This window comes from Helicoverpa zea, chromosome 3, assembly GCF_022581195.2.
Source record: "Helicoverpa zea isolate HzStark_Cry1AcR chromosome 3, ilHelZeax1.1, whole genome shotgun sequence".
Lineage (NCBI taxonomy): Eukaryota > Metazoa > Arthropoda > Insecta > Lepidoptera > Noctuidae > Helicoverpa > Helicoverpa zea.
In genome coordinates this window covers 13,186,140-13,257,546 of record NC_061454.1, presented here as the reverse complement: position 1 = coordinate 13,257,546, position 71,407 = coordinate 13,186,140, and the positions used below count along the sequence as shown (strand labels likewise).

The following is a 71,407-nucleotide window of genomic DNA, read 5'->3' as shown; positions in this document are numbered from 1 at the left end:
CCTGTGCTTGCATACACGAAAGTCCCATTCATTAATACTAGCAGATTTTATCTCATTTACTTAAAGGAAATCATACGCTTGGTCTCTGTACTTCATTTTGCGGTACTTTAGTCGTAAGTACTTGATTCTTCGATCCAGACAAAAGTTTGCGACTAATCGCATGATGAATGGTGTAAGGATATTTTAAAAGTAATTTTGGTTTTATTTTCTTTATTGCCATTGGCAGATGGACGGCCATTTATTGTGTAGTATTTAGGTCATGAGAAATGACAACAGATGAGCTCTTAATTTTTGAAACGTTGGCGAAGTAAGTTGCCTTTTAAATACTAGTAACACAGTGCAGTTACTTTTAACAAGCACATTACTTACAAATAATCGTGGAGTTCTCAAGCGCTGTCACCAAGGAAACTATAATAAAAGGAGCACGGCAATTCAATAGCAGAAATAAAACGTGTAAACTGAACACAACTCATCTAAAGCTTGAAGGCCCTGTAAAACCTATCTATGTCTCTGAAAAGTTAACCCCAAAGGCTCAACGTTTATTTTATCTCGCACGTACATTTGCCAAAGACAATGCCTATAAGTACTGCTGGACGTCATACGGAAGGATTTTTCTCCGACAAGATGAGGGTAAGAAGCAAATTCTAATACGAAAAGATGAGGACATAGACATTCTCCGGCCAAATAAGTGACTAGGAATCAGTTATTGTACTTCTTTTGTTATTATTACTTTGTCATATAATTATTGTAATTTGTTGCTACCCCATGTTATACTTTTACACTATACACTAAATCTCAAACACTTCAATTACTCTCACACCCACAACAAACACAAAACTAATATGTTACATCTATATTCACATCGTAATGCACAGGGATGCTTGTTGTTATATACTGTTTATATAACTAGAAATATAACTATTTCACTATGTATTCACTCCATATTATTAACCTTTTACACAAATCACTATAACTCAGTTATTCATATTACTCGTGTAGTCACAACTAATACAAAGTTGATATTTTTACATCTATACAGCGTATATACAATGTTAAATAAAAGGGAGTTTAATATTCGTGGTTATCGCATAGCAGGTACCAACATATGGTTAGTTCACAATTTGATATTTAGAACTACGTTTTATTTCTTTCTACAATGACTCATTCGATCATAAACACGTCTACAGAAGTGGACAAAATAACTATTGCTTCGGCTTATAATTGCGATACTTTGACGTGTAATACTCTCATTGGTAATAACAACAAGTCATTAAATATTTTTTCCCTTAACATTCGTAGTATATACAAAAACTTAGACAATCTATTAGTTTTATTACACAGTCTAGCATTTGAAAATGACGTCATTATTTTAACGGAGTGTTGGCTTCACGCTAATAAAAATGTCCCATCTATTGATAACTATAACACATATATTTCTAAAAAATATTTGAATAAAAGCGATGGTATCGTTATATACGTTAGGAAATCGATTAAGTGTTCTGTGGTGGAGCCGGATTACTCTGGAGCCAATTTTTTATTGTTGCACATTGAACCCGATATACTTATATTGGCTGTATACAGGTCGCCGTCCATACAATGCCTGGATAGTTTTCTTGACTCGCTGGATAATATTCTACGCCCAATGAATTCTAATAAAAACGTATTTCTAATCGGAGATATTAATATTGATATTAAAATTAATAACACAGACAGATGCAGCTCGTCGTATTTGAACCTATTGGCAGAATTTGGGATATTACCTGCTCATACTTATCCCACCAGAATGCTTAACTGCCTCGACCACTGCATGATGAAAACTATGTATCCTGCAACTGTATGTGTTATTGACTCCTGCATAACAGACCATTTACCTGTTATTATCTCATTGGGCATGTCCCAGCGTAGAATTGTAAACAAGAACTGTAGTGTAATTAAATTAGACATAAAAGCGTGCGTTAGTCAAATAGAAGCACTTGATTTCTCCTTCATTAACACTATTTCTGATGCAAACAATGCCGCTACTGTTTTTGTTGATAAACTCTCTAACATTGTGAATATGAATACTAAAGTCTATCGAACAACTTGCAAAAAAAGAATCCTTAAACCATGGATTACTGGTGGCCTTCTGCGCTGTATTAGGCATAGGGACCGACTGCATAAACGACATAAGACGTGCCCTTCTAACCACATCTTAGAAATAACGTTTAAACGTTACCGGAATTATTGCAATTCTCTGTTGAGGAAATTAAAATCTAACTACGAAAAGTCTTTACTACAAAACGCCAAAACTCCTAAAGATTCGTGGAAAGCAATAAAGGCTATAATTAACTACACTGGTGATAAATCGACCTCGGATGGCTTATTAAATTCTAATTTAAACAATATTGACACCATTAATAAATATTTTTCGCAAATTGGCAAGCAACTTGCCGATGCCATTACTGTTACGCGTAAACCTAATTACAATTTTAAAGTCCCTCGCAACCATAATTCTATAGTTCTTTTACCGCCGGATGAATCTGAAATTGAAGCTTTAATATCAAACCTTAAAAACAATTGTGCTACTGGCTGGGACTCTATTCCAGTTCAGTTACTCAAACTGTGCAAAAATACTATAGTCCCTCCTCTGACTTGTCTGTTTGAACTGTGTTATGCTCAAGGTATCTTTCCAGATGTGTTTAAGAGGGCACTCATTACTCCTGTGCACAAGGGCGGGAATCGAGACGATGTGTCGAATTATAGGCCTATCTCTGTATTGTCCTCACTCTCAAAACTATTAGAAAAAACTCTTAACAGCAGACTCATTAATTTTCTTGAAAGTAAAAGTATTTTGGCAAACAATCAATTTGGTTTTAGGACATCAAAAAGCACCGATGATGCAGTTAGTCTACTTACCGATTTCGTAACTACTAAAGTTGACGAAAATCAAAAGTGTATAGGTATTTTCCTGGATTTAGCCAAAGCTTTCGACACTGTCTCGATTCCAGCACTTGTGAACAAGCTGGATGTCATTGGCGTGAGGGGAACGGCCCTAAAAATTTTTGGAGACTTTTTATATAACCGTAGACAACAGGTAAAGATTGGAAGTTATGTTAGCTCTGAAGAAAATGTTGTTTTTGGCGTTCCTCAGGGCAGTATTCTAGGACCGAGTCTCTTCCTGGTGTACATCAATGACTTATGTCTCCAACCACTCTGTAACGGGAAAATATTTACGTATGCTGATGATACTGCCATAGTATTCCATGGTGGGACTTGGGAAGAGGTAACTCGTATTGCCGAGAATGGCCTCCATCGTCTTGGCCAGTGGCTGGAAACCAATCTCCTTACCCTCAATGTATCTAAAACCTCATTCATTCAATTTTCATTTTCCAAAAACAACCTTAATAACATTACTATCAGAGCTCATTCCTGCAATTATCCTAATGGCACAGGCTGTTCTTGTCTTTCTATTAATAAAGTTACACATGTCAAATATTTAGGTGTTATATTAGATGAGAGGCTAAGTTGGGAACCTCATATAAATGTTGTGACGTGTCGTACTAGGAAGTTAATTTGGGTTTTCAAAAAACTCAGACACGCCGCGGACTTCTCGCTTCTCCGTAATATATATTATGCCTTAGCTCAATCCATTCTTGGATACTGCATAGGAGTTTGGGGTGGTGCCTGCAAAACCCGCATGATGCAATTAGAGAGGGCTCAAAGGTCATTACTAAAAGTGATGACCTTTAAGCCCTTCAGATATCCGTCTAAACAGTTGTACGAAAATTGCGAGCTGCTTACAATTAGACAATTATACATTTTCCAAATTATAACTAAAAAACACAAGCAAACTCCCTGTCCTGTAAATGAGTATAAGAGGAAACGAGTTATTAAAAACGTTTGCTTACCGGACAGATGTCGGACGGCTACGGCTAGACGACAACAATCTTATAGGTCATCCTACTTATACAATAAAATAAATAAATTAATAAACATTCATCCACTTACCGTTCGAGAAACAAAAATCAAAGTTAAAAACTGGCTACTTCAATTGAACTACGACCAAACTGAAAGGCTATTGCTCGCAAATTAACATTCCCTATTATCATATTCAGACATAACACACGCACTTACACACACACACACACACACGCACACACACACACACACACACACACACACACTCACTCACTCACTCACAAAGACTTCTATAAACACTCATAAGTAACCTTCCATTATTAGATTTATGTTAAGCTACTTTAATTTTCTAATTTCCTTTTTTATTCACAATTTGTATAACAGAAACTGGAAGAGGGCACTGACTTCTGTAACACAAGTTTTTACTTAGCTCAGAAGTCAGGGTTTTCAATAGGATTTTTGTAAAAAGTTTGTGTGAATAAATTATTTATTTATTTATTATTTATTTATTTATTTAATTTTGGTTTTATTTTCTTTATTGCCATTGGCAGATGGACGGCCATTTATTGTGTAGTATTTAGGTCATGAGAAATGACAACAGATGAGCTCTTAATTTTTGAAACGTTGGCGAAGTAAGTTGCCTTTTAAATACTAGTAACACAGTGCAGTTACTTTTAACAAGCACATTACTTACCTCAGTTACCTCTATTATTACCTACCTTACGTGTATTTTGTAGCTTTAATAAGCTTTAAAATTACTGTTACAGCCTTTTTATCGTCCCACTGCTGGGCACAGGCCTCCTCTCACATGGAGAAGGATTGAGCATTAATCACCACGCTTGCTCAATGCGGGTTGGTGATTTCAGACTTTTTATAGTCCAGGTTTCCTCAAGATGTTTTCCTTCACCTTTTTATCAGCCATTGGTGTCTAAGTATACTTAGAAAGTACATACAAACTTAGAAAAGTTGCATTGGTACTTGCCTGACCCTGGAATCGAACCCACACCCTCATACTCGAAAGGTTGGTTCTTTACCCACTAGGCCACCACGACTCTTTAAATATTTAGCTTTAAAATTAATAAAATTTAATTAATAACATAAATTGTCATTTTCATGGTTTTCTATCATAGGAGAAAGAGAACAATGTTTTTTTTTTCAACAAGCCCTTCCATAGTATAAAATAACTTAATCTGCCTTATAAACAGCTCACTTAAAAAGGCTATAATTTTTTGCTACTGTTGACATCTACCTCAAAGAGATAAACCGCCCAATTATAATATGGTTTCCTTAACCCTCAGATGATACATGTTTCGTGTGCCACCGTATTCCACTGGATTAAACGCTGCAATCAAATTCATAGGACTATTTGATTTTTATCTTTGCACCTAAGCTAATAGAGGACCTGGCTGTTCAGGAATTTGGACTTTATCTGAGAAGTGATAAGGTTGGAATTGGCATGGTGGTGAAGAAAACGTGAAAAAAAATGTCTCATTATTATGTCCCTTTATTAGTTCACGGTTTTATTGCAGTGTTGGCGTAAATTGTAAGTTACAGCGATTTAATGCCTAAATATTTAATATATATTGAAAAGATTAATGGCCTTACTACAAAAACTTAAACATCTGTTTTACACTTGTCTAAAAAAATTGTGGCTGCAAAATGAACCATATGTCAACGACATAATCTGTCATTTTTTAGACAAGTCTTAAACTGACGTTTAAAAGTTTTTGTGGTAAGACGGTTATTGTTTTAAACACTGTTAAACAATGGTAGGAGGTGGTCTGTATCACATCAATTTTGAATGGTATCTAACTTGAAGTATATAGCTACTTTAAGAACGAGCTATTCCTCAAATATAAACGTATGCTCATATTTAGTAGGTGCCAAACATTGGACTCTCCAGAATACTGACTTCTGTTAAATTGTTCTTGATTGACAATAATTTCTTGAAGTCACTAATAAAGTCACGTGCCACCACCAAAGTTATTCAACGAGAACTTCAAACTCCAAGTTCAAAACTCTTATCACTTAGACCAAACAACAGTTTCGCACATCGAAATGATCATCACATTCAGAACAGATTAAGGCTCAGGTCTTTCGGTCGGTCGAGTGCGAAAGCCCACTCCATCGAACTCTCATGCCCATTGTAGTGAGGTAAAAACGCTGCAATCTGCGAATGTATTGTCTGTCTTTATCGAATTAGTGGTGTGCCTCTGTGGGCTTTCGGGGGCTTGGAGCACTGAACCAATTGGATCCGCACGTACAAATCTCTGTGCAAAAATGTCTGCCAAATTACGCTAGGGGGAGGCAACGCAACAAACAGTGATAGCTCAATTACTCATTTTCGATCAAAAATTTGCGTTTAGTAAGACTAATTTGGAGGACTAATTTGGTGGAGCTTTCTGGCTTCTGACTGCCCGTAATGAACGTAGCCGGTAGCAGGACCCACCAATTTATCGCACAACACAGAATCCGAAGAACTCGTCAGCATAGGTGTCTCCAGTTGGTTGAATGATCTAAGTTCACAGAGGATTACGTCAATGCCTTTTTATTTGCACTGATTATTCGAGCGTTTTATTCGATGGTTTGGATTGTCATTTGTTTGGTATCTGTTGAGACATGTACGATTATGGGGGAGACGATTGTTCTCTATTTAGTATGAAGTACATCTACTTACGTACAGTATGTAGGGACTTAAATTGCTGATATCATGTAGATACCTATATGTTTTCAATACCGAGACTGCTAGATGATGTCTTGATTGGACTCCAATGTATAATAACCAATAACAGAATCGTGGCACCGAAAAGTTCCAGCTAGGGCTGCGAGATTGTTCGAAAGTTACCGCGGCCCTGATACAAAACCACACACACCTGGCTTTCGAAAGAACACATGTAGGTTTTAGATAATCAAGGTTTGGCACTCCCATTGCACGCACGGGAGCCCGATCTGTTGATTTACCACCTCAGAAAATAGCGTAGAATCATTAGGTATCTATTACAGATAGGATAATCGTTAGTAAGTACTTGATTAGGACATAGGTAGTACGAGAATGTAGTCCAAAACACTTGGTGGTGCTGTGGTGCAGATAATCGAACACTGCTACCACTCAATTCGGCATCTCAATCGACTCGATACCGATATCGGCTAGCTATCGATTATAATGGCGGCTCGAGTGGACGTGCGTCTGATCGAGACGATTGATGATGCTTATCGACTCGTCTTTTTGGGGGTAATTTTTATTGTCTGTTTGTATGTAGCTAGGTACGTAAGTGTGTTTGAGTTTTGGGCTTGTCAGAATCATAGTCTGTTTTTGATGTGACTATTTGTTGATAAGAAACAACTGTAGGTAAGTACCTTGTGTGTTGAATTTTCATTTGCTTAGTTCCTCTCACTCACGGGCTGTTTGGTTTTGATTTACCTATGCTTACAGAATTGAAATAGGTAGGTATGCAGGAAGATGCGCGGATTAAAGAATGAAATTGATATGATAAAGTCATTGTATACTCCCCACATGTTTTGAATTCACAACGAAGAGCATTTTAAGGTCCTTTGTCGAATTGTGATAAGCTCCTTCATTCGCCAATTGATACCAACCGTGATAATCCCATGAAAACGTATCACGCACTCATTTAAATATCAATTAATCACCTATAATAACTGATCACTCACTTTGACATTTGCATACCTTCGATCCTCAAAACTTTGCATAAGAAAGCTTCAATCAATCAAAAATTCGAATTCAGAATAAACGTTTCTAAATTCAAATTTTAAATATAGAGCGATCCGTTCACGCCCGATCATGCACAAAGGAACCATCGAATAGAATCAATTTTAAGTTCGTAAAAAATTGTATTAGCATGAAAATATCGATATAACGGATTTGTTCGGTGCACAATGTGTTACAAATACGCGAAATTGTATCCCTTTGTACGCAAAATGTATTATATAACATATGACATTGTGTCATGTGCATAGGCAGTGTACGATATGCTAATGATATTTTATTGTGATCGGTGTGGTGAATCGCTTAGGCATCGAAATTATTTGTTGTTACGCGATTTCATGGAAAATCTGATAGCTTTATAGCTGACATAAGGCGTATGAAGAATGCCTTGAAAAGGAACGTGATACTTTCATATCACAAAGAATACACAGATACTTTTGCTTGATGAGTATTTTGCATACGTTTGCCAAATCAGCTATTCTTGTTTATCTTGATAATAGAATTATATTGATCTGGACTAAACTTCCATTGCTGGTACTTTTTTGGTCAGAATTCTAATACTGACAAAAATCAGGCTTCATTGTTTTGCTTTGCGAGGAATTGCATATTATGGTTGTTATATCATTTCTGTTTCTTATTTCTATTGATACTCGTAAGAGTTTGGCTTTTTATTCAGATATCGAAGTAAGTATTTCAATTTTGTTTTATTACGAGACAAGGAATAAGTAGCTTAAATGAATATAGTAACTACGTCTTTCTTGCATGCACCAATATCCCAATAATTCTTGTATGTTTTTTCATGAGTCTACTTGTGATGTGTATATTTTTTTCAGGAAGTGTTGTTTTTTTGGCAATGGAATTGTTACAATTTATTGAATGCCAGTCAAATGAAGTGTAATTAAATCAAGTTTACATAAATTACATGGTCGAATAAACTATCTATTAAGGCATTATTAGTTTAAATAGGAATGTTTTATTCAGAGCTCTTTTTAATGGGCCATTTGCCTATTGCCAAATTAAGTATTTATATCACTTTGCCAATAAACAAATTGGTAACGGTCTGTTGAATTCCGTTGTGAATGTATCATGCAATTTAAATCACAGTAGCCGAGCAATAAAAATAACAAAGCTACCTGCATTTACACATGTTATAAATCTGCATACATTTTGGGTGCCCCAGTCATATGTAAAAATCATTTATCGACATTTTAAATTCTTTTATCAACGGCACATGTACACTGCGACGCGAATGTCTCAATAGATTTTTTATTGCCAATAAAATATGTACGTAGGTAATTTGCGTATGTTGCATTGTAGACCGCACATTGTGCGTACACGTCACTCCGCCGCCCTTAGGGCGCGACCCGCTGCCCTCGTGTCGCCAACATTTCACACAACGTTACAATTCAATTATCGAACGCTTTCATTGTGTCATATTCATAATTTTAAATGGCCTTCTATTTTTCGGTGGCCATGTCGATTTCTCGACAAACCCTCATTTGAATTTGAAGCAAACATATGACATTTTTGAATTTTTTAGCGATTCCGGTGTAGTACATCTTGTATCACTTACGAATTTGCATTTTAACTTTGTATTGTATTTTTATTGGATCATATCATACTTGATAGACATATGCTAATCCTTATAGAAATCGTATTGATCCCTATTCGTTGGAGTTATTGCCTCCTTTGGTACGACAGAATGTTATTCTTCAATCTAGCTTCCGTTATGATTTCTATTGATGTTAAAATTGCATTATTCTGTATCGATTCTTGACCTTAAAATATTCCAACGGTCTTCTTGCTTAGAAATTGATACGTTATTGTATTTCTTACTTGATATTAAATGTGTGAAATACGTGAACAAAATACTGAGTTCTCTCGAAACGTTAACGTATCTTCTAATTCAAGAAGATACTGTAAATGTATTGAGTACATTAACTTTGTCTAAAAAGGGCCTCCTACTTCGGAGAGAAAACTGAAGTGTGTTGCTTTTTCAGGGCTTCGCATCAACTGAACTATTTCTTAAGTGATTTCTATAATATATTCTTATCATACACCTCCTTAAACTCTGTTTAAAATTAATTTATGGTCTATGGTATAAATATTGCAATCTTATGTCGGAATTACAGCTTTTACTTCACACAAAAGACATTGTAATAAGATTGTCTCTTGTATGAGAAAATCTTAGATATCCTTTGCATTTATGACCTATATTTTTTTCATAAAAAACTAAAGCATACCAAGTCTTTAGCAGTACGTAGGTGCCTATTGCTTATTATTGTAGAAATAAGCTGCATAAATGATTGGTGTAGTTCTCAGTGGGAGATACGTTAGGATCCAATAGGTACCTAATCAACGGGATATATATTTTACCATGTTCACTATTCATACCTCTAAGTCAGTGGTTCTTAACCTTTTTGACATGAGGGACCACTTTAACTAAAGTTTGTCTTGCCGGGGACCACCCCATCGGTTTACCTAAATTGAGAGTTCTTTGATAAAGAATACAAGCATACTTTATAACGTTTATAATTATTTTAGCACTCATTTCTTTATTATTTAGGAAAAATCTAAAAGTTACAGATTTTAATTTAGTGAGATTTTTGTGACTGCATTCTCTTTACTAATTTCTGAACTTTTGGTTCGAGCTAAACGTATGTCGGCAATTGTAGGTAAGCAAATGCAAAGAAAGAAAAACACATGCCTATGTAGTTTCCAAATGCGCGAGCGAAGCGAGCGCGAAATTTTTATCGGACTTAAACCAAATATTACGTAAAATTTAGCCCAAACGTACTTAACTTTTTGTTTGTTGACAAATGCAAAAATAAGGGCATATATTTTCTGAATACGCGAGCGAAGCGAGCGCGAAATTTTAATTATTTTTTAAGACTCAAAATGTAGCCCAAACATACATTTTCATGAATGGGGGGACTAGGTACGACACACCCGATATACGTCCATGCGAAAACCCCCGCTCGCATAGATAAGTTGATAAAAATAAAGTTGGATAACGTATGGCAACGTCGCGAAGCAAAGCTTCGCGGACCACTTGGAATGCCTCCAGGGACCACCAGTGGTCCGCGGACCACCGGTTAAGAACCACTGCTCTAAGTAAACAAATACAAATAATAATTACGTGAAAAATTTCAAAGTGACATGTCAGACGACATCCTAATAAGATGGTGGAGTCTCACCCAAAAAATCGACTTCTACGAAGATATGTTAACCCATAAGATTTTATTATATTTATACTTCGTAAGTGATAAATATACGTAAGAAGCAAAAACAATAAGATTTTTAAATTGCCCAATACTTAACACAGATTATGAAATAGTTACAACGCTGTATGCTTATTGTGGGTAAAGTAAGGAGAGGTTGATACAGGCTTGAAATTGAACCCAAAATGTAAGAGGTACATATTAATAATAAAAAGTACATTTAATGAAACCTTTTCAAAGTAGAATCCAAATCATTGTTCTTATTGGATAATTTATTTAACTTGTGTAAAAACATATTTCAAAAAAAATATATATATTTTAGTAATAGTTTTTTTCTTAAAGTTCTATATTTTGATTTCATATGCATACCTACTTATCTAAAATAAAAGTTCCAGAAGATATGACATTATAAATAATTTTCTTGGTTTGGTATACAGGAAATTCTATTTGTTCCCATGTAATTGCATGTAATTGTTCTTGTGCAGACTAACCTTCCCCAGGCAATAAGTGGATACTTATGTATTTGTTATGAAATAGGCACCTAGGTATATACCTTAGCATTTCAAGCAACAAAGTTTGTCTGAATTTGTGTCTAGCTTTACTAACAATATGTAGGTAATCATCTCTTTAGAATAGGTACCTTAGTGCAATTATAAAAATTCTATAATACGTAGGTATACGTTAGGTAGTAACATTATAGAACTATTATATACCGAAAATATGGTTTTGTTGAGAAACCAAACGTTGGATACTCACATTGTTTTCTCAATAAGCATTATAATGAAATAACGCTAAGTGGCTATTGAGTGGTTCAGGTGAGACGACCGCTGTCATACGAATTTATTCTTGTTTCATACACCAACTCATCATAAACAAAAAGACGACGCATCAGAGTGAGACCGCGGCGCAGAACGCGCGCAACCAATTTGCATTGTACGCCCGGCTAGTAAACGTTTAAAATTCTTATTTCGAACTGTTGGTCTCGTTCTGCATAATAACATCCGTAAGGCAATGGTAGTTGCTTGGCCAATGGGGAGGCGCGGTGCGCACTCGTGGGCGTAGTGGAGCGCGCCCATTGGCCCGCGCGCTCGGGTTTATCACTTGATTTGTCGGTAGCGGCGTCACCGCAGTCGCGGCGCGCGATTGTCGATTGTCGCCATTGTGTCGAGCGAGCGACGGACGCGCGGAGCTCGCGCTCGTTTGATTTGCAACACGCGATACGATAACGCAAACCGAGTAAATCGATCGTGTAATAACAGTTACTTATACAATGACAACAGTTGTTCGTAATTATTGAGAATTTGTTTATTTTTGCGATTAAAATTTGTGTGTGCAGTGCCGGCGGGACTTTGTTTTTTACACGTGATTGAAAGGCTTCATCGTGGATCTGGAACTGCACCAACGTGCCAGCGGCCACTTCATGAGGTAAACACTACTCGTAATATCTTATTTAGTAAAAAACCTTTGGTCAGTTTAATGATGGCGGCAGACCACGGGTCGAAACACCGGCGATGGTCGATGAACTTGTGACAAATCGATTTGTTTTGCTGTTTGTTCCACGATTGTAGTTTCCTGTTTTTTTAGTTTAGCTAGTAGAAATAGCTTCAATGAGTTCTTGGTAAAGAATGTCAAGGGCAACTAAGAGTTCACGAGGAGGGTAAGTAGTTACGTAGATAGTGACTAAAGTTCATTATTAGTGGTAATTTTACGTAGGTAATTAGGTAATTAACCTGAACGTTTCGTAGGTAAGTATTTATAAGTAGTCCAAAGTGTCTTCTATTTCATACCCAGCTGACTATCATAAATTGTCTAGAGATTGTGATAAATAAGCTCCACGGTAGGTACCTGCTTGCCTACCACCCCTACACACATTGATATAGGTAATGGGCGTGTCTTATCCTATGTCTTATCTTTTAGGGATTACATAGGTGCTATACCTACTTATTCTTATAATATAAAATAAGCAAAAATACCTACCTACCTATCAAAGTAGTAGGTAAACATGTCAAGCCATAGATTCCCAATCTACCTATGAGTAGGTAGATAAAAATTACGAATGAGCAACATATCTAATTCTAAACAAAAATAAACCATAACTAGGTAGGAAGGTAGCTACCTACTTATTTATCTATCTGTTTAAAAGTACCTATATTACCTAACTACTATTTTATCACGTCAAAATAGTTAATCAGCCTCTCAAACAATCCCGCAATCGTAAAAGGGTCATAGATCATCAGCCTTCGCTTCTAAGGTGACCCTTTGCCCTGTAAGGTCATATCAAGTTGAGGGCGGCTCTATTACCTACTATTGATCCTATACTTAGTCCACCTACTTAGACTCTAGTACAATGAGTTGCCGTAACTATAGCGTAACATTTAACCATTAGTTCTTATTAGATAAGTAGCTAGATCGACTTACTACAATTTTATTGGTTTCTGATATCTACTTAGATACCTGTAAGGCACATAGGTAGGTAGATACCGAACCACCTATCTTGGTTGTACATTGCAAACTTGTAGTTTTCCGTTATAAAGCAATAGGTAGGTAGGTACAAAGATAAATGATAGTACGGACATTACAAAGAACTATTATTATAATCAGGATGTTCTTAAGTAAAAACAAATGCATCGGATCATCTGTCGGCCGACTGTTTAGTCTACCTACCTATCTAATCGTAGGTATTAATAGGTACCTACCTATGTCCAATTGCATAACGAACCTTATCAATGGAAAATCTTTGCATTTGTAACGTTCCTGTTAGCTTGTGGATAAGGTTGTTTTTCAAAGAAATCCAATAAGAATATGCCTACCTACCTATTTTTAGGTACCTACATACATATCTATTTTTACGATACCTTTGAAATGGGGTTTATGTACCTATACCGGGACTGCGGGATTGTTCGAAAGAGTTACCGCAGCCCTGGTAGGTACCTACATAAAGGGCTGGAGAAGGAATATGATGGGTTTTAGACAGTAAGTCTTAGACTCCCACACGCTGCTAACCTAACCCACAGTGTGTGGAGTGGTCATTTGATGATTTCTTTTAAAAAATATAAAAGGTACCTTTACCGTATCATGCCTTGTGTCACCAACGTCGGATGCCGCGCCGGCCGTCGCTACTTACCAATTTCTTATGAGACGGGCTCCAAGGTAGATCTGTTCCAATAACCCACCTACTTATGTGATTTTCTAATAAGACTGACATTTCCACCTAACTTACATGCGCGTACTCGTATACAAACCTATAGGTACCTAGGTACATACCTACCATTTCTATTTAATGTCTGCGACTTTAATATGGATTAATAAGAACAATTATAAATAGAAACGATGAAAGATGTAGTACCATCGGTCTTAGGCGTCGTCCTAATTGGCAGCGATCGCGCGATGGCGCGATGCGTTTTTCATCTCACGATCTCACTTGCGAGGTTCCGAGGTTCAAATAGGACACTCTGATGAAATCTGTGTGTTTAAACTCATCGAACGACGAGAACGCATCGTGTCATAGCACAATCGCTGTCAATTAGGACGACGTCTTAGATGAAAAACGCATCGCGCCATCGCACGATCGCTGCCAATTAGGACGACGCCTTATAGTCATAGGTTGAATAGGTAGGTATGTAGGTACATAAGCCATTAAAAATAAGGTTTTAAAAAGTAGGTTCATCATATCATGTAGGTAGTTCTCATATTATAATGGAGTATTTATATAAAAAAAGTCTATAGGTACCTATGCGGTTCACCTATGAAGATCTACCTTATAGGATAAGTACTTACCAATATTAATTATTGCTCAATAACTTAGTTACGAGTAAAACAATGGAAACAATAAAATAATACTATTGATGTCATTCTTCCATGAACATGTTATGGTATTTTTATTGATCATTGTGAACAAGTGTAGGTGGGTAACTTACCTTTACTTAACTTTAATTAGTGCCTATAGGTACGTAATATATTGTTGTGGTTTGACAGGTGCATTAAAAAAATCGTATAGTAATATTAATGAACAATAGCCTACCTATCTCTTTAAATAACTTAACTAAAAGAGTTTTGTAATTTTCGACTACCTACATACTCAAAAACATTTAGGTATAAGGCTTATATTTTTTCTTTTTCTAATTAGTTTTAAAAATGAGGTAACAATTAGATAATTATCTACTTATTAATATTATGTAGAAGGTGATATATTTTTGTGTTTATGTTTCATATATTTGTGTAGAATTTTTGTAGGGCGTCCATCATTGAGTATTTTTCTAAGGACATAGGTACGAACTGGATCGATTCAGAGCAATTTTGAATTTCCATGTCTTTGGTGATATTTTAATAAGGCAGAATTTTCATTAAGTAAAAACTTAAAAAAAAATAAAAAAGCATTTTGAAAAAAGAAATCATTTCAATTCCGCAGACAAAAATACCCATGACACATTTAAGACCCTTTCGAATCGGCAATGTTTTATAAAGCCAATTAGTGCTTGAGATTATGGTTCTAATGAGCCCACAATCGCTTCTCCTTTACAGCTGGGCTCGTAAAACCTCCGTATTTACACGTTTACAATGGTGATTAGTCTTTGTAGTCCGCCGACAAGTCTTTTTATTGTGATATGAGTTATTCGGATTAATATGTTCGTGTCTGCTGTGAAGAATGTGGAGTAGGTGTTCTTTTATTTGTTTTATAGTAAAGGTGATGTCAGAGAAGTATTAATAACGCTAGATGTCGTTGTATGCGAGGCTTAAATACTTTAGACAGACAAGCATTTCTTGTGAGACTGAATGGATTCTTAAAAATCTGCGACGAGTTGAGCTACAAACAAAGTAATCCCTAATATGTATAGCGTTAACGATTTGATTGTTCACATCGGGAAACCTCAAGCTTTTTATCTCTTATTAGCACCCAAAATTACTTAGAACCTTATTAGTGACACAAAGACCATCATTTGAATCAATAGCCAGTACCCACCAATTCTGATTACCACTTCATTACATTCATCCTCTTCGGAATCGGTTACATTTTAACACTAGCTTGTGTTCTCGCCGCCAGCAAACAGTAGATCATGCGTGCGTTTGCGCATCGAATTAGAACCTCTCAACGAGCGCCGATTTCACTTAGGTACCCACTGACAGACGGCTGTTTCTTTTTTGGGAGACAAAAGGTCGTTTTTCTTTTAAGGTTGCCTTTGTTGTGGATGAAAATCGCGGACCTTGCATTTATTTTCATACTGCATTAGTTGTCCTCAAAAATCTTGGCCAATATGGCGACGATAAAACAATACAAACTTAGCAGTGTTTCCTCTTGTGGACAAAGGTATTTTCCGAACCCATGTGGAGACAATTGAGGAATCAAAGGAACGTGGATTTGCTCATGTATTGTGCCTGGAAGCTGTAACACTTCTTCACTTACTGAAATACTTATTCTCTTTTTTTCTTTCAAAGTTCATATGCACAGCCTCATCTTCAATATCAATCTCGAACACTGCCCAACAATGACTAACTCTCAAAACATTCCAAAAAACCAACGGAACCATCTCACAAGGAATGTAAGCGCATTTTTCGATACCACAAGCGAAATCTCAAAGGTTCAACGTCAGGTCGTTAATTGTTAAGACAAATTCTCCCGTTGTTTGCATCGGTGATGTCTTACGAGTCGTAAGTAGTTTACAGTAGCTTATTTGTTCACTACCGTGGTTTAGTTTGGTCTCCGCAGACAGAAGTTCTGAATATTTGTTTTGAAACTATCGCATAACGAGCCTCTTTTGAATTCGAACCTTCAAAAATAATCTTTTCGATCTTGGACCGCATATACTAGGTAAAATTGAATTAGTCGTTGAATGCAAGCATATCGCATCCTAAAATACTAAGGACCTACATATAGATGGAAGTCAAGTCCAGATGCTACTTATCCTAGGTTTTATTGCCAAAAACATATTTAATGACCCTTCTGAAGTTGTAAGACGTCAAAAAGAATCTCCTACGCTTGCTAATGAGCCGTAATGACAGGCTGGGTGTCAGAATCACACCTCATTTGGCCCTCAATTTGCATTCGAAAGCAAACGAATGAAAAAGAATAAATTGTTCTCAGTTGAAAATCATTTTAAAGTGAAGAAGTCTTTTGGAGTGAAACCCTGAAGATGTTATAGATCCCATAATGTTTTTTAACTGACGCGCCAGACACAAACAGTAGCAGTAGCAACCCATATCCATTGTCAATGTTTGGTGACAAATTCACGTAGACCTGTCAAATAGTCTACCTTGCTGGCAAGTAGAATAAAAATAGCGTTTTGTTTTGTCAAATGAACCATGGTGACCATGGAGCTTGGGCTATTGCTCATACCGCTCAAATTAAAAATGTGAAACCAATGTTTTAGCGATGAGGATCAATTTTTCAACGCCCGTTATTAGTTTTAAGTTTTTTTTTATGAAAATAATAGATCTAGTTTATTTTAAAATATAATGTACAGATTAAAAAATATTTCTTCAATATGTTTTAGATAGTTTAAAGTTGAGAATTTTCTGCAAGTAAATCACTCAAACACAGCAATACATAACAGTTTTTTACGTTTTCTGTGGTAATATGAAGTAATTTTAGCTAATATTACTAAAGTGTCAGAGGATTCATGGTTCACTGGCTGTACCTTTCTCAGCTTGGCACAAGCTTTTGTCATTGACGATGATAAAATCACTGTAAAGGTCAAGATTTTTCATTGAATCTACCTATTTAAGAAGTATGTTTCAATTGTTTAAAAATCTTTGTTGATGCTTTTTGATATTGCAGAAATGTCCAAATTCTGAATTGTACTTGAAATCAGCAATTCATTAACTCCTAGAGAAAACTATTAAAACAGTAGAAACTCGTTTTTTATACTAGAAAAACAATTCTGCTCACGTTAATTGCTGTTAAAACCTCATAAAGCGTTCTAACAGAGCGTCCGGATTTAAGAATAACATAAACCAAATAGCAGCAGCTAGCTCGGTTGCGGTGACAAATATTGACACATTCCGAGGACAAACACGCCCTTTTTGACCCAAATACATCCTTCCAAGAACATGAAACCCCGCGTTTTAAAATAAAAACGTTCCATTTTTAAATAATGTTCGATTTGTAATCCGTTTTAAAATAAAAACGTTCCATTTTTAAATATGTTCGATTTGTAATCCGGGATGTGAATTTCATTAGGTCACCCTAGTTACACACACTCGTGTATTTACACACACATTAATTAGGGAGTTTTTAATAGTGTTTTCCTGAGTGTGACACTGTTTTGATACAGTGTCAATGTCTTACTGACGGAAACGTGTCTTGTGTCATATTTTTACTGCCTTAATTTTTAATGATGTTAGATGTCGTACGTACCGGTTGGTTCGTATGGCAAGTGCAGTTAGGCAGAATTAACTAATTTAAGAAAGTTTTGAGATTATTGAATGGTCATAAAATGGGTTTTATTAACAATGTGGGTACCTAATATTATATCACGAAATTATTATTACTGCTAGGTACTATTGACTACCTACTGTCTAGTACGACAAACTACAATACACCCTATGAACTAGCCAGCTAAAACAAACGACAACAAACATATCTATGCCCCCAACAACCCTACTAGGGTGACCATCAATAATGTCGGACATATGCTTCCAAACATTTTGTCTTGTACGCTCGTTATTATCAGAACACCACCCTCTCCTAGTTTGCGGTTCAAAGTTCTGCACAGTTCACTGATTTAATATCGTTTTGTTTTGTCTGTCACTGTTATTAAGCATGTTGTGTGGATGGTTGGTTACCATTTAATTTTGAGAATATAGGTACTGTTTCATATTATATTAATGAATAGTAAAAGTTTTGGAACACATTCATACGTTGTACCTCTTGACTACCACATTACTGTACTTAACGAACAAAAATGGATGTACACTTATACTGAAGACACTTGAATTAAAATCTTAAATGAAACCTTCAAATCCCTTTCTTCCCTATAACGGCAGCTTTTCATTACTTCCACTGCGCATTTCACTTCTTACCGTCTTACTTAAGGAAACACCGCTTCGAGGGGAGAGCCAATCAGAGACGAGCTCTTTAAAACCATCCCCGCGTCATAAGCTATTATAGCACCCTCCATATTAATATTTTCCACATTTTTGGGCACGATAATTGTCATCCATATTAAAAGTTACAATCTGCACGTGGTTCGTGTATTGGGGTACTAATGCTCTTGTTACTGGTTGCGTTTATTAATTTTTTAAGGGTGACGCTTTTTAGGATATTAAGAAATAGATGATTTTGCAGTTTTATTGATTCGGTTGCTAGGGAGTTAAGTGTCGCTTTAAATTGATACACGCAATGGCTGGGAAGTAGGTAGTTAAGTGGATAACTGTTCTACTGTCTATACATTAGTTGAATTAGCATGCAAAGGTTAAAGCTGACGTTAACCTTATAGTTCAAGAAAGATACGTGTCATTTAAGAAATATGTTTTTTATCACTGTGGTTTCTAAAAAACATTACTGAAGGTACCTCGTGGATAAATTAATGCCCTTAAAAATTCCTCCAGACTTGGATTTACATAAGCAAATTAATCAACATTTCTTATCTTTCCAGTGCCGCTGGTGCGATGTGTGACCGGACCGGCTTCGGGAGCTCCATGGGGCACTTCCCAATGGGCCCCATGTCTGCCATGGGAGCCATTGGGACCATGGGCTCCATCTCCGCCATGAACGGGCCCCAACAGAAGAAAGTTCAGGAGGAACATATTAAAAGACCCATGAACGCCTTTATGGTGTGGTCCAGGCTACAGAGGCGGAAGATTGCCCAGGACAACCCTAAGATGCATAACTCTGAGATTTCTAAGAGATTAGGTGAGTTTTTTTATGCACACGTTTGTTTTAATTTCTAAGCAAGTAGTTGGACAAGATTACCTACAGGGGAAATAAAGCAGGTGCACATTATCTTAATCAAAGATCTAAGCATTTGCCACAATTAACATTTATACTACAAGAAGCTGTCAACAAGTCAAACATTACACTTAATTTATACCTTGATTTGCACACTCACCGTCTTACCACAAAAACTTTTAAACGTCAGTTTATGCCTTGTCTAAAAAAATGTCAAATTATGACGTTGACATATGGTTCATTTTGCAGCCAAAATTTTATTAGACAAGTATAAAACAGGGTTTAAAGTTTTAGTAGTAAGGCCCTCAATTTTTAAGTTTCTGGTTTAAGCATCAACTTGTGTTATGACTACTAGTCTGTCTACTTACTTCAAAAATCTTCCAAAAGTGCTATCACTTCTCAATTCTCATTGATGGAGAACGAGCCAGTGCCTATTTCTTTGTTACATAGACTTACTAAGTAGGTATTTTTGCTAAAAATTGTGTGATAAAATGGTAAATCAATATGGCCGTGTTTCAATGCGCGCGAAACAGTCATTGTGTACTAATCTGATTTGAATGTGGATCGTAATGGATGACGGTTATTTCAGAAGGCTTGTTTAAATTATATGTACACATAAATACTTAAACAACTGTAACTGCAAAAGATGGAACTTTTGATACCTATAGTCTGACAGATCTTAATATCTCTCCTTCAAGAGAGAACATCATCTCAATCCACACTTTCATGCTTTGTACCACTTACTGTAAAGTATAGGCCTCCCCTTTGTGGTAAGATTACCAGTCTACTCTCATCCTTTGTATCCTCACACCATCTATCTTCCAAATTGTATCATACTTGAAGAAAATTAAATCAAAGCAAACAAAACCAGTACACTAAGTACTATTTACTGTTTCTAAATTAACGTTGTGAGTAACAAAACACCTTTGTGTTATAACTACAGTAATATACGATTACGTCACTACTCTAAGACGGCTTTGTTTCGCACAATCCATTGAATTCGGCACAAGTAAATTACTATTATGGTAAGCGATGGATCCCACTCTCCAGTTTCTAAAGGGCTCATTTTGATTGCAAATTGATCACTCGAATCTCGTCTGAATTATGATTTATTGAATCAATTTATATTAATTTATGAAGTGAGAAGCGGTTCTGTAGGTGGATTGTTTGACAGCATTGTCTAGATCATTTTCGCTATTGTGGGCTTTGAGCTATGTTAAGATGACAAGCGCTTGACGGCTGTTCAATGTAACCAACAACAAGGACTATAAAAAATCAACGTGCAAAACGCGCACCAATTTAAGCCCACACTATCGCTGTAATGATAAAGTTCGGAGCACATAAAAAACATAAACAGCTCGAAAACAAGTTAATCCCAAAAACCACTCGCGAACAGTCCATCGCCCTTCCACAGAAATGAGCCCTCTCTGCGCAAAACTCTGCGCAAATTAAAAATAAACCGCAACCTAAAGACGGAAGAAAAAAATCGCCGCAATCAGCCAACAGAAGCTAACACAGCGGGGGTATTCTCGAAAATAATCAACAGCTCAAATGTAAGCACAGTTTCGTATTCGAAATTTAAAAACGCCCAGAAATAGGGATGGGAGGACACGAGCGGAAGAGTATGGAAATACGAGCAAAACCGGCCACGGCCATTCTGGCGGTGACGGCGAGAGGAAACGACATTTTCTATTTTTTCCCCCCTCGGCTTTTTTCAACTCGGCCCGTGCGATGCGGTGTGTACTCGGTTTTAGACACCTATTTGTAAATATTGAAGATGGGGTTTTTTATACGAAACGGTGTTCGGGTTTTCAATTGAATATATTTTTAATAGAAGAATGGAGGTTTCGTGTGATTAAGATGCAACAATACAATTTGTTGACAAAGAATCCGAAGATTTCAATCAAATGAACGGTATTGAACTAGCATTTGAGAAGAGGCATCGTAAGGCTAAGTGTGTCTACAATTTAAGTACCTACCTATTCAATTCAATAACCTTAGTACCAGACCGTGTAACTTAATCGGTAAATATGCAAAACATTACAGAATAATAAACATGTACGGCACTATGTAATCTTACTGCAATTCACTCAGCAAACCAGCCGTTACAAATGTAACATCTTCATTCGTAAATTAGTATTACCGTCGCCCCCACAAAATTCACCGAACAACCAACGCCATCTATTGTCGAAGGAAAACAACACGTTCAATATTAGTTTTTCCTTTTGCAAGTGAAGCGAGGGCGACAAGGCTTTACGTAAAACTGGTATTGTCCTGTTCAAATACAGGCCATGCATTATTCATACTGGCACGTTTTCGTCTTGCATTTAGTCGTCTGTTTGGATTATTGGGGGAAAGTGGGGATTAAAAGTGTGCTTATATTTTCTTTATGCATATTCGGGATCTTTCTTTAGCCTGAATGGAAAAAATGTAGTAAATATTTTTGATTATTTTAAAAATGATTAATCAACAACGGAATATGTAACAATTTTTTTATTAAATATATCATGCATTGATAATTATAATTTTAAATAAAATATTAATTCCTATTCCACAATATCACATCCTTGAACTTTTTTATTGACAAAAAGACTTTGACAGCATAAAAATAAATAATTAAGGCCAAATCGACAACCAATCAAAGAACCCTCTATTTAGACAAAAACACAAGCAACCAGATATCGTATTCTCTAAACATCTGCGCAACCTGTCGACAAACGCACAACCTGTCGACAAAACGCATTGTTTAACGATCGCACAAATAAATGCGCGTTTTGTGCGTCAAATCAATCGTAATGTCGATCGGCACAAAGGTATGGTGCACAATGGCGCAAAAGTTTTGCGTGATTCACTGCCCGAGAGGATGCCGAACTTGTTGGGGATGACTGATTGCTCTGTTGGATAGTTTGATTACCTATAGCTAGTAAGTATTTGCTTTTGGTCAGTTTGTATCAGAACACTTATAAACGTGGGGTTTAATTGAAGCTATTCAAATAATTCAATTTCTTGCTGGGTCGTGAAGGGATTGACATTAAAACAGTTCACTTCATGGCGATTTATATTCATCAAATTTATTTGCAACTACGATGTAGTTAAAGATGATGCAATAAAAAACAGATGTTTTTGTTACATAAAAGCTACTGTAGTTGATAATCTTGCTTGATGATTTAAATAAGCCGGTGTTCATACCACGTGCAAGTGAACGACCGCTTTACGCTTCGGTGAACTTACTAAGATACTACTTTTTAGATAACAATCATCTCATGATGGACTTTGAACATCATCTTGCCTGCTATTTTAAAAACCTAAGTGTTTTTTTAAACATTGCATTCTTATCGCCGCCACGAACCTGTCAACAATATTTTTATATTGTTGCTAGGTTCGTGGCGGCGATAAGAATGCAATAGATAAACATTGGCATAGTCTTAGAGATGATGACTGATGGAAGTCCTACCCTTACAGAATTCCAGGTCGACAGTGGCCAGTATTTTTAAAATTTTTCTTTTCATTGAACCTTACAACAAGTCCGATGAATAGATCACTATCCTCCACCCCCGTACATCACATATGTTTGTTTTCATCAGTGTCTGATGCATACCCTTAATAGTTTACACGTAGGGGCGTTGCAACCCAGTTAATATTAATTAAGCTAGGGAGTGGGCCATTGTGTGATGTGTAATGGGGGACCAACTATCGTTGGGTGTCGTGTACAACCTGATGACTATGTAATGCATATTAATTGTAAGTTTAAGTCACTTGTGTTGGTTTGTTCCGTGGCGTGTTGAAAAAGACAGGAGTGTAGCTTGGTTACAGGTTACAGCATAGAGGTAGCCTGTAACGATCTAGTTTAGGTACGGTTTAAATGTATTACGTCAACGGTTATGAGTTTCTGAAGTAAATGAGGCTTACGGAAAATTACTAGATTCCGTAATTAGGACGAAAATAAGTAGGAGTGATGGCGTATAAAGCTGTCCATATCGAATTACTGTTTGTTTAATTAATACGGTCTTCCAACGTCTACTCAGAATCAGCGTATCAAACCAAACATTGCCTACAGTTTCTAATATCACTTCTGCAAAAGTTGTATGTTGTATGTTTCACTTCATCCGCTGCATGGCCACAAGCACATGTCAAATTAAAAACCTTCCGTTACACCTCAAGATAATTAAAGAAACAAATTGCCACCCTATTCCCCCATCGTTTAAGAATTAATACAACGACAGATGTACCATTGTATTACATAACAACAACACATAGCTGATACCTAATTTACGTCGATTTTCCTCGCTTCAGCTATCGTAGGCGTATCGGCAGTTTTTTTCAAGCTTTTTTGTTTTCTAACCGTTTTTTGTTAGATGCAAGTAATTACTGGCGTACAAAACGCTATTGGATATTTTGGAGCGACTACAACGGGCCCGGCCAATAGTAGGACCGTGACCAATCTCCACAAAGAATTCTCTTCTCATATAAAACTTGGGAGTTTTTTACCAACAAAATAGTGTATAGTCCGCACAAATAACCTATACTCTTTGTAAGGAATCTATTAAAGCGATACTATAGTAAATTTTGTGAGAATGACTCTTCCGTTTGTAGTCCGGGAGCTCGTCTATTATAAGTAACTGATACAAATTGCATAATACTTTTTTATTCTGTCCAAAAGGATGAGTTATTCATGTCTCGACTGGTTTTGTGTTTAAATTGATTTAAAAGGTTATTGTACTGTTGATGTCCGGTATTGATGCCGTCTTTACATCTGATAGGAGATGCCATGTTTTTTACTAATTAACTACGAGCTTTTTTGTTGGAATCGAGATTTGGATGTTAATCTAGCTTTATGACGTCTCGAGTGTATTGAGGATGCATTCGTTTCTTTCACGTTTTGGTATAATATCACAATAAACGATGTCTTTTGTAGTTTAAGGAAGGCTTTAAAATATCTTATTTATCTGAGCGTGTATACAGTTCATACTAAGAGGAACTTAATTTAGGAAATAAGCTGGTTAGCGTATAGGTATTTTCTCGCTTTTTTGCTTAATAGTGCCAGCTATTAGTTCCGATTCAAGAAGCAATACCATTTATTGTAGAGGAAAACAGTTATCTTACCTAGTGTTCATTCACTTCTGTCAGCACTAGTGATGTAATAAATATACCTACAAGATAAAGTCGATTCCGCAATAAATATAGCAATAGGTTTTAAGACTTTGTTTACACAATGAAAATAACAACACTGCAACAATATTAATTAATCCTACCTATTAATCTTGGACATAATTCGCTGAATGACTGCTTTTAGAAATTGTAAACCTTTAAGAAATCCCTTGTGAATCTACGAATGATGAAATAGACATAAAAGCTAAGGGTTAAAAATACATACGTCGGTAACCAGAGATTGATGTTAGTTTAAAAACGCTGTCTAGTACACACGTAATACATAGTTATGTACTTGAAACGGGGCCAGCTTATCGCTCCGTCGCAGGCCCGACGCCCTACCGGGGGTGTTCGCAACAAAAATACTGTTGTTTCCTTATTGTTGCAGTCTGTTGTCGCTTGTTGCTGACTGTTGCCGTTGTTGCCGGCAAGGGCCCCCGTTGTTTGCCGTTGTTTAATTACCTACTAGCGTTTTTGTGACGCTGTGTAAACGATGTCATATTTTTGTTGTCGAGCTCCCGGTCTAGTGGGTTATTCTTTTTGATGGCTTAATTTTTGTATGCAAAGCCTTAGTGTCTGGTTTTTAGAATCCTGTGTCTGATGATATATGGAGGGCTCTTGAAACTCGTGTAAGCTACCTCGCTTGCTTCTATAAATACAATTTGTAAGGACCAAGTTACATGCAGGATCATGATGCAACCTTTGCCAACTGCATAAACTTGCGTCATTATTTTCCACACAAAGCACTGAAACTAACAAGAACTAAAGCAATATCTTGCACAACTATCAGTTTCAACTGTAATCCCCCACAAAAGTACCAACTATCCAACCAAGCCCAAAACGACACCCCTCGAAAAAAAAATCTATTAACATTTAATAAAATCATGACCTAAATAACGTTTCTTACCATTTCAATTTTACGGACGAAAGGGTGGTGGGTGCTCCTTCGCCATGCGTCTTTGTAAACCACCCCCAACTCCTGGCCCCTGCCCCCCTCTCCCCTTTCCTCCCCGTTTCACCATTGTCGCATGGCACACAAGCTTTCAGAGTAATGAAGAGCATTTTCGTCCGATTCTGAACACAATAGCCTCTTTAATACTAGGTAGAGAGGAAACTTCTTTGTTGACGGGAGTATTGTACCTACCGTGTGTGTTTGGTGTATGCTTTGTTTTTTGTTATGTTTGTTCGCGTGATTGTTGCTAACAATGCTGCTATGTACGTCTAATGTAGGTGTTTGATGTTTTGTCAGTGGCCGAAATATAGCTGTTTGTTATTGTGTGTACGATCTTGATAAGGCTGTATCAATATGAGCTAACGTTCTGAATAATTCAGGCAACGCTGATTTTTCTCGGAAAATCCTTGCCTTTATCTTACATTTGATACAGGGTCAATATGAGAAAACAAAGTGCTACAATAGGTACGGATAATAGCACCAATAATAATACAAGCTACCTTGATGTCTTAATAGAATATTCTAGGAATATCCTTCACATACTCCGATTCGATTTCAGAAAAGCTCATATTTTCCGTACAATGAAGAGAGTCGCACACAATCGTGTTTCTTTCAATAGAAATGAAAATATCGGAAAGGAAATCAATATATCTGTCACATGATGAAATGACAATGTATTGTACATGGAATAATTTTATTACAACAAAATAAGAAAGTACTACAATAATGTCTTACAATAAAAATAAATTTTCTTTCTTAACAATGTGTGTAGTTTACACAGGCTTTTACTTCAAACTATTGTTCACTTAACATTAACACACACGTAACAAAACATTAGAAATTGTGGATTTAAAACAAAATGAATGTGCACAATAAATAATTTTCAATTAAATTGCAAATCACTAGTGAAATCCAACATGCAAGTTTTCCGTTTGCTAAACTAATTATTGTCTAATGAGTTATGAATTGAATAACCATAAAGCTTTTTAATTAAACTCATTTTCAATTTCTCTATTCCAATTAAAGGCAACTAATAACCATTTATACCTAATTCCACAACTGAATACCGGACAATCATTGTTCAGTGTTGCCATCCCATTGCCATTGTCTCCCCGTAACGAACGAGCGCTGTAGGAAATAATTATTGTGTAGTGGCAACACTTTAGTAGTATCGACACGTGCGTATTGTGTTACGATTGTTAGTGTTGCCGTTAATTAAGAATAAATAAATACCTTTAGGGTTGGTAGAGCGAAAAATATTGGGGATCGAGTGTCTGAGGATGTTGAAATGTAAACCGTTCTTTTGTGTAATTTTTTATAAAAATAAGTTATGTTTATATTCTGAAAAATAGGGAGTATAAGCATTATACAACAAATTTTATTCAAATGTCATTCGCCAACACTAAAATAACATTGTAAGCTCGTCAAGAAAACTTTCACGAATCCAGAATTACGTGTCGAACAACATAAACATGCACTAGCCATTTAAATTATAATTTGCATTGTCTCACAAACAATACCTAAGAAAAAAAATATCTTCACTCCTCAGCTTGAAACACAATAATGCACTGTGTTACAGTTGTAAAGAAATTGTGACACTTGTGCGTTCAAAATGGTGGTGACAGCCGTGCACAGTGGCTTGTTGGAAAGCTACTATATTCACAAAAGTATTTGTTCTACAGTGTTGAAAGGTTTGTTTTTCGCTTTGTCGTATGTAAATGAATGATGCAGTTGTAATTAGCTAATATTGAATGTGTGGCTTGCGTTCAGTTTGTAGGCAATTGAATAAATATAACGTGGAATTTTAGTCGCTGTTCAAAGCTTGTTCGACCGAATTTGGGGTTACCTCAGTGAACAGTGGTTTCGTTATTATACTTTTGGACAAACAATAGACTAATTCAATTACTGAAATTTTAACAAAATTACATAGAATAAAAAAAAGTATTTTTATATTTACACGCTTCTGAAAGCATATCGATTTAAAACAACAAACAATACGCCATTCATAAACGAATGGTCAATTCATTAATTATAGTTCGGCCATTCAGAGAATGCGTTCCTGACACGTCGCGATTGAACTGACGACGTAACTTTGCAATGGCGTTGCAGTTACGATAAAAATATTTTTGCTGGTTGTTTACCGTTTTAACAATTGAGGAGCATTAAAACAACATTATTATATCAATAATCAATGAATGTTATAATTTTGTGCCAAACTGAGTGTCAAATAACTTGGTAAACAATATTTTTCTAAATCTATACTGCGCTATTACAAGGTTATGTCAGCGGTTTATATTTTGTAGTGCTGTGCTAAAAATAACAGGCAAGTATCGTAATCTGTTCTTATACAGTTATAATATAAAATAATACGTTTTGATTTTCTTTTTAAGAATTGGAAAATAATGGACTATAAGACTTAATTATAACTTTTATGAAAAATAAAAATAAAACTATGACCAAACCGCATTTTTATACTTAGATTAAAAATGGTAACCCCAAATGGCGTTATGGGCCGCCATTTTGTGACGCTAAAACAGTCGTCCGTTGTCGTTTCGTGCGCATAGACCACGTTTTTCAAGTGTTTTCGATCTGTTTTTATTTGATTACCCGGCTTTTGTTAGACCGAGATATCAGGATTGATTCTGTTATTGATAATAATATAATTATACATGTAGGCGAAGATGATGATGAAGACACCACCTCCTCAAGCAAATCGGAGTCTGATTAATATTCTGTTCGCACATTCAATTCAATGTACTTGTAACAAAGAATAAATAAAACAATTTTATTATATGAATATTACCTTTTTTTGGTTTCCACTTAAATAACTAAAATATAAAACAAATGATTCCGCCAATTTAAAACGAAAATAATCTTAAAATAATGCGGCGGTTCATTTTGAAGGAACGGTAACGAACTCAGTGTTATGTGGTGCCCATCACTAGTCGTGACTAACTGATAGGTGTCAGGAACGCATTCTCTGAACGGCCGAAGTATAATTAAATTACGTAACAGGTCGCGTAATTACAAACGCCCACCAGACGAACTTTCCAACTATGTATTGAACTTGTGAAAACCTATTCGATTCGAACGTGAACAAAGGCTGCAATGCCCAGTCACAATCGAATAGTATCAATCATTGTTCTCGATGCTTTGTTCTAAAGCCAGTTAATCTACCTTTGCGAATTAAATTTATATTTAGATTAGCGATCTGAAATAGCATAGTCTGGTTGTATGAAGGTTATTTTGTTTCGTCCTATAATTTAGGTGGGCTGAAAACGTTATATTACGTCAAATAAGTCATAGAACTTATTTACTAAATGTAATGCATGTAACATTTTCATCACCAACATCTTAAACGTTTCATTTTCATTTGAGCTTGCCTCATCAAACTAATGTCTCTTCTTCCTTTTTTCCAAGAGAAAAAATAAAGCGGATTTTTCCCGAACAATCGCAAAACCGTCAACGTAATTTTAATAGAACATTAGTCTTTATGGCATTGTCGTTACTAAGCACACGATCCTATCATCCGCGCCGACAAAAGATACGAACCCACCCCAAAGTATCGACATAATAATGAGGAACCGGGAAAAACTTCTGTTGTGGAATGAAAAGCGCAAATTCGTCATTAGGCGGCGCTTTCCGCCATTGTTGTTCCTGTCTCTTTCCCTCTTAGGGACATTTACTAGTGTGCGAGCGAGACTACCGCTGGTCCTCGGAGCCGGATTGTTCCTTTCTATGTTAGCGACATTGTTTTCGCTTTTATACCCGCCTGAATTGGGATTGTCTTGTCTGTTTGAATGGACGATGGCGCCCCTCCACGGTGGATGAATACAACCTTCTATAAATGGGGGGAGACAAAGGGTTGGTCTCTTGAATCGCGCTGGGAGACAGGTCGTTGGTGCCTTCGATTATATTGTATCGATTCAATGCCATTGTTTCAGCAATGAAGGATGGTTAGGGCAAATTACTTTTCTGTTTTTGTTCTCTTTTTATAGTCTATGGCTGTTATTAGCGATTATAAAGATATAATAGATTCTATTAATAATACCAAGCAGCAGTTTCTTTGTTAATTAGATGTGGTCACGTTCCTAGATTTGGTAATACGCCAATTCTGAACTGCAGAGATAAACGATTGGGACTTCGTTCGACACGGTTAAAATATTGGCATGAAACATCGATGTGACATGGCTGAAGCCTTTGATGTTCAATACAATATCAATACGATGTTAATTCACTCGATTTTATACTCATAAAATATAATAGACTTGTTAAAATGTCGTAAAGTTTAAGTTTTGTATCTTGTATTCAGAGATAATAGAAAATAAGTGCTAATAGCAATATTAAACATGGTGTTGTGAATTGAGCAATAAAAAATAAAACCAAGTTTCAGGCGTTTGGAGAGCTGTTAGCGTGTGTGTCAGATGTCAGTGCGAAAAGTTACAAAATTTAAAATTCAGAAGTTCACAATTTTTACGTGGGTGTGAAACTTTTTGTTAGCGCAGTGTGAATAGTTTCAGTTTAGCTGTAGGCTGAATAATGATGTTATTTCTTCTTTTGAATATTGCAATAGGATTTCGATATTTTTCTTTAGATTTGAAACCTGTTTTATCTGTTTTCATTCACGTCTTTTTATCTCAAGTTTATCGATGCCCCGATTTTTTCAAATAATCAAAGTTAAAGGTTTTTACGTATTTCATATAGAATTATTACTGGTTCTTACGAAAGGTAGGTGCATGGTTCCAAAGAATAAGTTATGGAGAGACACCGGCAAGAACCTCTATAGAATCTCTTTTCAAAACCGTCCACCACACTTTTTAAATCTTAAGCCTTCAAGGATATAATTATCCCTTGCTTAATCTCACTTATTTTCTCAGGTGCGGAATGGAAGCTCCTCTCAGAAGACGAAAAGCGTCCCTTCATAGACGAAGCGAAGCGAATCCGAGCGATGCACATGAAGGAGCACCCGGACTACAAGTACAGGCCTCGGAGGAAGCCCAAGACCTTGAGGAAGGAGGGGTATCCCTACTCCATACCGTATCCCAGCGTGCCTATGGATGCGTTGAGAGCTGGTGAGATTTTTTAACCTGATTTATAGGTGGTCTACATTCCCCTAGGTTTGATAGTGTCCCGTGGAAATTACTCTGCACACCCGGACACAAAGTGTAAGCTCCTTCGATGGCTATCTAAAGTCTAAATCTAACAATGAAAGATTCTAAGTCGGTCCTGTAATTGTTGAGATTGGTGCGTTCAAGAAAAAAAACACTTGAGCTCTATAATACATCTTCAGACAACAAGGAGGTCAGATACGTGTCGTGTTAAGCTTCACAAAATGCTAAAATCCAGATTTATTCGTTATACTTATTTGTGGAAAACTGATAATAAATATGAGAAATTCCATATTCGTAAAATCATAGTAGCAAAAAGATGTAAACTTTGACCCTTTACAAAAAAAAAAAAAAATCTCGTCGCTTTTACTTCGCACATCTCGTGAAATTAAACTGTTGTTCGAAGTTTTAAGGTACTTACAAAAACCAAAAAGTACAAACAAAAAAGTTCTCGACAGACATTGTCGCTAATTACGCCAAATCATCATTGTGTTACAAAGAGTAATATATTGTTGTAAGCTGTCATTATGCGCTGTAAAACCATTGTTTATGTGTTTATAACCTGTAGTGTTGTAACTGATGCACGGATAACGCGATTGTGGTGGCAATTCCAAGTTTTATTGAAAAAGGTTGTACTTAAAATGTTTTTTGAATTCGTTTGTATTGAAAAGTAAAGGTGTTTGTTTGTTTGTGAAGGTAATTTTTTGTGACAGGAAGGTTTTCTAAAAATGTTGAGTTTAGGTTAGAGCAACATACAAAAAAATACCTGAAAACAGTAGAGTACAATGACTCCCGATAGGCACAATTTCTGAAAAGCTCTGTTGTTGACTTGAGGACCATATCCAATTTTTGAAAGCTTTCCATCCAATTTTCAAATAAAATACTGAAAAACTAAGTGCAACGTGCTACCAAAACAGCTTTTTTCCTAATTACATCTCCAAAAGGCCTAAACACGACAACAAAACAAAATCAGTCAAAACAGTCGTTCCGCGCGACTCAACATTGCAATATCGTATTCCAATACATTTTTTCAAACCGAAACAATTCCGTTATGTATAGTGAATGTTATAAAACTTTCTGTACAAATAGCTACATAGAAGGCTGAACACAAAAGGGTCGGTTGTACTGACGTTATCAGCCTATTCAGTGGACGTCATCGAATCCGCTAGTGGAATTGGGATTACACAATTGCTGTGCCTCGTTTTGACGCACTCGACTAGATAGTAGATTGTGCTCGCTTTTTGTTGTAAATGGTTGGTGTAAAGATTGATATTACTGTCTTATCTGTAACAGGTTTTTTTGTGTGATGAGGAAAATGATGGGTAGGTTTGATAGCCTTAATTATATTGCAAGTTTAAGATTGCCTTCCAGGCCTAGTATCTAACGGGCTAGATCAGAAATATGCTGTTAACAAATTATTGGATCATCAAAAAACATAATATACTTTACTATCTTCCAGTAGCCACTAGCTATCAACTGATTCCAGTAAAACTGCCTACTAAACGCAGCAAACGGGTCAATCGCCTACTCCCAACAAAAAACTACGCCTACGGTCACGATCATATCTCGTGACTCCTAAAATAAAACTAAAAGACGTAAAAATTTTACACGTATACTATATAAAAAGCTTTTTATATCAAAACCGTATATATTTGATGCGCTATTTACTGAAATAATGTCGATACCGACACATAAATATCGTTATTTATGATACTTGCGATAGTTTTTGATTCGACGTCGCTTCAAAGTTGTGTCGTTTAGAAAGTTTGGGGACGTCCTTTTAAAATACGTTTTGGGAGTTTATTTTGTTGTCATGAAAATGTCCACATATCAAATCTGTGTAAAGTTGTAACTGTATGTGAGGTTGGATTACTTTGAAGTTTTGCGGCTTATAGTAATTTATGTTCATATTTATATGAGTTATAAATTGTAGTGTAAATGTAAATTGATTTAAATATGCATATCTAGTTCATTTGATACTAAAATTACGCCTACTTAAAAATAGTTTACCATACTCTACCCTCAATGCCTTTCCATTGAATCCTTACCCTGAATCATTACAATAGACCTCAAGAAAAACTATTTCGCAACGCAAAACATTTAAATATACGCCACACTTAAATAAAGCTCCGTACACATAATCGAAAAAGCGCTTACATCGTCACATAAGAGCGCCCGCCGCGCGCCCAACAAAAGATTTCCAAATATGAAAAGCGAAAATGGAACGCATAGTTTAAACCGTCTTGGCTGCTTTTGACAGTTGACAGTTTTCACTGTCAATGTGAAAGTGACAATAGGGTTAGTTGGGGTGTGTCAAGCTTCGTCCGTTTGGGGTTACCCCATTGACATGCAATTAAAATTATTGAAAGATTTCGCTTTTTAAGCGATATGCGTGGGTTGTTATTGAATTTTAAAGGGTTGTTTGTGGTTTACTCTTGAAGAATTGTACGGTTTCTTGTGTTCGAAATTAGAAATGAAAACTCAAAAGTGTACGACTGTTACAGACGGATGCAGGTCACAAAAGGATTTTATTTCTGTTTGTAAAGCAAGTTGTAATAATGTTTAGTGGTACAAAATATTAAGCACCCAGAAGTTGGAAAAACTAAGCTCAAAAAGGTTGCTTTGTTAACTTACCTTACAGTTAAAAAGCTCAAAAACTTTGTAGTATTTCAACAGGCTGGTCGCAAAATGTGCCTCATTAGATATATTTCCAGCCATGTAGCCTGTCAACATATTAGCAGCTTATTAACGGCCTCACGCGTACATACATTTTGACATAAACAAACAGCAGTTTTTTCAACCATTCGTAAATTACCCAATTCAAACAATTTTTCACTTGCCGGCAACGTTGCGGTCGCCGAACTAAACGTGGGCGGAGTCGGCACGTGTGTCGTGACCCTTATTTAAGGGTCGCGCCATACTTTGCACTAACATGGCTTTTAAGTTAATTGCAGCAGTGAATTTATGTTCAGAAATAAAACTGGGGGTGAATAATTACTTCGCGAGTTCGAAATCATTTTTAATATGGCCGCGGATGTTTTAATTAGTAATATTTTTTGTTGTCGTATAAGTACTTACTACGGTGATATTTTTTTTTCTTTTTGTTAGTTAAACTAATTAAATATTTAGTTTGATTAATTATATAATATGTTATATGAGCATCAGTACGGGGCGGCGATTAGTCAGCTTTTTGTTCAAAGAAATACAAACAAGTTAACATTTTACAAATACGGTTTACACACGATAATGTGACAGTTACAAATTGGCACACATTTTTAACTTATATTACAATAGTATTTAACAAACTAGTTGAAACTTCCAACGTCCCTTTAGGTTTCATTACAACTAAAGAGGCATAAGGTGTGCCTTACAATTAAAAATAACATTCCTCTACATGCCGTATAAAACAAAGCTACTTTCTATAAGCCACAGTGCACACTAGCTACAAACAAAATAAAATCAATAACAAATAAAATAAAGTAAAAACTATTGGCAAACTAAAAGCCCTTAAACTCGTGCGCCACGTGGCCGTCACGTGACGTCACAGCTACACTTCGTACTAAGTAAGGACTTGCGCACGTGCCGACCCGCCCATTACGGGTAATTTGACCAAAACTTGTTATGCCAATGTTGGTGCTGTTGGTCACAAATTGTGGCAATTGGCCGAAACTTTGATTTGGTCAAATGCTGAATAAACTATGGTATCAATGTCATGTTGTATGTGAGTGGTTAAATATGTGGCAAGGAACCTTGATCTGAATATTTCTACCTAACCAGCTATCATCTGCTTAGCCTTTCCCAACTATGTTGGGTTCGACTTCAAGTCTAGGCTATTCTCAGCAGAGAGAGACAGCCTGCCTGACTGACTCTGACCTCCTCAAGCCAGTTACTCGGGCTACCCGATAGCCCTTTGAAAAGACAATAAGACTGCTAACCAGTTTTCAAGGGTCAATTTTAATATATGTAGTCACATAAAAATACTTAGCTCCACACACATTCTGGATCATAATCAAGCATTGTGTATTACCGAATAACAAAACTGAAACAAGTGAGTAGTTAGATCGTCGCCTTTATCAGACTTTTTGTTTTGGACTCTCATTGCAGGGCACAAGCCCCCTTTCACACAGAAAACATTCAAAGAATGTGTCATACTTCGGTAGAAATAGTTAAATAGGCTAATGAAAAACTAAACTACAATCAGTTTATAAATGTCTTAGCTTGGCTAATTGCTTTCAAGTGTATAAACTTACACATTATTATGCTTGGATTGACACAGTTGCATTTAATTACCCATATGGAATAATGTCTATAGACAACACTGCTATTATATCCAGTTTGTTATTGCTGTAAGCATATGCAAAATAAAGATCAGTAGACATAATAGTAGTAGTAGTCGCCATAATACATTTTAAAGCAACATAAGGCCATATCTTGCATAGTATTCAAAAATAACATGAATTCCATGTATGGACTTACGTAGCGTATTTCCATTACAATAAAAATCAATGTTTAAAAATAATACTAAAAAAACCGGCCAAGTGCGAGTCGGACTCGCGCACGTAGGGTTTCGTACGATCCAAACTAATATTTATTTATTTATTTATTATTATCAACTTACGACTATTATTACAGGAACTTTCCTGTACTACTACTATAATGCTATTGCATTAGGATACTTATCCTAATGCAATAGCGAATTCTATATATATATATATTTATAGATATCGAGCAAAACTGAGCAAAAAATCACGTTAGTTGTATGGGAGCCCCCGAAATATTTATTTTATTCTAGTTTTCAGTATTTGTTGTTCTAGCGGCAACCGAAATACATCATCTGTGAAAATTCCAACTCTCTAACTATCACGGTTCATGAGATACAGCCTGGTGACAGACGGACGGACGGACGGACGGACAGAGGAGCGAAAACAATAGGGTCCCGTTTTACCCTTTGGGTACGGAACCCTAATAAAAAACATTTTATTACCAGACATTGATTGCACCAGATTGATTGTATTTTTTTTTTGTCTAACCGTTGCTAAATTAGGATTCAATAAAATATTCAGACCAAACCATTGAATGACGAAATAGAATAGAAAATAATTTGTGACAAGCATATCTTTATTTTAACAACTGTGTGTAATAAGCTTATTGTCACATACGTGTTTCATATAATTTTAGTCTTTTATGTCGCAACGCTCATATATAAACGTTTATAATATCTAAGTTAAACTATATTAAGACCCGCAAACTGAAAACTAAACAGTCGTCCGACAGTTAACCCGATGGTTTTCAAAATTAGCAAGAAAATATGAATTACAATCGGAGTTTTCAGTCTTTTGGAGCCAGTAAGTAACTGGCTAAATACCTCATCATCCTCTGAACCCTTTCCCAATTATGTTGGGGTCGGCTTCCAATCTAACCGGATATAGTTGAGTACCAGTGTTTTACAAGGAGCGACTGCCTATCTGACCTCCTCAACCCAGTTAGTAACCCGGGCAACACAATACCCCTTGGTTAGACTGGTGTCAGACTTGACTTTGTAATGTGAGTACCATTAATTTAAGCCCGAAGAAACTATCGGCCGACTAAAAGTTTGTAGTGTGCTGGGTACTTTTATTGTATCTACAAGTTAAACTATATTTAATTGTAATGCAAATTAGGATATACAATGCCACCTTTTCATACAATTCACGTTTACATATTAGCTGTATGTATTTTCCATTTTATTATATCAGGCAGATATTAATAATGCTAATAATAATTGACGCAGATATCCAATTGTTTTGGTATTTGTTTTCAATGTCTTTGTTTTTCTTTGAGGTAAATAGTATTTATATAAAACGTATGTAAATGTGTTTTTGCTTTAAGAAGGTGTATGTTGAAGAAATCTGTTTTAAGGCTGGTTAATTGCATTTGAACTTAATCTCGACATCAGTCGATACAAAATCCCCTGCCAGACAAATTTAATGTGCCTATAAGACATTAGACGTCTGCAGTAGCTCTGAACCCTTTTATTGGATGCAATAGTTCACAAAATTATAAAGATATGAGACAGTCTTTCGGGAGGAAAGCTATTCAGCCATTGCAAGTTCTTTTCTTAAAAAATAGCAACATTTGTTTTTTTTTCAAACTTTATATTTAACTAAAAGGGCTATATATTTCTCTGTCTAACGTTTCTCTCCATTTTTTTGCCTGTGTTTTGATTAAAAACCATGGTGAGTTTCCTTAACAAATGATGGACTCCAATTTTTTGTTCACCAGTCTATTTTAGCAAACTTTGTTTATTCAGCTAATGATGTCGTATTTTCCTTAACTTTGTACCAAAGAATGTAATCAATTTGTCCCCTTTTTTGTCGCAAAAATGTCCACGCGATTTCTTAATCGAGCGTTCAAAAACACCTTAAAAATCTGAAAGAAACTGGTTTTATCTAGTTTGTTTGGAGTCTGTACTTAATTGCTATGGAACTGTCATAGTGCAAAAAAATGCTATACTAGTGTTACGGTAAATTAATTACTTAAATGACAACAGTTCTCAGAATAGATCACAAAAAAAACTGGAACCAATATTTTTTTCTGAACATTTCTTTAAGTTTTATTACTACTCTAAGGTGTTTGCGGAACTTCCTCTTGTTAGATCATATAAAAAAGTTTTTAATAAGTACTTTACATTTACTAAACGCCATACAATTGGTAGTTATGATGTAATTAATATTTTTAATTGGATATCAAAGCGAAAGTAGTGGACAAAAAACACAAAGCGTGCGTAGCATAATAGCAGAAAAACTGTCAAATGTAACACAGAAACGTTTTGGAACACTACTTTCGTGTATTGAACAAAAAATCCTTTTTATACCAGTCTAATCCTCACGAACAGGCAACGCTAATCCATACAATAATCCAATAAATTGCTTATTCATGATTAGCATATTATATACCAGCAGTTTGTTACCGAACGGAAGTGTCCAATCGCGTGCGTCGCCGGAAGACCCTCCCCCCGCCAAACTGCTTCCGGTCACGTGACGTCATTTACATGACAGTTGAGCGCGGGACGTTAGGGAGAAAGGACGTGTGGAGCGAGAAATTTTTGTTTATGGCTCTAGGAAATGACTTAGCTTTTTGTTTATATTTTAGCTCTGATTTTTTGGGGTTTACGACACATGATCGTTAATGTGTGAGAATTTTGTTTTGTATTCTTTTATATTCCCATTAAAGTATTATGCAACATAAACTTTTAGTAAGCGTTTTAATATTTGAAACGTTCATTAATATTGCATTTAACTTATTACAAAATAGTTGTGAGATAGCCCTAGAAGTAAATCTAAAATGTAACAAACACAATTTGCATAAAACCGATAACAAGCATTACAAAACTAACCATACCTAAAACGATTCTATCTAGATAATTGGTATCACTCAACCAAAATCCATATCACTTAATATCCAAGTACAAACAAGCAAAAACGATGATTTGCACAAATTGTGGCTAATCTATCAATTTAACCACGGTTTGTTAAGTACGTCTGCGGACAACCCTCCAAATGCTATGAAACGGCGAAAATATACCCCTTGTCATTTGTTCCGATCATTTTTGAACGATAAATGGAACTGCTAAAGGTTGTTTTAGGGTTCTATCGGATTATGTTGTGATCTGATTTGATCGTGGATTTTGTGTTTTAGATGTTACTGTGAATCATTTTGTCACAAATGTTTCTATTACTCGAGTATGATAGATAATGATGGACGTAAGTTCGCATAACATTAAAAATATGAACAGTGTTCAATTCGGATATTATTTCAGTTTCACCCCCGGCCCGGCCACTCTTCCCAAAAAATAGTCCGAACAATTCGGCAACCTAAAACTCATTTCTAAACTGAAACTCTGAAATAAGCCACACATTCAACTATTGATACCATCTAAGGTCACTCTATAAATCACCTTACCCACCTGACGGGACAGAAAATAAGCATTTTTCCGAGAAATTTAACACATTCAAATATAAAGAGTGGAAAGAAAAAAACGGGGGCATTGAAAAGGAAACCCGTACGAAAATCCCATTTAGCCCGGTGTCCGACCTTTCTGTCGATCCTCACAATGCTGGGGCTATATTTACATATTCAGGGGCCGGTCGGAAGATGGTCATTATGAATGATATGGATTGTGATGGAGGTGGAGGTGAATCGTGTCTGAAATTACATCCATTGTGCCAGCGCTTTTAATTTATACAAGTCCAGCTATGACTGATGCGAAAGAATTGTTGGAAAAAACTTCTTATTTGCTCGGTTTTAATATCAAAATGATTCATGAAATCTCCCCCTTCTGCGATTTGCAACTTATAAGCTGATTGATGCATTCCTATGTTTTCCACGTGGAAGTTTTTTTGGAATGTCCCGAAAATTATACAAAATGTTTTTTTTTTTCCTCTCAAATGAAATTCGTAAACATTAATAACCAAGGTAGCTTGCTTTTCTTTTACTTTCCAAACTTCCACAAAGTAACAAAAATCGCCTATTTTAATAACCCTTTTGAACCCTTTCAACTACTTTCAAGGACTTTTCCAACTTCCAAACCAAGTACTGAGTCGAAAAAGTCCCGCATAACGACTCTTAAGGAAATTTTCATTTGTTTTATTAATTAAAATTAGTCATTTACAGTTTTGATGTTGCATTTAAGGTAAACGCGGGTGAAGTCGTCATGCCCCAATAGTCGTCAATTAATCTTAAAACTTTTTTTTTTTTTTCTAGTGAACTTAAAATGGGCCGGTTTATATATCAACATATTGTTGATAATATATTGCACAATTGAAATAACAATACGGGGTTTTAACAGTCACGGCTCCTGAGATATGTTATTTGAAACATGTGTGCCCTAACAAAATCGATTTTTCGTGAAGTTCAGCTGTCAAAAGTGAAACTCAGCACGTGGTTTTGTGTTTTGATTTACATAACTCCACTGGGGTCTATGGTATGTTTCTTTGTTTAATTAGATAGTTAAGTTTATTTGCTAACGATGTAATATGCAATTTGGAATACTTTTAACATAGAAGATATATTTTTTTAATGTGACATCTATTGGTACTTTAAAACTCCCATTTGACCCAAAACTCGTCAATTTTACAATTATTATGACGACTACTGGGACATTCTCAAAATTTGCACCTAAACTCGTCATAATGAGGATATTTTGTGTTTTACAGTACAAAATGCGAATAAATAGCTAATATCGGGACTTTTACAAAATTGATAACTGTCTAGAACAAACATATTTAAGGTTTAGACTATGTTTGTTCATAAAACTGCGTTTCTTTTAAGCTTTTTCTTGGGGGTAAATTTTACTCTGCTTGTTCTAGATGCACATACACAGTTATGTTATTCGATTCAGCTCATATGTTTCTTAATGGTTAAATCCCCTGTTTTCTATAAGTATGCACTTTCTATGAGTGTTTTTTTTAGGTATATATTAGCCGCTGTAGGCCTCCGCCATTCGATTAAGATTTACCGCTTTGGGTACAAGTAGGTCTAGCACTAGCCTTTGTTTCTACTACGTTTGGATTCAATCGATTTGTGGCAAGCAAAAATTGACACTATGCTTTTTGTTCGAAATAACTGCATGTCGTCACGCGTATTGTACCGCGTCTTCCTAACGTGCCTTAATAGCGCCTGTGTAAAAATTATGTCATTCAACTAGTTTTGACGCAAAAAATATTAAAATCAGTTTTGAAACTAAGATGACATAGCTTCCAAGGCTATCACTTCTTTGCTTGTCGTATTCGGTATTGATGGGTAAAGAGAGATTTTAAGTAAGATTTTTTAAATTCAAATTGTCTGTATTTAGTGATTGCATGATCGTAATTTTAATAGCAGATCATGACTGAAAAAACTACAAGCAAGAGGGCCTTTTAAAAGTCATGAAAGCTGTAAATCAAGGGGCCACACACAACATCAGATGCAGCAAGAAAATTCAAAACGCCCTTTTGAGACAACTTTAATGAAATGGTGACACAAAACCGATGACTATCCCTGTATACACTATAGAAATGTACCCGAGGACAGTCCCCGGTTCTGTGCTAAACTATTGCTAACTATGGAGGAAAACTACTTGGGCTATTGCGTTGGGATGTTAGTGGATTAGGATATAGGAAACTATAGGAACTATGGCACCTGGAAAAAAAGTCGTGGTGGCCTGATGGGCAAAGAATAAACCTCTCAAGTATGAGGGCGCGGGTTCGATTCCAGGTCAGGCAAGTACCAATGCAACTTTTCTAAGTTCGTATGTACTTTTTAAGTATATCCTCCAATGACACCAATGACTGTGTTTCGGATGCCACGTTAAACTGTAGGGCCCGGCTGTCATTGAACATCCTTGACAGTCGTTACGGGTAGTCAGAAACCAGTAAGTCTGACACCAGTCTAACCAAGGGGTATTGGGTTGCCCGGGTAACTGGGTTGAGCAGGTCAGATAGGCAGTCGCTTCTTGTAAAGCACTAGTACTCAGCTGAATCCGGTTAAACTGGAAGCCGACCCCAACATAGTTGGGAAAAAAGGCTCGGAGGATGATGATGATGAGGAACTATGGCACCTGCCGATGACAACTTATAAAATACATGTTAAAATGGCTGGTGGGGCCCGCCAGCTCACTTACTGGGCCCCCTGGAATCAGTCACTGAATAGCAACAAGAGGGCAATAGGGACATGAGCGGCTGAAGGGTGAGGATACCTCGGCGGACTTTAGACGCAGATCACGCGCTCCCTGTGGGTCCAACATCACCGGCCCACTCGCCACTTACCACGAGGCACCTACCCTCCGAGCCAGGCTACTTACCCTGCTCTAGCGACTCCACTCTGGACGGCCAATGAAGGCAAGCCAGAAGCGGGAGACCTATCCCCCGTCATGCTTCACTCCGGCCAGCCGGAGTACCTGTAGTACGGTACCTCAAGATCTACAAGTTTGTATTGAAGAGCAAGCTGCTGGTGGATGATCTTGGCCACTTGGTTATGTCAGTGCAAATATTCACCGTTAGCCAAACGAGAACAACCAGATATAATCAGATATAATATGCCTGATAGACTCACCCGGATGGTGACATGCCCGACATATGTCAACCGTCCCGTCTTTCATAATATACCTCCGGTAGTTATTCGTCAGGACAACTTCGTCCATAATTGCACATACAAACCCTTCGGTTTTTCCAAATAGATCACCGAAGCGTTGTCAAGATACGGACGCATTGAAGTCTACAATTTTATTATTAAAGTTAATTATTAGATATTTTGTATATCTCTACCAGACCTCGCGACTATAGAGTCCCGGATTTTTGGGAGGTGAACGTGGGGCCGAAGCCAACACGCTGAAGCCTTTCTGAGACAACTTTAATGAAATGGTGAAACAAAACCGACGATTATCCCTGTATACACTATAGAAATGTAACAAGGACAATCCCCGGTTCTGTGCTAAGCTATGGCTAACTATGGATGAAAACTACTTGGGCTATTGTGATGGGATGCTAATGGATTAGGAATGGGGAAACTACGGGAACTATGGCACCTGCCGATGACAATGTATTAAACACATGTAAAAATGGCAGGTGGAGACTCGCCACCTCACTTACTGGGGCCCCGGGAATCAGTCGCTAAATCGCAACAAGAGGGCAACAGTTACATGAGCGGCTAAAGGGTGAAAATACCTCGGCGGACTTTAAACGCAGATCACGCGCTCCCTGTGGGTCCAGCATCACCGTCCCACTCGCCACTTACCACGAGGCACCTACTCTCCGAGCAGGGCTGCTAACCCTGCTCTAGCGACTCTACTTTGGTCGGCCAATGAAGGCAAGCCAAGAGGCGGGAGACCTATCCCCCGTCATGCTTCACTCCGGCAGGCCGGAGATGGGAGACAGTATACTTTCCGTGGAGCACTCGGATATATAGCCCCGCGGGGCCTCAGATGCCCTGCGGGGCTTATTAGATATTATTATTACAGTATAACCCGTTTAATACGATCACGCTTAATACGATTTCTCGCATAATACGCCGCTTTACGCCAGTCCCTGCAACTTGAGACATATTTTCATACATTTCTTAACGCTTAATACGATTCGTCATCCCGTTTAATACGTCCGCGCTCAGGCCATACGCCCGCACTCGAGGCCAGCCGAGAGCGCTTTAACGGCGAGGGCGAGCCGAGCCCCCCTCCCCCGCGCTGCCCGCACTTTTGTTTGCCCCGATCGTCATTTCTTGACTTGTCGCGCGTACGCTCTGATTCTTTTGTAATAGTGCATCATTTGTTTGTTACAATATGACTACAATTAAGCGAAAGGCATTGTCACTTCAAGAAAAAATTGAGATATTGAAAGTTTTCGATAAAAAGTCACAAACAACAAATCAAACTCTTTCTGTCTTACTTTCTGTCAAACCAAAATAAGTGATTATTTTAAATAATGTATTGAATGTACATAATTTAAAATAATAAGAACAAAATACATAATAATATGTAGTACGTTCGTTTTATTTTCCCTATCCCGCATAATACGCTTTCTCGCTTAAGACGCGTTTTTGGTGGGGTCCCTGAGAAATCGTCTTAAGCGGGTTGTACTGTATTAGGTTTGAACGCTTAGTTGTAACTTATCATATTTTATTTTTTGATTGATACCTTTACGACAGTAGACAGTTTGAACTGTCTATAGAATTTTTTGCAAATCGTTCTTAGCATGCGCTAAGCAGTTCAGAAGTTTTGATGAATGACAACCTTACCTACATATTTATGAATGTTAGTAATTATTTCGCGGAAAGCTATAATTAGTAATAATTTAAATAATATACTTTTTGATTATTTTTTTAGTGAATACTAATTATTTTATTTTACAATTTAAATATTTTAATAGTAATTATTTTACTCGTGCTATATATGCACATTATTGCATTATTATTATGATTAAGAAATATAACATCTATTTTATAGACTGATTTTGTGATTCCAAGCGTTTTTCCCTGCTATTCTAAATAGGGATTTGGTTTTTTATCTATCTACCTACCCAATGTTTCAAAAGCACAAGTATGCTTAACAAATTCAAGCACAAAAAAAATGTACATAACTTGAACTTTATGTTCAAGAGCAGAGAGTTTACATTAGCATTAATGTTGACGAGTACTGGGAATATTTGACGAGTATCCGTACAAATCAGACGACTATTGGTACAAATCGCCCTTTTTTTACTTTTGCCTTAATAAGTCTATAAACCCATCAAAATGATTAAAAAAACATTAGTTACTTAGAATAACGAATAAATACTCTATCACGTCATGCAAAAATTTTCATTTTCTATTGAATATTTAACACACAGTAGCGCTTCAAAGTCAGTGATTTCCGAAATCCGACGACTATTGGTACGTTTACCTTAAGCGGTTTCTGTGTAAACCGTTGGTAGTAATTAATTGGGTTTTTGTTGTCGGGTCTGTTGGACCAACAGTGAGTTAATTTAGGGTTATGTGTGCAGCCTTTGATGAAGTCGTACGGGTTCGTTTCGAGAAAATCTCATGAAGTTGCCACGTGAGCTAAGAGATTAATATATTCGAGCGATGTAGTTTTTGTCCTTTCATCTTACGAGGCAGGACGGTATATACTGAAGGTGTAATCTTTGCGTCTCCAATTAATCAATTCTACAGTTGATATTCCATGTTTCTTTGGCCATGTAGTAAACACAACAATGGTTCGTTTTCTACGACCGACGCGTGCATCGTAATATACATAATGTATAGCTTTTGTTTCATACTCGGATAAGCGTGTAAATAGCAACTAAGCAATAATTTATAGGCAGGTGAATGCTGCAATCACTGCATAGCCACCTTGTATGTCAGTCAGACGTAACTAATAATTTCCTCTAGACGCACCGACATTTATACTTCAAAGCATCTGACATTTACGGAATAATAAATTAATGATAGCCGTTACGTCAATCCCTGTCGTTATAAGCAGTCTGAATTCATTCATATTTTATACGAATTAAATGAAAACTTGGGAAAATTCCAAAAATAAAAATCCATCGGCGAACGCCAATACCAGGAGGCCAGATACCCAAAAGAGATGACAGGGAATTTAATTATAAATATAATAAAAAAAATCTCGATCGTCCCTTTCTAAAAACCTTGACGTACCTATTTGCGTTCGTGAAAATCAACTCCCAAGCGATATCGCACCTTATTGCTTTGACGGAGAACTCATTGTCCTTTTAATAAACTGCTTTATAATTTTGCTGCGGTTTATAATATATTGTAGATTCGGCTGACGTCACAACAATAGGGGTGTCTCATATATTTTTATTTAAATTCTATATTCGAATATTTCACGCGGGACATGAAGTGTATTTCGATTTTCACGTAATAGCATTACGAGTGGTTAGATTGTCGTGACATCCTAATTTGGTTGTATTATAAATATTTTTTTGCCGCGAAATTTGACAGTTCTCTTTACATTTCTGACATGGATTGCCGTCGTAATTTATAGGTTTTAATTTTATCAAACATTATTTATGTTGATCCCTTTAACAATGCCAAAAATGATGAAATTAATATTCAAACAAAATTGAATTTTGTAATTATCTCTTACAACAATAATTAAACGATCTATAATTTTACAATAAACCAAATTTATGTCCATATATAGATCAGTAAGAATAATTAGATCCTCAATAAAACCAGATTAAGAACTAATAAATCAGTCGTTCTAAATTAAATTCCTAATCCGAATTCATTAGTTATCAATAAGCGAGTAAACTAGCCCCGTTGAGGCGTATTTAATAAACACGTCTAAGGAACTGACCTTTAGTTAATAGCACTCGAGGGCGGGATTATTCGTGGCACAATGAAATAATTAATTGGTGCTCGAATCAGAGTTCCCGGAGCGCCATTATGAATGTGCGTCGGTCTATAGAGTACTGTCCATTACGGCGGCCACTTGCCGACTGGTGTGAACTGTGAATTAGACATTCCGTTCTGGAATTCGTTTTGAATGGCTAAGCTTGATTGGTTGTTTTGAACAGATGTTGGTTGTCATCTGGGAAACTGATATGCTTTGTTTGCAGCACCTATCCTTTGTGTAAAGCTTAGATCTCGGAAGTACTTACTTTACCTAAGTATAATTTCGTAAGGTCTTTTATCAAACATAAGCTAATAATCGGTGTTGAATGTACCTACCCTAGCATATGGAGTATACCAATCAGAATAGCTACCCATAACATTTAGATGTAATAACCTACGTAACATGTGAATTGAGAACACCAAGTTACGCCTCACACCAAAAGACCCATATTTGAAGAAAATCAGAAATGTATCAGACTTTTCACAAAAAGTGCGCATTTTCGGCCTACTTTGAATAAATGACTTTTTATCTTTTCTTCCATAAACCAAAACAACAAATCAACTACTATCATCACCACTGTAAACCATCATTTTTCCCCAGGTATGGCCGGCGGAGGCATGGGACAAGCCATGGGCGGGTACTACGGAGCTGCGTACGGGCCGCTCGGAGCCAGTATGGCTGCGGCGGCCGCTGCCGCTGCTCAGCAAAATGCTATCAATGCTGCGTTAACTCCTAATCCACAGGTAAGGGTTGTTCTAGATTAAAATTTTGTGTTATAGTAAGTCGATCCTAACATGATTGGCTAGGAAGATGATTGTACAAAATGTTGTTAGTACCCAAGGATGACAGGAAAACCCTGTCCAACAGGGAATTCAATGTGATGAAGAAGGATGCCGTTCTTATAGTGGTATTATAAGAACGGCATATTTTTTCGTATTTTTATTTCGTAATGTTCTCCATTTCCATCCCAATAAAAGTCCAGCATATTATCATGGATTTTGTCCATGGCTTTAATTTTATATTCCATGTTACATCTGGTTCGAACCAGTTTTATGCAATAACTTAAAGAATCAAACTTATGTAACAGCAAAAAAAGTTCCTACGAGTTTCTAAAAAAGCACCGACGATGATTTGCGAAAATTGCCGAAGAAATACCGAAGCAGTAATTTGGGCGCTAATTATACTATCATCCAGTTAGCATTGAACCATGAAATCTTTAACGTTTTGGTTAAACCTATTAGCACCATGAAATAGGAATATCGTGCAGGAGAAATTCCCAAAAAAAAAAACTCAAAAATATGCTGACACGACGTAATTAGAGAGCATCTTAATAATTTTATCTAATTTTCTTGAAAATTATCTTCGTACGTAAAAAGCGTGTAAAATGCTTGGGATTGATAAACCATATATTATGGAGAAATTGATGGGTTATGGTGTGATGAAGTATGGAAAATTGAATTTGTGAGGGACGCATTTTTAACACGTTGCAATCAATTTCGTATCTAATTTTAACGCTGTGTTAGTGAAGATCATCAATTTTAGACATCATATTTTAATGCTACCTGCTTAAAGCTACAAGTTGGTCTTCGATACAACTAGCTAGCTATTCAAGCTTGGTTGAGGAGGTTAGATAGGCAGTCGCCCTATGTAAAACACTGGTTCTCAGCTGCATCCGGGAAGATTAGAAGCTGACCCCAACATACCTAGTTGGGAAAAAGCTGGGCAGATGATGAAAACTCTGAAACGAAAAAAAAAAACAATCGACGGACTCGAATCGAATCGAAGACGAAACGGAGCTCGATTTTATTGCAATTTTTTTTTCAGTTTTTTTTTTAATTGTTATTTAATATGCATTTATGGCATTCATCGAATAATATTCTAAATGTCTTACTAGAAACATAGATTAATATCTCACAATTGAATCAGATTCCTCGTGTCACCGTGGCAGGGGTGCGTAACTGCGGGTAGTCGCGAAATAATTAGCGGTCGAGGGGTTGTTTCTTGTTATGATGTTTTAATAGATGTAGTAGGTTTGATTTGTGGTCTTAATATGTTACAGGGAGTATTTGTGAATCTCTTAAAACATTCAGTGAAGGTAATAATTTGAGTATAAGTAATTATAATTTGAAGACTTGTCGTGTTAGAAAAACTTAATTTCTACCATCTTATTTAGTGGTCGCATGGTAATTTAAAAACAGAACTTTACGGAGATAACCTACAATAGATTTAATTTAATTCATCTCAATTATATCTCCTATCTGAATGTCTGACATTTGTTAACACAACTAGCACATTACACATCAATATCTAACATATACAGATGTTAAAAATCAATCTCAAACATCTCCATCTCTCCTACCCAAACAAGGAACCCTTTTTCAATCACACGTCAGGAAAATAAAAGATTATGTTCAAACGCCTACTTATTTAGCACATCTCATTGAACCCCGATCTCTTCCCCCAATCTTCACGGGATCCGAACCCCGGTTCATCCACTCACTAGAACAAATTCTGGCGAATTAATACAATACTTGACGTGTAAACACCCTTTGTAAGGTTGAGGACACATGTTTTTAATAGGCGATTTAGGAAGCGATATTTTTACCATTTACGATTTTTTTTATGTTAGGCAGACATTAACGCACTATCATCGGATGGTAATATAATTGATAATTTAGTCACACTAATCATGACTCCACAAGGTTTTGATTTAAAACAAAAGTATAAATCGCGCATTTTTTGCTAGCGACTAAAACAGCCTACATGCCCAGCTTAAGAACTCAAATTTTTTAAGTAAGTTCTTCCACCAGAAACATTGAGTTTTACAGTTACTGCAAATGTTTTTTATAACAGTAACATGAACATCACTGAAAAAATACACGTCATAATCACATCACTAACATCGACAATCTTTTTACAATATGGCAACACCCTAACAGCACTTGCCCCTGGGACTTAGCCCTCGGATTTAAAAACCTTCTTCCCTCTATTTGACGTTTAATCTTGTGAAAGTGACGTCACTACGGGGGCGGCCATTGTTTCGACTTTATTGCATTATGGCGGGATTATCAAATTATTTGTTAAAACTTAATAGAATGGTCCAAATGTGGGAGAGTGTGGGTGTAAGATTTTTGGTTTGATTAGAGTGTTAATGCTAGGTTTAAGTTCAAAACAACTCGAGCTTTTCAAACATATGTGCTAACACAAGATAAAACGTATTTACTTGTTCATACTCATATCACGTATCACTCATTAATTGCCGATGGAAGTTGTAAAAACTCGGAAAACCTGAATACGCTTTCCCAAACTCGAATTACGCTCGTGTCCCATGGGGACTCATTTACGCACCTGGTAAATCATGCAGCCTTCTTTGGTAAATGGGACATCTAGCACTGAAGTTTTCCAAATCGGATCAGTGGTTCCTGAGCTTTGTGTGTTCAACTAAAAAAAAAAACTCTTCATCTTTATAATACTTAGCATAGATTTACAAACTACATCAACATTTGCCTCTCAAATAATTGACTTCTTCTTACATACTACATTGAGAATCATTCACAGTAATTGTTTTGATACTGTATTTTAATTGACCACTATATAGCACGGTCAAGTGAAAGTACAGATGGTAAAGATATGGAATTCAATTAGTTGATTACATTAACTGATAACCTGTGTTTGGGTAAATGCTTTTAACTGCAACTTAAACTTTCTCTGATTGATAGTACCTTACGTTCTGATAGTTCTTTTGTTTTTATGAGGTCAAGGTATCAGTTGCAAACAAATGTTGTTCTATTTAAAGACTGAAGCGTCTCTTTCGATATTTGATATTTGTGATTTCATAAGTATAAATGAATAAGTAGTAACTCAGGTACACTAGTTTATTTATTCCTGTGAATTAGTGAAGATTTATACGTGTAATTATAATAAATTCGTGTGTTCCTTATACCACTTGGGATCAAGGAGAATTAATTGAATTTAATGAATATTTCATGTATTATGTATTTACATAAGAGAACCACAAAGTATGGCGAAATGTTCCTTCAAAATTATACAAAAATAACAAATGAATTAATGTTAACAAAGGTGTCATAAAAAGATTGGCAGAGTGACTAGCTGTCATTGCAAAATGACAAGTTTCCGTAATAAAGGAAGACAATAGAGAATCAAGATTGATTGTCAGCCGGCATTGACACGAATTCTTAACAAAAATAAATTAAATGAAGCATTCAATGTAATCAAAACAATTTTATTTGCAAACAATCTTTTGTTTGTTGATGCTTTTGTTATTTATTTTTTTGCCAACAAAATTATGTTATTTCGATAATCGAGCGTTTTGTGTATCTAATGTTACTGAGAATTACGCAAATTGTATATTCCTGTGCAAGGTTATGTGCCAATATAATGAAACGTTTTTTTTTTTTTAACGACGTCAAAAATCATCAAATTACCCCTCCCGCTGTGGGTTAGCAGCGGAGAGGTAGTGTCAGACTCTTAGCGACTAAAAACCGTCGTGTTCCGTCATAGGCCTTTTGTGTACCAGGGCCGCGGTATCTCTTTCGACAAACCCGCAGAATATAATGAAACGTTAAAATCATGTATAGAAAATATATAATGTCAATCAATTTTAGGCAGATGATAATACTTCAAAGGTTTGTACCACCGATCAGCTTCTGCTTCATAACAAAAAAAAAAAAACTAAAAAAATCCAACATCATAACTCACTCCAAATAAAAAAGTCCCAACTCAAACTTTCGAGGTGTGACCAAAACATTTAATTATTAACCCTGCAACCGCCGGCATCGGTCTTTCGCACCCCCAACGCTAATAGACCGACTATTGGATGATACCGCGGTTTCTCGATTACCGTGACGAAAGCAGTACCGGTATACGGTAGGAAACAATATAATCAGTCACTATTCATATCAACAACTGCAAGTTTACCTGTGTTGTATTAAAAATAGTGATTGGGCGTTTTCGGGTTTGTAGGGCTGTCAGTGTATTTGGACATTTAAAAAGTGCTTGCCTAAGTAGTAGATGCTAGGCGCAATAGCTACCTTTAGTTATAAAAATCTTAAGCATACAAATAATGTATATCTCTCGTAAATGTTGGAGCCTTGGAGGCAAAATTTTAATGATATCTTCAGCTACTCTAGTTAAATTGGGTTAACAATAAAATAAAATAGAAAGACTTAAGAGAAAAACGATCTTAAAAGACAAGACTTCATTAAATTAGTTTATATAAAAGATAATATAAATGAATATTTATTTCTAACAAAATGAGGTAGTCCAAAAAAGCAGTTCGGTAGCAACCCTACTTTTTACAATCTACCGCCAAATGTGTAGTTCTTTAACGAACCATTGTGATTCGGATATTCGATTATGTTGATAGATGATTTATCCACGGTTATCGGCGGGTGATATGGGTTACTTTCCCGGTTGCTGCCGGTTGCCCTTGGACTCATTAGCGATCTTTATTCGGTGTGAAATCGGTTTTAGTTATTTGGTAAATCGAAAGTTTTTGGAAAAACATTTTTGGTACGACAAGAGTTTATCGAATCATCTACCGTTCTGCAATGTTAATGGATAGAAATATTCTGAGACCAGAACTCATCATCTTCCTAGTTTGTCTCACCAACTGTGTTGTGCTTGGCTTCTAAATTTGTCGAATGCAGTTAAGTAGGTACCAGTGTCTTAGGTACATGGAGCGGGTAATGCAATATCCCGTGGTAAGACTTTCTATCTTTTGACTATCCGAAACGACTACCAAAGATGTTCAAATAAACATTCCTAAAAAATATTTGTACCTTAAACATTCCTTATGTAACAAAATATTCTGTTATCTGTCCTCAAGCCATTCCGAACAAATTCCTTCAAGAACCACAAACACCCACACAAAGACACCCTATTTGAACATTGATAAACGCCGAATAGTTTTCCAAAACAAAAAGTCTTTGCTCGTATATAACTGGCTTGCAATAAAATATCCGTAAGGGCGGGCAGTAAACTCGGTACATGATGCCTGGGCGTCGGACTAATCCTGATTTAGCGCTCTAGCTGTGACCGGCCGTCGTATGTTATGCGCAAACGCACGATACACACGGCTGTTGAGTTAGGATAGCTGGGAATTTAAGAGAGGATTTCTTTCGTGGCCTATTTAGGCGAAGTGTTCAATAGTTTTCAGTCAAATTACTTTTATTAAAAATCTAATTCTACTATGTAAAAATTGTTTTAGTTCAGTCCGAGAAAAGTATTTTATTGGTTTCTGGTATTAATTACAAACTTGACTTGCAGTCCTACATCAACGCTTAATATATTTCAGCAATACGTTAAAGCTTCAAAAAGCATTAACACCACAAAATATATCACCATCCGTAAATTATAGTCCACGCAACTTCAACCTGCATACAAGCATTGTTGTCCGAACAAAGTGCTCGTGTGTGTTATGTCCAAACGATATTTTCCTCACAATATTGTGTAGGGCTCACTTCATTAAAAAATTTAAAATTCGAAGCTTTATTCGATTCCATTGTTACACATGATTTGTGTGTCTGAGCGTGTAAAATACAGTACTACATTACGTTTAAATACATTCCTCAACAAATTCAAACCTTATCTTCTGTACACAAAGTAGAATGTCGATTGTCAATAAATAACATGTAAATTGTTAACGAAAAATCGTATTTAATTTTCAGTTGAATTATGTTGTATGTGAGTAATTCTTGTTAAGATAGATTATAGTTTTCTTACAAAGAGATTGTGTGAAATAATCTTTATGCCGTTGACTTGTAAATGTTGGGCAATGCGTCGATTTATGATTTGTTTGCAGCATAGATTATAGTTTTCTTACAAAGAGATTGTGTGAAATAATCTTTATGCCGTTGACTTGTAAATGTTGGGCAATGCGTCGATTTATGATTTGTTTGCAGCATCCATTCCGTATTCAGAAGTCATAGTCAATATTTATGATAAACTTATTGAAATTAAGTCTTTATTCATTAAGATGCGTTTCCCTTGAATTCTTGACTCGTTGAAAGGTCACTGATTTACCTTATTTATTTTGTTAATGTTATTCGTTTATCGAATAAATAAGATTGATTTTTATTTAATTGGCAATGACAGTTGCAGTTGCCAATTATTTTCAATTTAAATAACCTTTTTGTACATATTGAAACTTTAATATTGAACTTAAAATATCAGTGCTAACAATTCTCTCTGCTTGTTCCAGGTCGGTTCTTCAATGGACATGTCAAAATACTCCATAGAGGCTGAGAAGTACCGCAGCTACGGTATGTACCCCGATCCGTCGCGCGGCTACCTGGTGGACTCTGCAGCCCTCTCCAAGGCGTACATGTACATGGACCAACAGCAACAGCGGTCCTACCCCGTCGACATCAGCAAGATGTACTCAGAAGCCTCAGCCGCAGCCATGGCAGGGCTCAGCTCCGTCAACTCAGCCCCCTCGAGCCTGTCACCCCGCTCCCCAGCCGAGTCCCCAGACATGACCCCCAAAGCACAAGACAGGACTGAAGGCTCCTCATCCTCAGGCTCAAACCCCTCACCGTCCCTCCCCTACTACCAAGGATCCTCAAGTATCCACATGCCGCAATACCCAGGGCAATATCCCCAGAGTACTCAAGGAGGACCAGAGTTCCGACGACCCCTCACCGTCATATTTTGACCTGAAACCTAGTTTGTTGTTGTTGAGTTTTATTTATTCGTTTATTTTTATAGTTTTTCGACTGCGAATTATTTGGAGGTTAGTTTTAGTTCCAGTTCTTGGAACGCAGATATTATTGTGGTGACGAAATTCGATATTATTATTCGATGTGAATTTAAAAGATTTGATTCTATTATTATTATAATAAAAAGACTATTATTCAATTCAAAAGATAAATGTTTTTATTTTTTATATTCCAATGCGAGTTTTCACGGACTATTGATTTCACTCGATTTTTTAGTCTTTTTAAACGAGTGTTGAACTATATTTTATTTTATTTTGTGCTCCAAAGTTCCTTCTTGATTTCTTCGGAAATAAATTAAAGTTATTAGAAATTATTATGTGTATAGGAATACGTACTTATCTGTACATTGTGAATATAGTTAGTTGTTAAAAAATAGGAGCTGTTTCTTTATCGATAAAAAAGTTTTGTAAAAATTCATCTCTAGCAAAAAGTTATTCTTTTTATTGTAGCAAACTGGTCCAAAATTAAAATGTATAGTCTCATGAATAGTCGGAAGGCTGTGCTGGTATTTGGCAGTTCTAAAAATATACATACTAATGAATAGCAGTTTTCTCACCTCAGAATCACGTCTTTGGTAGTCAGACGGGAAAACACGTAGTATTGTCTAAATTGCACCAAAAACTTGTTTATCGATAAAAAATGTTTTTACCAAAATTATTGTGATAATAATACAAGTTACAATTCTATTATTATCACAATAATTTATTGGATTTAAAAGTCCGAAAATTAATTACAACGACTTTTGATATTATTTGTAAATATAGTTAAATAATTAATAATTGTTATATTTTTGTCTTTAGATTCGTACGTGTCATTTTTGTAAAATAAAAATGTTTAAATGTCAAAACTGCTTTAGAATATTGTGAATTTCTGTAACTGTCATTTTTGAAAACGAGCTTGTTCTGCTTTTTATTATTTTCAATAATTATTGGATCTGATTCGAATTGATAATATAATTTTTATTTTGCTAATATTTTTATCCTTTTTTTTATAATAATAATTGTTGTTAAAAACTTAAACTTAAATAGATGTTGTTAACCCGTAGTTTTTAGGGCAGATTATTTTAAATGGTTCCTTGTTTAAATAATATTTACTTGTAACATTCCTAAATAATTATAATTTAAAATGAATCTGTCGTTTGTAACCATGGGGTCCAAAGCTTAAATTTCAAAGTTTTTACACCAATTATTGTTGAAGTTTGATTGACCATTATAATCCATTAATTACCTATATATTTTTGATTATCTCATTATGCTCGAAATAAAAAAGTCATTTATATTTTGATCCAATTTGTTACTGGGAAAACTGTTGGCCATTTAACTTCAATTTGCATTTATAAGTTGCCATATAAAATATTAATTTTCATTTTGTATTATTGCAACCCAGTTTCGAATATATCCTGTAAGTTAAATACAAATTAACGTTTTAATCTTTATATTTAGGAACATAAATTGTAATTTATGGAAAAATAAGCGTATTTGTAAAAATATGTTGTAAATTATAGTCGATTGTAATGATGGGACTATTATCTCGAATAAAAAATAATATACGTAATTAAAATAATTAGAAATTTTATTATTGTTTTCATCATTTCGTTAGTTACCCTTTTTATGAACAAGCCTCTGAAAAATAATTTTACAAGTGAGATCGAAGTGTCCTTGTACTTTTATTGTATCAAAAGGTTTTGTATTAAAGTATCTTTTATAAGTTCTATTATCCATTTCCACACAGCCAACGATGGTGGTTGACCACGACTAATATTCATTGGCAAAGTGCGTTTAACTAAAAACCACAGCACACAAAATCAACATATCAATTTTTATATCAAAACAGACTATTTATTCAGTCATTATCACCTCTCAGTGAACAATTAAGAAAAAATATTAAAATAATAAACCGACCCTCCCAGTTACCAAATTGGTTTACGATCACCAAATGAATTTCAACCTTATTTCTTTTGTCATAAAGTAAATTTTTGTTGAATGAAAGCCGTTTCAAGCAACAATGAAGTATGAAATTCGTTAAAGCGTACTTCCCCTATGTTTTTTAATAAAATATGCGCTCTTGATAGATATCATTGCAAGTAAGGGTAGTGATTTGGCATAAAATAAACAACTGCTGTCTTTTGTGCGCCAAATACGAAGGAATAACATAAACAATGGGAACCCCCGTAATATGAAGGTAGGAATATACAGGCTGGTGTTAAACAGTCAAGGTAAAAAACTGCATTAAAACACCACTTGACAACCTGTAAATGTAGTGCAGAGTTAAATTACATCTGCAACCATAGAGAACACAAAATACTAGCGAAGATGTCATAATGCAAAAAGTGGGTGTTCGGAGGACGAGATACAATCTTTAACAGATTGGGTTTAAATAGACAAGGAACCCGAACGCGTCCGTACGTTACTTGACCTATAAGAAGGCGCCTGGCCTACCTACCTTATGGTATCTATATGCTATATTTCCTTCTTCCGTGCCTGCAATATACGCCACGCACATAAACAAACAATTGTAAGAGATGATCGGACTTCATCAGGTGCGTTTCCGATAGTCGTGAGTCTGTCATAGCATGAAAGACTATGTTTTATTATAGATGTTTCAGTTCCTTCATAAACAAAGGCCTAAAAACTTTCAGTCCAGTGAAGAGAATGCAATAAGGCCTTGTGTTTCAGCTAATAAAATCCTTGACTAGTTGAAATGGAGTCATTACAGTAATGTCCTTAACGTTATTATATAGAAACTACGACTGAATATCGCAGAATTATGGATGTAACTACATGTGTGTAGTACAGTCAGCTACAAAACTTGGTTTATATTTTTACCAAAAGAAAATCCTGAAATATTAAGGATTCTTAATAATTGGATGGTTCCTTAGTAATTATTTAAACTACCACTTACCATTGTTATAGTCATAAAGCATAGGTAGGTTTATAACACTGATCAAATTTCAGAACATTCAGCACCTAATGTGGCATATCTTTTCCTGTGTTTTCTTAATGATAAAAAAAAAAAAAAAAAAAAAAAAAAAAAACAGAAATTAAACTACTAACTTGAATTTTGAAGAGGTACCAATTTGCTTTTATGTGTTCAACGATCAGGTAGAAAACCTTAATTATTTTAGTATATATTTTCTAAATCTTATATAGGGAATATGCTGTTTTTATGTGAACGTTACGCCATTGCAGCAGAATAGTTGTGTAAGTATATTACCTCGCCCATTCCCCCGTGTGCTGCGTGGGAAGTTGTCTACAAATGTGTTTTCTACAAGCTATCTGATTGGTAGACCTTATGTTATCATTTTTTATTATGATACTGCATTACTACTGGTTTTTTTTATGTTAAGGTTGCGGTTGTTTACTTAAGAAAAGAAGAATAGTAGTAACTATTCTTATTCGATTTATTTTGATTGGTAATTATTTTAAAACCAAGTGAAAAATTTACGTAAGCATGTTTTATTTGGTATTGCAAACTAGTGATTTATACGTAGGTACATTGCTGAACTAGAAATACAATAAAATATATAGAAATACAATACAATAAAAAATATATTTTACAGGTATCAACCTACTCTTAAAAATCTTTTGATTAAATTACTTTAATGACGCACCCTGTACACGATAAGCGTACACCCCTACCTACACCATTACGACAAAACGAATGAAAATAAACAATCAACACGTCGGATGCAGTTCAACAATTGTTTTCAATATAAACAAAATCAGTTCTGATATAAATATAAATTATTATTTTGTCATACAAAACGTAACCCTGTCTTTATTTAGTGCTGCTGTGCTACTTCAAATGTGTAAGAGAGGATAAAAAGGTAGCTTTAAAGGGGTCCACAAAAAACTGTTTTGTCATATCAGGACAATTTTTATATTTTGATATTCTATCTTTAAATGTTTATATTCTATCTTTGTCCACATACTACCTATGTTTCGACAAAAATACCCATGTAACCGCAACTCGGGCTCCCAAGACACAGGCCTAGCCCAGTTTGGGGACCGCCTATCCAAGAAAACAATGTCTGCTACTACATATAGTTACCTACACCATTTCAATGTACCTAACTTCATATTAAGGCAAACAAGTTTATAGTTTAAGTGGATAGATAAAAATTTTATTATTATTTATTATTCATTGTAAAGTAAAGAATGTTACTTGTGAAATGACGGCAGATAGAAGAGTATGGAAGGAGAAAACAGGCTGCGGCGACCACACAAATATAATTGAGACAAGGCTAGGAGGATGTCGATGATGATGAAATGAACACATCGTTCTGTGAAACCCTGGTCGGTATTGAAAACTTATTTTCCAACTGTGATTTGAACAACGATATCTTCATCAAACGAATTAATTGATTTCTATTAACAAGACTTTTCCATAAGACAATTAAATACGTAATTGATTTGCTGTGTGTTAATATTTCATACTTACAGATTGAAAATAACTATTGGTGGGAATAGAAAATATAAAAGCTTTCAAATTGACTTGTCTTCTAAACTAATAGATTCTTGATGCACATCTTTAACCAGTTGTATGGAGCGCAGATTAACGCGAGACACGATTGATTTTCTATTGTTTTGTAATTAGCGACAAACAAACAGTTATGGTCTACACGATAGAGACTTTAAGTTCGTACAAATATCTGAAGTCTAAGTGAAAATATGATGACAAGATGTTTGTTCAGACTTATTATTGGCTCCGACTTTTGTTTGCATTGATTGGTTGCCTAGACAAAATTCTATGAAAGTCCGTGTGAAGTCTATATCGGACCCTCCACCGTGTGGCCTAGTAGAAACGCGGCTTTATAATTCCTTAGCAAACATACCTTTTCATAAATTCAATAATTTTCTGTAAACAATACCACACCTTCTCACATTTTCCATCAAGCAGTACAAAAGCACTATAATTTTCAGTTATGATGACATTACCTATACACTGCAATTAAAATTGTTACAACCATGGAAACGAAAACAGTTATTATTTCTAATAACCGTTATTGAGTGACCGTTACTTACATTCTTGAAACTGTTTTCTAATGCGTGGAAACTTACAGGTGGTAGGACACCCACGTATTTGTTTTGAAATTTTCTTGTCTTAGAAAAGCTTGTATATATTTCATTTGTTACTTATTTTATTTGACTTAGAACATTCTATCAATTGATGTTCGACAGATATGAAATTGCTATTTAATTAATTTGTAACTATTAAGTGCAACTATTAAGTCCATAAATGGCCTCTAATTAAAGATAATAGATTTGAAAAATTATTTCACTGTTGGAAAGCTACATTCTTCCCGTGTAACATAGGCTATATTTTATCATAAGCGTAGGCCATATTGTATGGCCTTAGTGACCACGGGACGAGGATAAAATCGCGGAAATTAGGTTAGTATTTAATAAAGAGCCAGAAATAGTCCTCTAAACCTCCTATGACTTTTTTTTTCTTAGCCCGTACTGTCCCACTGCTGGGCAAAGGCCTCCCCATTTTGTCTCCACACCTCTCGATCTTTTGAGACCTCCCACCAATCAGGGTTGTAGGCATCCAGGTCATCACGCCATCTCTTTCGGGGCCTACCCCGCCTGCGATGAACATCCTGTGGCAACCACTGGGTGACGATGTTGGCCCATCTGTCAGGATGCATTCGGCTGACGTGCCCAGCCCAGACCTATGACTTATTAACGTGAAATAAAAGTCCCACCGGTATCAAAGTAACAATTTTCTTGTCACTACTAACCCCTGTGGTCAAAAGTCAATTTAAAGAACAATAAATTGACCGTTCGCGCGCTTTTATCCATTTTGACAGTTCCCGACATGTCAAATGTCAAAATGACACGTGCCGGCGCGTGCGCTTTAAACTTTTATCGGATTTTGACAGCATCCTGTCAAAGCGTGGTCGTATTTTGAATAGTTATAAGGGAGTGCTATAATTATTTTGGTTTCTTATTGTAATGGTGTGAATTAGGATTTGTATGCAAAAATATATTGTTCCTTTGGTGGCATTTGATCGGTTTTTATTAGAAGTGGCTTGTGTATAATCGTGTGACGCTAGACTAGAATAAGTAGTGTAATATGCAACTCCGTGTTAAAAATAAGCTGCCTACTTACCTACATTTCGTCAATAAGAAAAATGTATCGGTTTGTTGCATGGTGTGGTGTGTGTTAGTAAAATGTTCCAGTGACACAAATAGCTGCACACAACCACCAAGAAACCTTTGCTTGCCACGTGATCAAAAAAAAATATTTTGGCTGGTTATATCTCTTCTTACCATACTGCACCAAAAACTACGTTATTCCGCGAACCATCCTTCCCGCATATTTTAAACAAGAAACACAATAAATCTATGAAGCCAGGACTTTTGTACAAGTTTTCGTACAAACACATAATTTAGGTGCTGTCTGACATGTATTGTGAACGCCCCTCTGTCACTCTGAAAAACATCCTTTGTACGTACCCTCTGAGGAGTTTAAAAAACCCTTGTATTGTACCTTAAAGATTGCCCCTCTAAGATCGTTATTGATTATGAGTGATATCAAGTATTGACGTGCGTCTATTGTTCTTTGTATTTTTTTTTATTTCAATCTTCTCGGGGGAAATTGCGTTTATCATTTTGGTGGAAAATATTATTTTTTTTGTGAACAGTATGTGACTTTTATTGACTGCTTGGTTGATAGATTGAGTCTTAATTATATTTGGAATAAAAATAGTGCTATTGACCTGGCAATGGAGCGAGTGAGTTCGATTCCCACTTTTTGCTGGTTAGGTCAACCCTGTCAGTAGTGCGTTGACCTAATGTATATTTAGCTCACTACGACTACTAGTGATGTGCATCCCACATTGGTACCTACTGATCCAAAATATTATGCAAAATACAAATTAAATTCGCTATCAACGCATCATCGCATTGTCGCTACAACACCCCCTTGATTATTCTCACAACACACAATAGCTACACTTTTAAGTAGGCACATCCATGCTATCTCCCACAAACAGACAGACAGACATTATCTGTCACACAAAAGTATTTTAATTATGACGCTTTTTATCATGCATCGCGCCTTCTGGGGTGGGTAGAGAGCAAATATCGCGGTTTGTGAACGTACTTTTTGAATGGAGTAGCCTCCCGTTTGTGAATGCGAACGTGAGTATGGATGAATATCAAATGTAATGCTTTCCTGGTAAATTGGCTGAAACGAGAGAAACAAGTTCGGGATATTTGAAAATCTGGAGACAATTATGTGCTCCACTGTATGTGTATGTAACCCCACTCTGCTGAAGGGTGGCGTATCCAACAGTTCGAAAATTACCTCATTACCCAACCAGGATCAGACCACAAACCAAAAACAATTCAATTATACACGACGAACTAAAACAAAACAAAATTTAATTAAAAATCGAAATCTCTCGAACGAAGAAGCCGATCTCGTCGATTTTAATTATTGGCCTATTGAACCCTGGTCTGCCTCTGACGCCGGGTTCAGTATAGCACAATAAAACTTGGTAGCGTTGAATTGGTCTCTATGGAACATAATTGGACTGTACTGGTTCGAAGTGGAGCCAATCAAAGTTCTGCGGCGACAATTGTGCTGCCTCCATCTAATTGGCTGGCGGATTGATTAAAAATAATACTATATAGGTGGCCTGTATTCAGTGTTTTTCTTGCTGAAAATCGGGACGCTTGGGACTTTAGGGTTGGATTTTAGAGGGGAGTTCTGCTAGATGACTAAGGCTATGCTAAGTAGGTATATGTGTACAGCCTGAAAACGTGGTAACCAGTTGTACAAAATTACCTATTGTTTACTGCCTTTTCTGAATTTAAATACGGAAAATCAAGGCAATTATCCAGTTCCGAAATCTACCAGTTACGAAAATATGCATTTTTTCATATGAGGGTGAGGATTTCCATTCAATTTCGTTGTTCTATCGTTGCAAGTGTGCTTGCTTACAGGAAAAGAGTTGTGACTACATTGTACAGTTTACATGAACTGATGTTAACGCTACTGTCCTGCGAGCTTAGAATATTTTACCACCGAAACAAGATCACGTTCATTGATTCAATACCTACGTAAGGATACCTATTGGGCTGACAGGCGTACCTAACCGTATACGGGTGTACCTAACCTTGGGGCTGACACGTGGAAAATGTGAGATACCTACCTACTTCAGGAAAATTACACCATATTACAAAACTTCTTATTCAGTATTTTCAATTTCCTTCACCTTTGCAAAGAAAAACTAATAAGGAAAATGCTTGGTTGTACTACTTACTTTTAAAGTTTTTGACTAATCGATCTTACTAAAGATTCGGAAGGCAGAACTACGGCGGTTGTCAATAAAAAAAGGGTCATTGATAGGATGGTGGCAAGGAATTCCCGGCTCCCATGGAGTTTTTATGGTGTTCTAAGCCGTAACTAAATGTCCTTGTGCGTCTGTGACTCAGCAAACTAGGTGCTATGTTTTTTTTTATCAGTCATTAGGTAGTTGGTGAAAGATTGTGTCGTTGAGTCTTAAGAAAGTTACGTAGGAATCTATTTTGTATCAGTTTTTTTTTTTTTTTTCATAATAACAAAATAAATTAATATTTCATGTTTTCTTTGAAATTTAATAAATCATATCTCAGGACTATTGTCGGTTAAGATCTAGAAAATATTTTCTCTCATAAAATTATTGCATAGGGAACCTTTTGCACGACCAATCAAAATCTGCGCTTATGTTCCTAACCTACCAAGTATATTATGAAAAAAAAAAAACACAAACAACCTTCGTCCAGAATCCCAGATTCAAAATATCGAACGCGAATTCCAAACCGGCCAGAACTTTATGAATGAAAATTAAAAAAAAAATAAAGTCAAGTCCAAGGAGTTTTATAGTGTCAGTTTCAAAGGTTTTTTATCACTTCCTTTCTTTTGAAAAGAGGGTGTTTTTTCTTGATATTTATAGTGGGTATAAAGACGCAGGTGCTAAGTTATAAACTTGCACCCTTACACCCAATGATTAGCCAAACGGTTGGCTGTTTGTCAATGCACCTCTTTAGGTTAGCCGCCATGTTTTTTTTCTAACCTATAAACTCCGCCATTGATGTAAATGATCGGTTGTATTTTTTTTTATTCAAGATTGAATATACTGTTTTGTGGGAGTCGTAGAAGATTTGGTTTTTTATTTTATTTATTCTAAACGTATGTATAAGCACAGATTATATAATAGTTACTACGTAACAGATAAATCACTCCATACAAAAAAGTCCATACCTACTGTTATAAGCACCTACAAGTTCCCCAACTACCTACAAATTCCTAGCTGCGTTATAAAATGAACCTTAAAAGCTCGAGCGCTTGATTGTTATTCCAATGCCATAGCGCACAGTTCAGTGACCGCAACCGTGCCGTGGCCGTGCTTAGGGTTGCTTCTTACAATTAATTAATATTTAAGTAGGAAAACAAAGTTACGCTTATTTTAAGATAGCCTTTTTTAAAACTGAGTTTTTAAATAAAAAGTAATATCAAGAATATTTTTCTTTAGTTAACTATTGTATTGCCTACTAAAATGGAGTATGGGTACATATTACTAAATATTACCTAATACGTAAGCATAGGTAAGTACTTAAGTAAAGCTTTCGTCAAAATCAAAGGCGGTTTCCAACTATTTTTCGAGCTGGCTTTTGGAGTGTTGATACATAACTAAAATTGGTTTCTGCGTAGCGACACGCGTAATGTTCCGAGTCGTCATTAAGTTGGACCAGAACTATACCTACTTACACTCGACATGTGTTTTGAGCTACAAAACTCACAATATAGTTCATATAACTAAGTAGGTATCTAAAGTAAAATAAGTACCTAATGATCTCTGTTGTTAAAATCATAAAGTAGATAAGTATTAATTTATTAAAAAAAAATAGAATTACTAGATAAGTTCATAAATATAAAATGTTTCTAAATCGTACAGTAGTCGCATATAAACCGACACACCTCAAAATAATCCATCAGTTTGTTAGGTAGCTTAAAAAACCTTATAAAAACCAACAGCATAACCTGCATAACATGCCACGAAATAAAAATAATAAATATTGGAACGCGCGCGGCGCGTGTGATTATTGAAAGCCCTGAGCCGCGTGGGGCTACCGGTAACCCAGCGAGCGGTAGGCATTTATCGCGCGCAAGTACGTCGAGTGACAGAGGCCTGGTATAAGTGCGTGAATGTAAAAGTATCGTTACATTAATTTAATCAAAAGGTGATTCTAACTAGGTACTTATAAAGTCTTTGTATGCGAAACATGCTCAGGGGTCGTAGTTTAGACGCTTCAACAGTGACAAATTAGTAAGTATGTATGTAAATGAAAAATATCCGTGTCTAAAGGTCCTATCTGAATATTGTGTTATATGGATACCCCACAGTTTGGGGTCATACAGGTTCAATATGAAGACGTAAACTTACATAAAACTTGTCGAAGTAAATAAGATGTAGAAGTATCCAGTGCCATACAACCTCGTTGGTGTACCTATTGATCCAAAGAACATTTCAGTGTTCGAGCGTTCTGAGACAATTCCAACCGATAAGTTAACAATAGATACAATCCTTATTCATGAGGTTTACTTGTAACGAGACAATAATGAAATATGTCAATCTCCAATATTTCTCTCTGGTCATGTCGCATTGCCATTTGCAATCTCATCGTGCTATGATAGTTAGGGAATAGAGTCTACACTTGTGCAGCTGGCTGATCTTCTTAGAGAGAACAGCCACCATGGCCTACAATAGGTCTGGAATTCATTATAGTTTTAATAACAAGTCTCAAACAATATAATAACGTAAATCCATTCATTATAACAAAACATAGATCACATTCTCACACAAACAGCTTAGACTGGGTAAAGACGCTGAAACAGCGATGGCGTAGCAATGAAAATTTTAAATTTAATTAATGGCAAGTGGCGACAGACGATTATATTATTACGCGCAGCCATTGTGTGCCAGACGGGCCCGGTCTCCCCGATACGGTGACAATCTAGTAGCAGTTTGGTAGGACAGTCTACGTACTTCTGATAATGGGAGAAGTAAAATGCTGTCAGGATTTTTATGTACCTAACTTTCAAAATTTCCTTGAGCACAGATTTCAATTTGCATGTTTTTGGTACTTTAGGAGGGGTATATCTCTAAATCCCTACGTGCTAGTGCAACTTTATGTTCTGGACTTCGATTACGTATCAAATATTCTACAAGAAATTATATATTTCACCTTTGCACCAAAAAAATAATAATAATTTGTTGACCAGTGTAATAGATTATTCAATTGCAGACATCTTTCAAAGAAGATAGGTACGTTTACTATGTACTTAATATATAATAATATATTGGCTAGATATGATTGTTAGAAGAGACGGACCAAGGCACAGTTAGACAAAGTAGACTTTCTGGTAAGATGGAGTTAGCTGCCTGCAGATAGAAATTGACTGCAATGAGCTGAAAACCAGGCGACATTAAGATAGAATGGTATATGTATGTCCTACAATATATACAGTGTAGAACTGAATAAACTGACAATGAGGAAGTATTTATTCTACATCATTTGGTATTTTTTTTTATTAAACCATTTGATTTTATCAGGAAAATTCCCACTTTCTCTCAACATCTTAGTCACAGTACTCGCCTCCACCCGAGACGCGTTAGGCGTCGCATTGTTGAGCAAATCCGAGCCAAGCTTGTAGGTACCAGCTCGGCTAAATTAATACCGCTGATAAGTGATATCACGCAGTAATACTGCATCTGTATTACTGGAGAATATTCTAGATAATGTATCTACATATTACATGGCTAGAATGTTCTAGAACATAAGGACCTATTTACAACTATGTATTAACTATACAATGCTATCTGTATATCTAATAGAAACCAGTAATAATGAAGAGGAAACTTGTTTGTCTTTGTTTGTGTACCTATACCTACCCAAGCCTCCAAAGCTACTGCAACGATTTGAAAAATTATTTCACTGGGGCCCGATTCTCCTAAGTTAATAATGTCTAAATCGAGTAGAAATCGAATCGCAATAGCAGTTTTAACCATATCGGGCATTCTGCTACTAATAAAAGACCAATCGCATTCGATTGACATTTGATTGGTGTGCGATTGGTCTGCTATTTTGGTGAGTTTGGTCCATACGGTAGTTTGCTGTACAATCATTTTGCAATCGTAAATCATTTGCAGACAAAATGATTCATTATTGAATGACAGAAAAGGATAAAAACGTTTATTTCAAAGAAAAAATAGCGGAATGCCACATACCCTTCAATCGTAATCGAGTCGGGATCGGATCTCAGTCGAATCGAGTCGAACGTGAATCGTATGACGCTTAAGTAAAATTAGGAGAATCGCGGCCCTGTTTTAAAGCTTACTCTCTTTCCAAGTAACATAGGCTGTGTTATATTCGGATACGGGAAACAGCTTCCTTAAGACGCGGGTGAAATTGCGGGAAAAACATGTCCTACGCAAGGCCGTATACTTAACTATACTTATGTAAAACATTTCCTCCAGCTAAGTATTTGTCTAAAGTTCCTGTAGTTTACACAAAATAGAAGTTTGGGTAAGTCTATTAACCACAGGCGTATCCAGGGCTGCCTGATAGTAGAATAATATATCTTAAAACTGCCTATGGCTTATCCTACAAAATATTCAGTGTATTTATGTTCAGGCCCATCGTTCAGTTATTTTGTATTGTGTTCATTTACTTTAGTGGCTGACTGTAAACGTCACACATTATCTGTGCTCGTTACTAAATACAGCATGTGAAGAGTTGTAAAAGTTAACTTCATAAGTAATTGATGGTAATGTTGACCCATGACTTTTCTCACGGCTAAATTCTACATAGTTGTGTTAACGCTCACCAAACAGTTCCAACTATCGATTAAGTTAGAGATTTTATTTTGGGACATCCCTACTTTCAAGTTAAAGATGTACCTTAGAGGTGCCTGTCTTGTCTATAGCGTACATGTAACAAGAACAGGAACTTCAAGTTTTATATTTTTTTACTAAAAATATTATTTAGTTGTTAAGGCTCACTTTTTTTTATTAAATATTAACTAAAATATTAACGTACCCACGTTAAAATTTTTATTAAAATCTGAGATTATTCTTAAGGTGCTGTTCAAATGTTGTTTGATGTATTCTGACGAAGCGTGGGTGGGCATCAGTCAATAATACTTTCATCAAAATCTATACAGCCGTTTAGCAGTGATTTAACAAACTCTCTTATCTATTTATTTTCATATTTTTGTACACACATAATAATCAATTAATTTCTAAGATCAAAACCAAAATTACTTTTTTCTCGCATTTCACAAAAAGACAAGCTGACCAGATATAATAACATGTGTATTGACATTGGAAAGTAATCCGGTCGCAGCCGGCCATTCAATGCTCTCGGGAGGCTGCGGATCACAACTGGACATTATAAGTAGATAGTGAGATAGACAGGACTGTGGGTTATGTTGACTTCAGGAAGAAGAAAGGTACTACTTACGTACCTACTTTTATTATAAGTATCGCTTGCTTAACTTATCTGAAAGATGTTTTAGTAGATTAGATTTTTCACGTGTTTCATTTTAAATAACTTACCCATAAGTAGATGTTTTATCTCACGGGTCAGTTTAGTGTATAATTGTACTTTTGTGTGTGTTTTGTGTAAAATGTAATTGTGTGTATTTAATTATGCTCAGTAGGTACATTGACTTTGTAAGTATGACTTGGTTTCTCGGCCACTACTGAGCGCTATCGAGGTAACTCGTTACAATACTCATCTAGTTTTAAAAAGATCGCATGTCCAAAAAGGCATTTTCAAAACCTTCAAAACTACAACAATGTAAAACATGTTTTGTAAAACCCTGATAGTGATAGATAGTGTGTCAGTATAAGTCACTGTTTACTTTTGTGATATAAGTAGGTAATGATGTGTAAAGTTACAGAAAACACATAATGAAATAAGACGCATCCTGTTAAATCATCAGTGGATAAGTCTCCTTCTCAAACATGAACATGAGTACCTAGGTAATTAAACAAACAATTTTCAAAATTACAACACTTTCGCCACCACCAAAAATTCAAAATAATCAATACGCACACAACACAGGTGTAGTGTCGTGGGGTATTACCCATTGAACGTGTCACAATACCCCATAATGCCATGGAGCCCCCATAGAGCCCCATAGAGCCCCGTTACCCCATAAACGGCGAAGCGTGTGTGCATTATTAATATTTTGTACCTCTACACTTCAGTTAGTGTGAATACAGCGATTGATTTAAAAAGGATTAGTTCCTATAGTGGAAAGTTTTTGGGAAATGTTAGGCAAGATTTCGTCGTATCTCGTATTATAATTTTTGAATGGTGTCAGTAATATGTCCAACTGACTTTCAGGTCACGAGTGTTGTAACCAAAAGTACATTATGAACGTGGATTCTGAAAATAGTAAAGAATTGTGCAAGATTAGGCATTTACATTTTTTAAACTATTAGGTACCTAAGGTAAACGCGGGTGAAGTCGTCATGCCCCAATAGTCGTCAATTAATCTTAAAACTTTTTTTTTTTTTTCTAGTGAACTTAAAATGGGCCGGTTTATATATCAACATATTGTTGATAATATATTGCACAATTGAAATAACAATACGGGGTTTTAACAGTCACGGCTCCTGAGATATGTTATTTGAAACATGTGTGCCCTAACAAAATCGATTTTTCGTGAAGTTCAGCTGTCAAAAGTGAAACTCAGCACGTGGTTTTGTGTTTTGATTTACATAACTCCACTGGGGTCTATGGTATGTTTCTTTGTTTAATTAGATAGTTAAGTTTATTTGCTAACGATGTAATATGCAATTTGGAATACTTTTAACATAGAAGATATATTTTTTTAATGTGACATCTATTGGTACTTTAAAACTCCCATTTGACCCAAAACTCGTCAATTTTACAATTATTATGACGACTACTGGGACATTCTCAAAATTTGCACCTAAACTCGTCATAATGAGGATATTTTGTGTTTTACAGTACAAAATGCGAATAAATAGCTAATATCGGGACTTTTACAAAATTGATAACTGTCTAGAACAAACATATTTAAGGTTTAGACTATGTTTGTTCATAAAACTGCGTTTCTTTTAAGCTTTTTCTTGGGGGTAAATTTTACTCTGCTTGTTCTAGATGCACATACACAGTTATGTTATTCGATTCAGCTCATATGTTTCTTAATGGTTAAATCCCCTGTTTTCTATAAGTATGCACTTTCTATGAGTGTTTTTTTTAGGTATATATTAGCCGCTGTAGGCCTCCGCCATTCGATTAAGATTTACCGCTTTGGGTACAAGTAGGTCTAGCACTAGCCTTTGTTTCTACTACGTTTGGATTCAATCGATTTGTGGCAAGCAAAAATTGACACTATGCTTTTTGTTCGAAATAACTGCATGTCGTCACGCGTATTGTACCGCGTCTTCCTAACGTGCCTTAATAGCGCCTGTGTAAAAATTATGTCATTCAACTAGTTTTGACGCAAAAAATATTAAAATCAGTTTTGAAACTAAGATGACATAGCTTCCAAGGCTATCACTTCTTTGCTTGTCGTATTCGGTATTGATGGGTAAAGAGAGATTTTAAGTAAGATTTTTTAAATTCAAATTGTCTGTATTTAGTGATTGCATGATCGTAATTTTAATAGCAGATCATGACTGAAAAAACTACAAGCAAGAGGGCCTTTTAAAAGTCATGAAAGCTGTAAATCAAGGGGCCACACACAACATCAGATGCAGCAAGAAAATTCAAAACGCCCTTTTGAGACAACTTTAATGAAATGGTGACACAAAACCGATGACTATCCCTGTATACACTATAGAAATGTACCCGAGGACAGTCCCCGGTTCTGTGCTAAACTATTGCTAACTATGGAGGAAAACTACTTGGGCTATTGCGTTGGGATGTTAGTGGATTAGGATATAGGAAACTATAGGAACTATGGCACCTGGAAAAAAAGTCGTGGTGGCCTGATGGGCAAAGAATAAACCTCTCAAGTATGAGGGCGCGGGTTCGATTCCAGGTCAGGCAAGTACCAATGCAACTTTTCTAAGTTCGTATGTACTTTTTAAGTATATCCTCCAATGACACCAATGACTGTGTTTCGGATGCCACGTTAAACTGTAGGGCCCGGCTGTCATTGAACATCCTTGACAGTCGTTACGGGTAGTCAGAAACCAGTAAGTCTGACACCAGTCTAACCAAGGGGTATTGGGTTGCCCGGGTAACTGGGTTGAGCAGGTCAGATAGGCAGTCGCTTCTTGTAAAGCACTAGTACTCAGCTGAATCCGGTTAAACTGGAAGCCGACCCCAACATAGTTGGGAAAAAAGGCTCGGAGGATGATGATGATGAGGAACTATGGCACCTGCCGATGACAACTTATAAAATACATGTTAAAATGGCTGGTGGGGCCCGCCAGCTCACTTACTGGGCCCCCTGGAATCAGTCACTGAATAGCAACAAGAGGGCAATAGGGACATGAGCGGCTGAAGGGTGAGGATACCTCGGCGGACTTTAGACGCAGATCACGCGCTCCCTGTGGGTCCAACATCACCGGCCCACTCGCCACTTACCACGAGGCACCTACCCTCCGAGCCAGGCTACTTACCCTGCTCTAGCGACTCCACTCTGGACGGCCAATGAAGGCAAGCCAGAAGCGGGAGACCTATCCCCCGTCATGCTTCACTCCGGCCAGCCGGAGTACCTGTAGTACGGTACCTCAAGATCTACAAGTTTGTATTGAAGAGCAAGCTGCTGGTGGATGATCTTGGCCACTTGGTTATGTCAGTGCAAATATTCACCGTTAGCCAAACGAGAACAACCAGATATAATCAGATATAATATGCCTGATAGACTCACCCGGATGGTGACATGCCCGACATATGTCAACCGTCCCGTCTTTCATAATATACCTCCGGTAGTTATTCGTCAGGACAACTTCGTCCATAATTGCACATACAAACCCTTCGGTTTTTCCAAATAGATCACCGAAGCGTTGTCAAGATACGGACGCATTGAAGTCTACAATTTTATTATTAAAGTTAATTATTAGATATTTTGTATATCTCTACCAGACCTCGCGACTATAGAGTCCCGGATTTTTGGGAGGTGAACGTGGGGCCGAAGCCAACACGCTGAAGCCTTTCTGAGACAACTTTAATGAAATGGTGAAACAAAACCGACGATTATCCCTGTATACACTATAGAAATGTAACAAGGACAATCCCCGGTTCTGTGCTAAGCTATGGCTAACTATGGATGAAAACTACTTGGGCTATTGTGATGGGATGCTAATGGATTAGGAATGGGGAAACTACGGGAACTATGGCACCTGCCGATGACAATGTATTAAACACATGTAAAAATGGCAGGTGGAGACTCGCCACCTCACTTACTGGGGCCCCGGGAATCAGTCGCTAAATCGCAACAAGAGGGCAACAGTTACATGAGCGGCTAAAGGGTGAAAATACCTCGGCGGACTTTAAACGCAGATCACGCGCTCCCTGTGGGTCCAGCATCACCGTCCCACTCGCCACTTACCACGAGGCACCTACTCTCCGAGCAGGGCTGCTAACCCTGCTCTAGCGACTCTACTTTGGTCGGCCAATGAAGGCAAGCCAAGAGGCGGGAGACCTATCCCCCGTCATGCTTCACTCCGGCAGGCCGGAGATGGGAGACAGTATACTTTCCGTGGAGCACTCGGATATATAGCCCCGCGGGGCCTCAGATGCCCTGCGGGGCTTATTAGATATTATTATTACAGTATAACCCGTTTAATACGATCACGCTTAATACGATTTCTCGCATAATACGCCGCTTTACGCCAGT

At 36.3% G+C, this 71,407-nt stretch overlaps 1 protein-coding gene across 1 annotated transcript; it reads left to right on the top strand.

Annotated features, from left to right (window-relative positions):
* Nucleotides 1-12,020: 12,020 nt before the first annotated feature.
* On the top strand, nucleotides 12,021-55,090 carry LOC124646321 (transcription factor SOX-21-like). The gene is made up of 5 exons (XM_047186448.1): nucleotides 12,021-12,270; nucleotides 19,437-19,693; nucleotides 30,707-30,901; nucleotides 46,386-46,528; nucleotides 53,008-55,090. The coding sequence occupies exons 1-5, from the start codon at nucleotides 12,266-12,268 to the stop codon at nucleotides 53,458-53,460; spliced, it is 1,053 nt and encodes a 350-aa protein (XP_047042404.1). The 5' UTR covers nucleotides 12,021-12,265; the 3' UTR covers nucleotides 53,461-55,090.
* The last annotated feature ends 16,317 nt before the right edge of the window (nucleotides 55,091-71,407 follow it).

Excerpts from the sequence above, each read along its gene's own strand:
- LOC124646321 (XM_047186448.1), top strand. Across the intron at positions 19,694-30,706 it reads TGAGATTTCTAAGAGATTAG|GTGCGGAATGGAAGCTCCTC; the intron begins GTGAGTTTTTTT and ends TTATTTTCTCAG. Across the intron at positions 30,902-46,385 it reads TATGGATGCGTTGAGAGCTG|GTATGGCCGGCGGAGGCATG; the intron begins GTGAGATTTTTT and ends ATTTTTCCCCAG.